Source organism: Myiozetetes cayanensis, unplaced genomic scaffold (genome assembly GCF_022539395.1).
Source record: "Myiozetetes cayanensis isolate MyiCay16 unplaced genomic scaffold, myiCay2020 scf111, whole genome shotgun sequence".
Taxonomy (NCBI): Eukaryota; Metazoa; Chordata; class Aves; order Passeriformes; family Tyrannidae; genus Myiozetetes; species Myiozetetes cayanensis.
The window spans coordinates 55603-119714 of NW_026086727.1; the positions used below are offsets into that span (position 1 = coordinate 55603).

A 64112-nucleotide genomic window follows, 5' to 3' on the forward strand; every position below is an offset into this window, starting at 1 on the left:
GGACAAAGGTGGGGGTTTGTCAATGGGTTTGTCAATGGATTGTTTATCAATGGGTTTGTCAATGGGTTTGTCAATGGGTTTATCAATGGGTTGTTTATCAATGGGTTTGTCAATGGGTTTGTTTATCAATGGGTTTATCAATGGGTTTGTCAATGGGTTTATCAATGGATGGTTTATCAATAGTCAATGGGTTTATCAATGGGTTTGTCAATGGGTTTGTCAATGGGTTCTTCAATGGGCTTATCAATAGATTTGTCAATGGGTTTGTCAATGGGCAGTTTATCAATGGGCTTTTATGAATGGGATGTTTGTAAATTGGTTCATCAATGGGTTCATTGATGGGTTTATCGATGGGTTTATCAATGGGTTTGTCAGTGGATCTATAGATGGGTTTATAAATGGATTTATAGATGCATTTATAGATAGGGTTTATCAATGGATTTATTGATGGGTTGATCAATGGGTTTATTGATGGGTTTACCAATTGATTTATTGATGTGTTTATAAATATATTGATGTATTTATAGGTTTATGGATGGGTTGATCAATGGGTTTATTGATGGGTTGACCAATGGATTTAAGGATGGATAAATTTATCAATGGATTTATCAATGGCTTTGTCAATGAGTTTATCAATTACTTTATCAATGACTCATTTCTTTACTGATAACCAAAACCTCCATGAGCCTAAGAAGAACATTTCAGGGCTGTTTGATATTTTTTGGGGGGATTTTTCTCCTTTTTCAGTCATTTATTTGAGGAAGAAAAAGCTCAAATTCCACTCCATTTTATCCCTATTTATTGACCCCCCCACCCCCAAATATCCCCCACTTTGTCCTGCACTGAACTTGGGGACTTTTTATCCTGAAAACACCCAAAAAGAGAATAAAAGACTATTTTAAAAAACTGAATAAAGTGACAAATTCCCTGCTTGGCTTCACAAATTGGGAGGGAAAAAAAAAAATTCCTTAAAAAAAAAATTCCTTAAAAAAAAAATTCCTTAAAAGAAAAGTTCCTTAAAAAAAAAAAGAGCAGCTCAACCCTAAGGTAGATCCTCAAACCCAGGGAATTCAGGCAGATTCCCAGGGAATTTTAGGTGGGTCCCGAAGCTCCAGGAGGTTTGGGTAGAACCCTCAGCTCCAGGGAATTCAGGTAGAGCCTCTCAAATCCAGGGAATTCAGGTAGAGCCTCTCAAATCCAGGGAATTCAGGTAGAGCCTCTTAAATCCAGGGAATTCAGGCAGAGCCCCTAAAATCCATGGAATTCAGGTAGAGCCTCTTAAATCCAGGGAATTCAGGCAGACCCCCAACTCCAGGGAATTTAGGTAAACCCCCAACTCCAGGGAATTCAGGTAGAGCCCCCAAATCCAGGGAATTCAGGTAGACCCCAAATCCAGGGAATTCAGGCAGGTATCCCCAACTCCAGGGAATTCAGGCACATCCCAAAATCCAAGAAATTCAGGCAGATAACCCCAACTCCAGGGAATTCAGACACATCCCAAAATCCAAGAAATTCAGGCAGATAACCCCAACTCCAGGGAATTTAGGTAGAGCCCCCAAATCCAGGGAATTTAAGCAGATCTCCACCTCCAGGGAATTTAGGCAGATCTCCAAATCCAAGAAATTCAGGCAGACCCCCCAGCTCCAGGGAATTCAGACAGAGCCCCCAAATCCAGGGAATTCAGGTAAAGCCCCCAAATCCAGGGAATTTAGGCAGATCCCCAACTCCAGGAAATTTAGGTAGACCCCCAACTCCAGGAAATTCAGGCAGAGCCCCAAAATCCGGGGAATTCAGGTAAAGACCCCAAATCCAGGTTATTTAGGCAGATACCCACAACTCCAGGGAATTCAGGCACATCCCAAAATCCAAGAAATTCGGGCAGATATCCCCAACTCCAGGGAATTTAGGTAGAGCCCCCAAATCCAGGAAATTTAGGTAGAGCCCCCAAATCCAGGGAATTTAAGCAGATCTCCACCTCCAGGGAATTTTGGCAGATCCCCAAATCCAAGAAATTCAGGCAGACCCCCCAGCTCCAGGGAATTCAGACAGAGCCCCCAAATCCAGGGAATTCAGGTAAAGCCCCCAAATCCAGGGAATTTAGGTAAAGCCCCCAAATCCAGGGAATTCAGGCAGATATCCCCAAATCCAGGGAATTCAGGCACATCCCAAAATCCAAGAAATTCAGGCAGATATCCCCAAATCCAGGGAATTCAGACAGAGCCCCCAAATCCAGGGAATTCCAGGCAGACTCCCAACTCCAGGAAATTTAGGTAGAGCCCCCAAATCCAGGATATTTAGGCAGGTGTCCCCAACTCCAGGGAATTCAGGCAGACCCCAAAATCCAAGAAATTCAGGCAGACTCCCCAGCTCCAGGGAATTCAGGCAGAACCCCCAAATCCAGGATATTTAGGCAGGTGTCCCCAACTCCAGGGAATTTAGGCAGATGCCAAAAATCCAAGGAATTCAGGCAGATATCCCCCAACTCCAGGGAATTCATCCCCAAACCTCCGGGATATTCAGGCATGCTCCCAACTCCGAGCGATTCAAGCAGACCCCCAAAATCCAAGGAATTCAAGCAGAACCCCTAACTCTGGGCAATCCAGGCAGACATCCCCCCAGAAAAAATTTAAAATGCCGGGAATTCCCTGTCCTCAGATAAAATATTCCTCCTTTTCCTTGGCCGGGGGTTCCTCCTCGGCCGGGGCCGGGTGGGGGTCGGGCTGCTCGTAGGTGTGGTAGGTGCCCCTGTTTCGGTACAGGTAGATCCCAATCACCACCAGCGCCGTCAGCAGGGTGAGGAACACCAGGGTGATGGTCACTGCGGGGGGAGGAAAAGAGGATTTAGTGGGATTTAGTGGGATTTAGTGGGATTTGGTGGGATTTAGGGGGATTTGAGCCCTGGAATCGCCTCACCTGCGATGATCGCCGTGTCGGCGTCCTCGTGGCCGCGCGGGGTGAGCGCCTTCCTGAGGGCCGGGGTGGTCACATCTTCCTCGGGAAAACCAACATAAATTAAATAAAAATAAAAAGAAAAGAAAGGGGAAGGTCGGGAAGGGCCTAAAGAGGGGTCTGAGCTCGGGGGAGACCCCCGGGATATGGGGAGATAAAAACTCACCTGAGCTCAGGTGAGGACGAGCTCCTTCCATGCCTTCCAAGAGCAGGGTCGGGAGCCGGCGGGGCTGCCAAAAACAGGGATAAAAGGGGTGAATTCCCGCCCCTTACCCCGTCAGCCGCGCTCGGGTGGGAGCGAATTCCCTGCTGGGATGGGCGCCCTTCCAGAGATACCGAAAATAGGGGGATAAAAGGGGATGAATGGGCGAGAAACGCCCTGAAAGGCGGGGCGGGACAGCCCCCAGTAAGGCACTGGTGTTACTGGGGCTGCACTGGTGTTACTGGGGATGAAGGGGGGAAGAAGGAGCAGCCCCCCTGCCTGGTTTCGCTCCTGAATTTGGAGCTTCCAACGCCCCCCGGGAAATGCCCCCAAAATCGCCCCAAAATCGCCCCAAAACCAGAAGGTTGAGTGGCCGCACCCACCTCGGCTCTGCCCCACGGGGGATCCCCCCCCCACAGCCCCCCAAAAACGATCCCCGCGGTGGCTCCGGGACTCTTCGGTGACTCAGCGGAGTCGGGAGAGGATCAAATTTAATTGTTTATTTATTAAAAAAAGAAAAAACAAAACCAAAAAACCAAACCCAAAGAGGAAATGGAGCGGCGGGAGCTCGGCCCGGGGGGTGGAGAGGGGGTGGCCACGGGCCAAGCGCGACGAGCCGGGAATTTGGGGCCGAGGGAAGAGCAGGAATTCCCAAATTTCCCCTAGAAAAAAGTTCTTTTTCCCCCTCTCCCAGCAGCGGGAACCACGAGGTTCCGGCAGCTCCTCCCCCGGGGCAGGAAAATCCTTCCCCCCGCCTTCCACCCCAGCTTGGGCTCGTTAAACTCGGTTTGACTTAAAACCAGCTGTGATTTAACCCCCATTTTTTCTTTAAACCCGGTTTTGATTTAAGCCCCGCTCTGCTTTAAACCTGGTTTTGCTTTGCAGCCAGCTTTGCAATAAATTAAATTTAATTCGGTTTTTAATTTGTTCGCTTTAAAACCCGGTTTTTTTTTTTTTTGCTTTAAACGCCGTCCTGCTTTAAACCCGACTTCTCTTTTCAAAGAAATTAAACCTGATTTTATTTCCATCCCTGTTTTCCTTGAAGCCTGGCCCTTTAAACCTGGTTTTGCTTTCAGCCCGTTTTGCTTTAAACCCAGTTCCGCTTCGAGTCCAGCCTTTCATTAAACCAAACTCTGAATTAAACCCGATTATTTTGGCTTTAAAACCGGCTTTCCTTTAAGTCCGCTTTGCTTTAATCCCAGCTTTGCTTTAAACCCAGCTTTGAATTAAACTGAATTCTGCTTTAAAGCCGGGGGGTGACTCATTCCCAGCGGGAATTCCCGAGGGATCCCGACGGATTTCCACGTGTTTTTAAAGGAGGGTCGTGAAGAACCCTCGCCTTCCTCATTCCCGAGCGGCTCCAGAGCCATTCCCAAGGTTTCCCCTCCCTGTTCCGCTGCTCTGATCCCGAAATTCCTTCGGGGAGCATCGGGGATGCAGCCCCCTTATCCCGTCCCCCATTCCCGTTCCCATTCCAGCAGGGTGGGACGAGCGAACCACCCCCACGAGCCGCTTTTTGGGACCGGCAGCACCTTCCCAGCCTCCCTCCTTCCCCTTCATTCCCATTCCCATTCCCGGCAGGAGCTGCTCCCCCTCATTCCTTCCCCCTCCTCCTCGGGATGATCCCCCTGGGATCAGCACTTTTTGCCTCCCTTCCCGTTCTCCCCCACACACATTTTCAGCTTTCCTGCCGGATTTCCCGCTTCCCGCGCCACGATCCGACCTTTTCCCTTCCTTCCCCTCTCCAAATCCAGCTGGGAAAACACGCGAGGTCGCGGCTTCACCTCCCCACGCCCCCCCAGAAAAAACCCCATTCCTTCAAATCCCCGCTCCCTCCGCGACCACCCGCTCCAAAATCCCCCAAATCCTCCGGGAAGAATTTTGGGGGCCTCCCGGGATCCCCGTTTTCCTCCTTACCTGCCGGCACCACGAGCGGGCGTGGCGCAGGTGAGGGCGTGGCCCTTTCCCGGCCTCACCTTTCCAGTCGGGCTGGTTAATTGGGATCAACCCCCTCCCGCCCATCCTTCCCCCTCCCCCGTTAACCCCTCACTGGCTGCGTGGGGGACTGGAAATGGGAAAAACACCCCCACTTCCCGATCCCAGACGGAGATTTGGGGGATTTGGGGGCGTTTTCCACTTTTATTTCGGATGGGAAAGGGGAGGGGGTGCGGGAGGTGGGGGAGGGGTGTGGGAAGGGCACGGCGAGGAAGGAATTTGGGGGAGACGCCCCGTTTGGCCGCGGGCTCACGGGGTGCTGAGGGGCTCGGGGGGGTCCTGCGTGGGGGATTCACCGCGTGGGGTGTCCCGGCTCGTGTCCTGCTCCTCGGGTGTCCCGGGACAGCCCTGGGGGAGACACGGGACCAAGAATTAATCCCCCACCCCGGGTGGGGGCGGTTCAGGTCACCCTCCCTCCAGCCCCCCCCTTCAGCAGCGTCACCCCGGGTTGGGTTTGTCCCCTGGACCCCCACCATCCCCGCGTCCCACTGTCCCCGTGTCCCCACGTCTCTACCGGGTGCCCCCCCAAAAAAAACCGGGAATCCCCCTCGGGGGCGTCTCCCGGAACTTTCTCACGCGAGTTCTGCTCACCTGTGGCTCGAAATCCGCGCTGTCCGCGCCCTCCCCGCGCTCCGGGGGACACGGGACGGCATCGCGGGGGACACCGGGGCTTGGGGACACGCAGGTCCCTTCGCCGCCCTCCCCGCGGGTGACCGCGGCTGTCCCCGGCTCCGGGGCCGCGGGGCCGGCGGCCTGGGCGATGGCCTCGGACAAAATCAGCGACGCCAGCGAGGTGGCGACGCCCTCGGGGTCCCCCCGCGCCCCGCTGTCACCCCCCTGGGTGTCACCCGCGTCCCCTGCCCCGCGGGGGTCGCGCTGTGGGGTGTCCTCCTCTCCGGACACTGACGGTGTCCCCTGGGCGGGGTCCCCCTCCGGGGTGTCCTCTCCGGACACCGCCGCTGTCCCCGCTGTCCCCTGGGCGGGGTCCCCCTCCGGGGTGTCCTCGCTGGACACCGAGCCCGTGTCCAGGGACCCCTCGCTGGCCGGAGAGGCGGGGGGCGGCCCGGGGGACACGGCGCCCAGGTCGCCGTTGGCGGTGGTGGCCTCAGCGGTGGCGCTGTCACCCCCGGGCGGTGTCACCGGTGTCACCGGTGTGTCCGGGCAGGGGAACATCGCCGGGGGGCTCACGGGAGACGAGATGATCAGCGAGCGCCGGTTGCTGGGAGGGGGTGTGGGGACAAAGGGGGGGGTTCAGCCCCCAGCCATCCCTGGGGGACACGCGTGGTGGCACCGCGGTGTCACCGTCCCCGCTTGCCGGTGTCGCTTTTCCCCACCCAGAGGGACCCGAAGGAATCAGCCCAGCACCTCCAAAATGCCTTTGGGAGACGCTCCCCCCTCCCCCGCTGGAGGAGGGGGAGGTCCTTCACCTTTTTAGGAGGGTTTTGGGGGGTGATTTGTCCCCTTGGAGTCCCCCTGCCCCCCCCTCCCCCCAAGGTGTTACCTGGGCACGCCTTTGATGATGAACACCTTGCTCGAGTGCTGCTTCTCCAGTTTGCTCATCACCTCGTAGAGATCCCTGTTCAGCTGGGGGGAGGGGGGGGAGGCACAAAAACACCTCAGGGGGATCCCTCCAGGTCCCCCCCATCACCTGGGGGTTCAGAGGGTCCCCCCCATCACTTGGGGACACCCCAAATGGGCTCAAGGTGCCCTAAATTAATGAATTAAATGAAAAGCGAAGGCGAGGGGGAAGAGGGGAGAGGGAACACCAGCCACCAGGGGACACTTGGGGACACTTTGGGACACTTGGGGACAGTTGGGGACTGCAGGGGGGGGCTGAGGGAGGTGTTTTGGGCGCTCCCCACCCCACCTTGCTCATCTCCTTGTAGAAGACGTCGCGGAGGTTGGAGATGTTCTGGAACACGGTCACGTAGCAGGCGATGCGGCTGGGGGACACGGGGAAGGGTTTGGGGCCTGAGGGGCTCGGGGGTCCCACCCAGTGATGATCTCACATCCCACAGTGTCCCCAGCCCCCAATGTCCCCCAGCCCCATCAATGTCCCCCCAGCCCCCCAGCACCTCAGTGTCCCCAGCCCCTTGATGTCCCTCAACCCCAGTGTCCCCCAGGATCACAATGTCCCTTAACCCCAATGTCCCCAGCCCCCAATATCCCCCACTCCCATGATCCCATGATGATCCCCCACCCCACAGTGTCCCCATCCCACAATGTCCCCACCCCCACAGTGTCCCCACCCCACAGTGTCTCCCCATCCCACAGTGTCCCCAGCCCAATGATGATCCCCCATCCTACAATGTCCCCCATCCCACAGTGTCCCCATCCCACAATGTCCCCCAGTCCCCCAATATCCCCCAGCCCCATGATGATCCCCCATCCTACAATGTCCCCAGCCCCCTGCAGTGTCCCGCAGTGTCCCCACCCCACAGTGTCCCCCAGCCCCACAGTGTCCCCATTCCACAGCGTCCTCCATCCCACATTGTCCCCAACCCCATGATGATCTCCCACCCTCAGTATCCCCCATCCCACAGTGTCCCCAGGTCCCCAATATCCCCCATCCCACAATGTCCCCATCCCACAATGTCCCTCGACCCCACAGTGTCCCCCACCCCACAATGTCCCCATCCCACAATGTCCCCGACCCCCACAATGTCCCCCGACCCCACAGTGTCCCCACCCCACAGTGTCCCCCAGCCCCTGCAGTGTCCCCCCATCTCCCCAATATCCCCATCCCACAATGTCCTCACCCCACAGTGTCCCCCACCCCTCCCGCTGCCCCCATCCCACAGTGTCCCCCAGGTCTCCAATATCCTCCACCCCACAGTGTCCCCCAGCCCAATGATGACCTCCCATCCTACAATGTCCCCCATCCCACAGTGTCCCTCAGCCCCCAGTGTCCCCCCATCCCACAATGTCCCCAGCCCCCAATATCCCCACTCCCATGATCCCATGATGATCCCCATCCCACAGTGTCCCCAGGTCCCAATATCCCCCATCCCACAGTGTCCCCATCCCACAATGTCCCCACCCCACAGTGTCCCTCATCCCACAGTGTCCCTCAGCCCAATGATGATCCCCATCCTACAATGTCCCCCATCCCACAGTGTCCCCATCCCACAGTGTCCCTCAGCCCCCAATATCCCCACTCCCATGATGATCCCCATCCTACAATGTCCCCTAGCCCCCTGCAGGGTCCCCCATCCCACAATGTCCCCCAGCCCAATGATGATCCCCACCCCACAATGTCCCCCATCCCACAATGTCCCCAGCCCCCAATATCCCCAGCCCCCCAATATCCCCACCCCCATGATGATCTCCCCACCCCACAGTGTCCCCAGGTCCCCATATCCCCCATCCCACAGTGTCCCCCATCCCCCTGATGTCCCCCATCCCTGCAGTGTCCCCAGCCCCCAATATCCCCCATCCCACAATGTCCCCATCCCACAGTGTCCCCCATCCCACAGCATCCTCCATCCCACATTGTCCCCCACCCCATGATGATCCCCCATCCCACAGTGTCCCCCAGGTCCCCAATGTCCCCCAGCCCAATGATGATCTCCATCCCACAATGTCCCCATCCCACAGTGTCCCTCAGCCCCACAGTGTCCCCTCATCCTACAATGTCCCCAGCCCAATGATGATCCCCCATCCTACAATGTCCCCAGCCCTCCTGCAGTGTCCCCCACCCCACAGTGTCCCCCATCCCACAGCTGCCCTCCATCCCACATTGTCCCCACCCCCATGATGATCTCCCACCCCACAGTGTCCCCCATCCCAATGATGACCTCCCATCCTACAATGTCCCCACCCCACAGTGTCCTCAGCCCCACAATATCCCCCCACCCCCATGATGATCCCCCATCCTACAATGTCCTCCAGCCCCCTGCAGTGTCCCCAGCCCCTGCAGTGTCCCACAGTGTCCTGTGTCCCACAGTGTCCCCACCCACAGTGTCCCCCAGGTCCCCAATATCCCCACCCCACAGTGTCCCCATCCCTGCAGTGTCCCCCCATCCCCCTGTCCCCATCCTACAATGTCCCCACTCCCTGCTGTCTCTCACCCCACAGTGTCCCCCATCCCACAGCGTCCTCCATCCACAATGTCCCTGACCCCACGGTGTCTCCCATCCCACAGTGTCCCCCAGGTCCCCAATGTCCCCCATCCCACAGTGCCCCCATCCCACAATGTCCCCATCCCACAGCGTCCTCCATCCCACATTGCTCCCCACCCCCATGATGATCTCCCACCCCACAGTGTCCCCAGGTCCCCAATATCTCCCACCCCACAGTGTCCCCCATCCCACAATGTCCCCCATCTCCCTGCTGTCCCCCACCCCACAGTGCCCCCACCCCCTGCTGCCCCCCGTCCCCTGTCCCCCCATCTCCCGGTACCTGCCGTAGAGGAGGGGCAGCTCCTCCCTCAGCTCCCTGTTCAGATCCTCAAACACCGCCTGGGCTTTGTTAAACTCCTCCTCGGCCTTTCCGGAGGGGACAAGGACGGGACGGGGGTCTTCCCATCCTGTCCCCCCGTGCCATAGGGGTGTGAGGGGAATATTTGGGGGGAGGGGGGTGTCCCCAAACCTTGGCGATTTTGGCCTCGTCCCTTTTCCTGGCGCCCTGCAGCGCTTCCAGGTGGTGCCGGGCGCTGTCGTAGTCCACCAATTTACGGCCCCTCTTGGCGATGCGCTCCTGGGGGGGGGGGGACACACACACAGGGGTGAGCCAGGACCACCCCCCGCGTCCCCCCAAACCCCTCCCCTGCTCACCTTGAAGTCCCCGAACTGCGCCAGGTAGTTCTCCATCAGCCGCAGGGCTTGGTCGCACAGCTTGGCCTCGTAATCGTCCCACAGGAGGTCGTTACTCTGGAGTGGGGTGTGGGACACAAAATAAAGGGGTGAGACCCCGAAATCGCCCCCCAAAATGCCACCCCCGAGGGGGTGGTGGGAAAAGGGACGCTTTTGGGGCGGGGGGCTCACGGCGGCGATGTCGCGCAGCTCCTCGTGCCCGTCCCACGCGGGGCTGTAAATGTCCCGCAGCGTCTCGGCCACGCGCCGCGAGCTCTCGTGCATGGCTGCGGGCGCGGGGTGATTAACGGCGCGTTAATTGCTCGTTCTTGGTTTACTGAGGCCGTTTGCCATTGTTTGGCAGCCCCGGGGGTGCGGTTTTTAGGTATTTATTACCTATTTATTACCCCATCGATAGTATCTATTTATTTGTTTATTATGTTTTTATTATCCCATTTATAGTATATATATTTAGTTATTTATGAACTATTTCTTATCCCATTGATAGAATATCTATTTTATTTATTACCTATTTATTATCCCATCTACAGTATATATATTTATTTATGAACTATTTATTGTCCCCTTGACAGAATATATATATTTATTTATGAACTATTTATTATCCCATCGATAGTATATATCAATTTATTTATTATGTTTTTATTATCCCATTTATAGTATATATATCTAGTTATTTATGATCTATTTATTATCCCATCGATAGAATATATATTTATTTATGATCTATATTTATTATCCCATCGATAGTATATGTATTTATTTATTTGGTTATATACAGGTGATATGGGATAATAAATAGGTAATAATTGTTTTTATAGGTTAATGATATATTTATACATGTTATATATATCATCATTTACTATTATGTATTATATGTTTTATACATATTACATATATTATATAATTATATGTAATTATATGCATAATATGTTATATAATTATATATCATTATATATGATATATAATTCTTTATTATATATAATTATATGTGATATAATTATTATGCATATTATATACAACATATAATGCTATATATAATATTGCATATTATATTTTATATAACATAGAATATATAATATAAATAATATAATATATATACATGTAATATATATTTTATATAACATATAATATATATATTATATATAATTATATAAAAATATATATTAAATTATATGTGTTATATATTTATACATGAGTTATAAAGCTAAAAACTTGTATTATAAATTATACCTAACATGAATAATAAAAATATTTTATTTCTATTTTATTTCATTTATAATAAGTTATAAATTAAAAATATGTGTGCTATAGATGGGGGTTGATAAATCGATATTAAACAGCTAATAAGTAGTAATTATTAATTAATTAATTAATTCATAATCCCATAGATAATAGATATCCCTGGTTTATATCCATTATATAATAGATATAACGGAACATTCCCGAACATTCCCGAGCCATTCCCGCCATTCCCGGACATTCCCGAGCCATTCCCGGACATTCCTGAGCCATTCCCGAACATTCCTGAGCCATTCCCACCATTCCCGAGCCATTCCCGCCATTCCCAAACCATTTCTGCCATTCCCGAACATTCCCGAACATTCCTGAGCCATTCCCGCCATTCCTGGACATTCCTGAGCCATTCCCGAACATTCCCGAGCCATTCCCGAACATTCCTGAGCCATTCCTGCCATTCCCGAGCCATTCCCGCGATTCCCGAACATTCCTGAGCCATTCCCGAACATTCCCAAGCCATTCCCGAACATTCCCGAGCCATTCCCGAACCATTCCCGAGCCATTCCCGCTGTTCCCGCACCTCTCACGGCCCCCACGAATCCCTTCAGGTCCTTGTAGAGTTTGTGCCCCTCGGTCTGCGAAGACACCGCGGGGAGGGGACGGTGACGGGGACGGGGACGGGGACAGGGACCCCCCGGGGGTGTCCTGGGGTGTCCCCAGTGCCACCCCGGTGTCCCCCAATGTCCCCAGTGCCCCCCCAGTGTCCCCAGTGTCCCCATTGTCCCCCACTGTCCCCAGTGCCCCCCCAGTGTCCCTCAATGTCCTCAGTGTCCCCTAGTGATCCCCAGTGTCCCCAGTGTCCCCCAGTGTCCCCCAGTGTCCCTCCAATGTCCCCAGTGTCCCTCAGTGCCCCCAATGTCCCCCAGTGTCACCTCAATGTGTCCCCCAGTGTCCCCAGTGTCCCCCAGTGTCCCAATGTCCCCAGTGTCCCCTAATGTCCCCAGTGTCCCCCAATGTCCCCAGTGTCCCTCAATGTCCCCAGTGTCCTCCCAGTGTCCCCAGTGTCCCCAGTGTCCCCAGTGTCCCCCCAGTGTCCTCAGTGTCCCCAGTGTCCCCAGTGTCCCCAGTGTCCCCAGTGTCCCCCAGTGTCCCCAGTGTCCCCAGTGTCCCTCCCAGTGTCCCCAGTGTCCCCAGTGTCCCCAGTGTCCCCCAATGTCCTCAGTGTCCCTCAGTGTCCCCAGTGTCCCCAGTGTCCCCCAGTGTCCCCAGTGTCCCCCAGTGTCCCCAATGTCCCCCAGTGTCCCCCAGTGTCCCCAGTGTCCCCAGTGTCCCCCAGTGTCCCCCAGTGTCCCCCAGTGTCCCCTCAATGTCCCCAGTGTCCCCAGTGTCCCCAATGTCCCCAGTGCTCCCCAGTGTCCCCTAGTGTCCCCAGTGTCCCCAGTGTCCCTCAGTGTCCCCAGTGTCCCTCAGTGTCCCCAGTGTCCCCCAGTGTCCCCAGTGTCCTCAGTGTCCCCCAGTGTCCCCAGTGCCCTCTAGTGTCCCCCAGTGTCCCCCAGTGTCCCCAGTGTCCCTCAGTGTCCCCTAGTGTCCCTCAGTGCCCCCTGATGCCCCCCAGTGTCCTCAGTGTCCCCTGACGTGTCCCCAGTGTCCCCAGTGTCCCCTAGTGTCCCCTAGTGTCCCCCAGTGTCCCTCAGTGTCCCCCAGTGTCCCCAGTGTCCCCCAGTGTCCCCAGTGTCCCCAGTGCCCCCTAGTGTCCCCAGTGTCCTCCAGTGTCCCCAGTGTCCTCCAGTGTCCCCCAGTGCCCCCAGATGCCTCCCCAGTGTCCCTCAATGTCCCCAGTGTCCCCAGTGCCCCCAGTGTCCCCAGTGTCCCCAGTGTCCCCTCAGTGTCCCCAGTGTCCCCAGTGTCCCCAGTGTCCCCAGTGTCCCCAGTGTCCCCCCAGTGTCCCCAGTGTCCCCCAGTGTCCCCAGTGCCCCCCATTGTCCCCAGTATCCCCAGTATCCCCAGTGTCCCCAGTGTCCCCAGTGCCACCTGCTGCAGGTGGAAGTTGTAGGCGCTCTGCTCGAACTGCTCGTCTTTGGTTTCCACCGTTTTGCCCAATTTTTGCAAAACCTGGGGTGGGAAAGCACAGGAAAGGGTCCCGCCCCCAAAACACCCCCAAAACACCCCAAACCCCTCAAAGACCCCAAAACACCCCAAACACCCCAAAACACTCAAAACACCCCCAAACACCCCAAAACACCCAAACCACACAAACCCACCCCAAAACACCCCAAACCCACCCCAAAACACCCAAACCCCCAGAACACCCCAAAACACCCCAAGCACCCCCAAAACCACCCCCAAAACACCCCAAAACACCCCTAAAAAACCCTAAAACTCCTGCCTGGGGGTGAGGATGGGGAGGGTCCATGGGGCTGGGGGTGGTGGAGGTGTAGAGGAAATTTGGGGGTCCAAGGAGAGGTTGATCCCCCTGGGAAGAGTCTGGGAGGAGGCACGAAGGAGTTTTGGGATATCCAGGAAGAGTTTGGAACCCCCAGGAAGAGGCAAAGGGCATTTTGAGGTGCCCAGGAAGTTTGGAACCCCCAGGGAAGAGGAAAAGGGAACTTTGGGGTGCCCAGGAAGAGTTTGGGACCCCCAGGAAGAGGCAAAGGGAATTTTGGGGTGTCCAGGAAGAGTTTGGGATCCCCAGGAAGAGGCAAAGGGAACTTTGGGGTGCCCAGGAAGAGTTTGGGACCCCCAGGAAGAGGCAAAGGGAATCTTTGGGGTGCCCAGGAAGAGTTTGGGACCCCCAGGAAGAGGCAAAGGGGAATTTTGGGGTGTCCAGGGAGAGTTTGGGACCCCCAGGAAGAGCCAAAGGGAACTTTGGGGTGCCCAGGGAGAGTTTGGGACCCCCAGGAAGAGGCAAAGGGAACTTTGGGGTGCCCAGGATGAGTTTGGAACCCCCAGGAAGAGGCAAAGAGAACTTTGGGGTGTCCAAGAAGAGCTTGACCCACCCCCAAACCCAGGAAGAGGCAAAGGGAACTTTGGGGTGTCATGAAGAGTTTGAGCTCCTCAGGAAGACCCTGGTGGGGGTGGGAGGGAGATTTGGGGTGTCAGGAAGAGTTTGGGACCCCCAGGGAGAGCCAAAGGGGATCTTTGGGGTGCCCAGGAAGAGTTTGAGCTCCTCAGGAAGACCCTGGTGGGGGGCTGGGAGGGAGATTTGGGGTGTCCAGGAAGAGCTTGACCCACCCCCAAACCCAGGAAGAGGCAAAGAGAACTTTGGGGTGCCCAGGGAGAGTTTGGGACCCCCAGGAAGAGGTTGGGGCTGGGTGGAAGATTTGGGGTGCCCAGGAAGAGTTTGGGATGCCCAGGGAAGAGGCAAAGGGAACTTTGGGGTGTCCAGGATGAGTTTGGAACCCCCAGGAAGAGGCAAAGGGAACTTTGGGGTGCCCAGGACGAGTTTGGAACCCCCAGGAAGAGGCAAAGGGAACTTTGGGGTGTCCAGGATGAGTTTGGGACCCCCAGGGAGAGGCAAAGGGGAACTTTGGGGTGCCCAGGATGAGTTTGAGCTCCTCAGGAAGACCCTGGTGGGGGGTTGGGAGGGAGATTTGGGGTGTCCAGGAAGCAGCAGGAGCCTGGGCTGGGCTGATAGGGCTGAATTTATCCCCGAGCCCTGACCAGGAAACCCACGAGTGGGGAGGGAAGGGGGATTTGGGGGGAGGGAAAGGAGGGTGGGGGTGTCTTTGTGTCACCCCAAAACGGGAGCTGCTCTTTTTTGGGGAAGAGAAAGGCAAAGGGACACCCCAAACCTGCCCCGGAGCAGCCGAGAATCGCCCGTTTCCGCAGCCCTTCCCCCTCCTTCCTGCGGGGCCCACGCCCCATCCCATTCCTAGGACCACCCCCGGCCCTGGGGGACCACCCAACCCCTCCCCACCCCCCCTCATCCAGAGCACCCCGTGCCACCCCCTTCCATCCCCTCTACCCCACCCACAACCCCCAGGGGGCTTTTTTGGGGTGGAAAACTCCACTTTTAGGCCACCCAAAAATGACCCGGGGGGAATTGGGAGGAAACCCTGAGGAGATGCCACCACCCCAAACCCCTCAGGGGCGACGACCCCAAATTCCCATCCCCACCCCCGAACACCCAAAACCACCGAGGTTTTTTGGGGGGTAAAAAAAGGAGGGATCCAAGACCCAGGCGGGGTTTTGGGAGCGGGCAAAGCCTCCCTTACCTTCTCCTGGGCCCTGCTGAGGTGCTTCTGGACCTGCTTGGCGAAGAGGCCGGCGCTGCCACCGCCACCCCTGCCCTCGGCCATGGCCGTGACTCGCTCGTCCCTCCCTCCCCCCGGGGCCCCGCGGGGGTTTTTGGTGGCGGAGGAAGTCGGAGGCCACCCCGCGGCATCCGCCGCACCCCGGCACCCCCGGAAAGGAGCCCCTGGCACGGCGGGGAGGGCGGGCAGAGAGAGGGGAATCTCCGGAGATGGGAAGGGATCGGCCGGGTCCGGCTCTTGGAATCCGCTCGATCCGAAATCCCGGTGTCGGAGATGGTTGTGGGGAAGCTCCCTGGCTCTGGAGTCATCTGGAGTTGGATCATGGGATAACCAGGGTGGGAAAGGTGGGAAGAGACCAAAAAGGGTCATGGGATAACCAGGGTGAGAAGGGACCCAAGGATCATCGGATCAGGTGGGTGGCACCTGCAGGATCAAGGGATCGCAGGAGTGAGAAGGGACCCAAAGTCATCGGGATCATGGGATAACCAGAGTGGGAAGAGACCCAAAAGGATTGTGGGATAACCAGAGTGGGAAGGGACCAAAAAGGGTCATGGGATAACCGGAGTGGGAAGGGATCCAGAGAGGATGGATCATGGGATAACCGGAGTGGGAAGGGATCCACAGGGATCATGGGATAACCGGAGTGGGAAGGGACCAAAAAGGGTCATGGAATAACCAGAGTGGGAAGGGATCCACAGGGATCATGGGATAAGCAGAGTGGGAAGGGACCAAAAAGGATCATCGAGATCAGTTCTTGGCCCTCCAAAGGACGAGCCCAGGAATCCGCTCGATCCGAAATCCCGGTGTCGGAGATGGTTGTGGGGAAGGTCCCTGGCTCTGGAGTCATCTGGAGTTGGATCATGGGATAACCAGGGTGGGAAGGGACCAAAAAGGGTCATGGGATAACCAGAGTGGGACGGGACCAAAAAGGGTCGTGGGATAACTGGAGTGGGAAGGGACCAAAAAGGGTCATGGGATAAGCAGAGTGGGAAGGGACCCAAAAGGATCATGGGATAAGCAGAGTGGGAAAGGACCCAAAAGGATCATCGAGATCAGTTGTTGGTTGGCCCTGCAAAGGACAAGCCCAGGAATCTGCTCGTGCCAAAATCCCAGTGTTGAAGATGGTTGTGGGGAAGGTCCCTGGGTCTGGAGTCATCTGGAGTTGGATCATGGGATAACCAGGGTGGGAAAGGACCAAAAAGGGTCATGGGATAAGCAGAGTGGGAAGGGACCCAAAAGGATCATGGGATAACCAGAGTGGGAAGGGATCCACAGGGATCATGGGATAAGCAGAGTGGGAAGGGACCCACAGGGTCATGGGATAAGCAGAGTGGGAAGGGACCCAAAAGGATCATCGAGATCAGTTGTTGGTTGGCCCTGCAAAGGATGAGCCCAGGAATCTGCTCGATCCGAAATCCCGGTGTCGGAGATGGTTGTGGGGAAGGTCCCTGGGTCTGGAGTCATCTGGAGTTGGATCATGGGATAACCAGGGTGGGAAAGGTGGGAAGAGACCAAAAAGGGTCATGGGATAACCAGAGTGGGAAGGGACCAAAAAGGGTCATGGGATAACCAGGGTGAGGAAGGGTACCCAAAAGGATTGTGGGATAACCGGAGTGGGAAGGCACTCACAGGGATCATGGGATAAGCAGTGGGAAGGGACCCAAAAGGGTCATGGGATAAGCGGAGTGGGAAGGGACCCAAAAGGGTCATGGGATAACCAGAGTGGGAAGGGACCAACAGGGATCATGGGATAACCAGAGTGGGAAGGGACTCAAAAGGATCATCGAGATCAGTTGTTGGTTGGCCCTGCAAAGGACAACCCCAGGAATCTGCTCGTGCCAAAATCCCAGTGTTGAAGACGGTTGTGGAAACGCTCCCTGGCTCTGGAGTCATCTGGAGTTGGATCATGGGATAAGCAGAGTGGGAAGGGATCAAAAGGGATCATGGGATAACCAGGGTGGGAAGGGACCCACAGGGATCATGGAATAACCAGAGTGGGAAGGGACCCACAGGGATCATGGGATAACCAGAGCAGGAAGGGACCCACAGGGATCATGGGATAAGCAGAGTGGGAAGGGACCCAAAAGGATCATCGAGATCAGTTCTTGGCCCTTCAAAGGATGAGCCCAGGAATCTGCTTGTGCCAAAATCCCAGTGTTGAAGACGGTTGTGGAAACGCTCCCTGGCTCTGGAGTCATCTGGAGTTGGATCATGGGATAACCAGGGTGGGAAAGGACCAAAAAGGTTCATGGGATAACCAGGGTGGGAAAGGACCCAAAAGGGTCATCAAGGTCAGTTCTTGGCCCTGGGAAGGACAACCCCAAAAATGCCTCCAATCCCCAAATCCCAACATCTCGGGGCATTATCCAAACATTCCTTGACCACATGGAATTGTGGGATACCCGGAGTCGCAAAGGACACACAAGGATCGAGGTCAACTCTTGGTTCTGCAAAGGACAAACCCCCAAACCCCCCCAAATCCCAATGTCCAAGGGTGGTGTCCAAGTGTTCCCTGAACCTCTGGGATCATGGAATTGTGGGATATCCCGAGTTAGGAGGGACCCACAAGGATCACAGGATCTTGGAACATCCAGTGGGGACCCACAAAGATCACCCAGTGCAACTCCCGGCCCTGCACAGGAACAACCCCCAAAAAACCCACCTTAATCCCCAAATCCCACCTCTTTAGCCCCAAAAGCGGGTTCAAAGCCCTTTGTGTCCCGTTTTGGGGGGGTTCATTTGGGTCTGGGTGTCCCTGGGTGGGACCCTTTGCTCCCGCCCCTCCCCGGGTGCCGAGAAAACAAACCCAGCTGGTGGGGAGATCATCGTGTTCCCTGGGAAATCTCCTGTTTTCCTTGGAGATAAGGGCAGAACTGCAGCAGCTGCTTTGGGATCCCGGGGGTTCTGTTGGCCTGGGGGGAACCTGTGGGGCCGAAAGTTCCCCCCAAAACAGCCCCAGCCGGGAGCTGAAGGGGTGGAAAATGACACAGTTCTGGCCCCCAAAATCCTGGGGTTTATTCCAAACCCTCTCAGGGTTTCATTTGTCCCCAAAATAAAGAGGCCCTGCCCGGCCCCTGCCCCAGCCCTGGCCCTGCTGGGGGCTTTGGGGAGGGGGTGAAGGTCGTGCCCTTTGTTTGCCTCCACTTCTCCATCCCCACGTGGCACCTTCAGGTGTTGGATCCAACCCTTTGGGACCATCCCCCAAATCCAGGCCATGGATGAGCCAGAGCCGGAGAATCCCAGGGATAAGGGGGGCTGAGACCGGGACAAACTTGTGCAGACCCGGGGGGTACTCGGGGGGTTTCAGAATCCAGAACTGGGGGCACTTGGGGTGTCCCAGAATCCAGACCTGGGGGGGCACTCGGGGTGTCCCAGAATCGAGACCCAGGGGGGCACTCGGGGTGTCCCCGGACCCAGACCTGGGGGGCACTCGGGGTGTCCCAGAATCCAGAACTGGAGGCACTCGGGGGGTGTCAGAGATTCAGAGCTGGGGGGCACTCGGGGTGTCAGAATCCAGACCCAGGGGGGCACTCGGGGTGTCAGAATCCAGACCCAGGGGGCACTCGGGGTGTCCCAGAATCCAGACCCAGGGGGGCACTCAGGGTGTCCCCGGACCCAGAGCCCCTCGGGTGAGCCCGGGCCGCCCCAGCCTTGCCCCCGGGGCCCTGTGTGCTCTGGCAGAGGCTCCAAGGCCGCCCGGGGGGGCCGCGGCACCTGCTTTCCTTCCCGCCCCTCCCTGGCCGGCCCCGTTAAAGCGGCCGCGCCGCAGCCCCCGCTCCCGCCGCCTTCGCCGCGCCCCAGCACGACCACCACGATGCTGCCGCAGCTCCTGCTCCTCGCCGCCCTCGCCCTCTGCGGTGGGTCCTTCCCCCGGAGCCTTCGGCCTCGGCCCCCCCAGCCCCCTCCCAGCCCCCCCGGGCGGCACTGACCCCGTGCCTCTGTCCCCAGGGCGCTGCTCCGAGCCGGCTCTCGAGGGCACCCAGCGCGTGGTCGGGGGCACCGAGGCGAGCTCGCACGCCTGGCCCTCCCAGGTGGGTCCTGACGGGGCTGCCCCGGCCCCGCCCGGGGCTCTCCCGGCCCCGGGACCCGCCGCTCACCCCCCACCAACCCCCTCCGTGTCCCCTTCCCCCTGTCCCAGATCTCCCTCCAGTATTCCTCCGGGGGCAGCTGGCACCACACCTGCGGGGGCTCCCTCATCCAGAGGAACTGGGTGATGACGGCAGCCCACTGCGTCACCAGGTCAGTGCCCACCGCGCCCTCCTCCCCTCGGAAAAAACCCTTTTCTCCCCCCAAATCAAAAACCTTCCCGAGGGGGAACTCCGGCTGCCCCACCCGTGGGGGCCTTTGGGGCTCCTTCACTCGTGGGGGGCTCCAGGGACCGTCCCCGGGAGCGTCCTCTCCTCGCTCCGGCCCTGCCGTGTCATTCCAGCCGGGAATGACCCCCCTGTGGGGCTGAGCCCGGGGCTTTCCCACCTGCCCCCAGCAACCTGAACTTCCGCGTGGTGGCCGGGGAGCACAACCTGAACGCCAACGACGGCAGCGAGCAGGTCTTCAGCGTCAGCAGGATCATCATCCACCCCTACTATAACGCCAACAACGTGGCCGCAGGGTAACGCCCGCGGGAGGGGGCTCGGGGAGGGGCCCGCCCGCCACTTTTGGGGGGGGGTGGTCCCTGCAACATCCTCTGCCTCCCCCCGGCAGCTACGACATCGCCCTGCTGCGCCTGGGCAGCTACGCCACCCTCAACAACTACGTGCAGCTGGCCGTGCTGCCCCAGGAGGGCACCATCCTGCCCAACAACTACCCCTGCTACATCACGGGCTGGGGCCGCACCCGCAGTGAGTCACGGGGGTCCCCCCGCGCCCCAAATCGCCCCCGATCGCCCTCAAATCGTGGGGAGCTGAGGGAGCTTTGGGAGCCCTTGGCCGTCCCAAAGGCATCGCGGGCGGCTTCGCTCGGGGCGTGCAGGGGCCGGGTGGGGCCGTGCCGGGCTTTGGGGGGAGGGTTTTGGGGGCAAAGGGGCTGGGAGGGGGCTCTGGGCTGTGCTTTGGTGACGGGGGGGCCGCGGGGGCCGCGGGTCGGGGTTGGTGCTGATGGCACTGACGGCTCCGTGCAGCCAACGGGCAGCTCTCCAGCGTCCTGCTGCAGGCCTACCTGCCCACCGTGGACTACCAGACCTGCTCCAGCTCGTCCTACTGGGGCTCCACCGTCAAGAACACCATGGTCTGTGCCGGCGGGGACGGCGTGCGCTCCGGCTGCCAGGTACGGCCCCGCCTTGGCTGGGCACCCCCGGGCACCTCCGGCACCTCTGCTATGGCTGCCAGCCCTCTCTGTGCCCCCCTGGGCACTCCGGTACCTCTGCTATGGCTGACCCCTCTCTGTGTCCCCCCGGGCACCCCCAGCACCCCCACTATTGCTGACCCCTCTCTGTGCCCCCTTGGGCAACTCTGGCACCCCTGCTCCCCCCGGCCCCTCTCTGTGCCTCCCCATGCACCTCCAGCACCCCCTCTTGCTGACCCCTCTCTGTGCCCCCCCAGGTAACTCTAACCCGGCCCCTCGGTCGGAGCCCCCAGGAACCCCCTTTCCCCTGGCTCAGCCTCCCTACTTCTGCCCCACCCTGTCATCCCCCCACACACCCTGGCTCACCCACCCCTCTCTCTGACCCCCTGCCACCCCCAGATCACCCACTCCTCTCTCTGACCCCCTGGCACCCCGGATCACCCACCCTCTCTCTGACCCCCGATCAGATCACCGACCCCTCTCTGTGCCCCCCGGCTCCCCCGCACCCCTTCATGTCCCGGCTCAGCCCCTCTCCCGCAGGGCGATTCTGGCGGTCCCCTCCACTGCGCCATCAACGGCCAGTACCAGGTGCACGGCGTCACCAGCTTCGTGTCCAGCCAGGGCTGCAACGTGGCCCGCAAGCCCACCGTGTTCACGCGCGTCTCCGCCTACATCTCCTGGATCAACAGCGTAAGGCCCGGCCCGGGCTCGGCCCCGCCGCTCCCCGGCCCCGCCCCGGCCCCGCCGGCTCAGCCGCCGCCTTTCTGCCTTCCAGGTCATCGCCCAGAACTGAGCCGAGCCCCCCGACCCGCCCGGCCCGGCCCCTGCCCCCGGGGCTCCCCGCGCCTCTCACACCCCGAGCCCGCGCTCCCAATAAAAGCTCTTTCCCAGCTCCCCGACTCGCTGCGTGCTCTGTCCCGCGCCCGGACAACCCTTCCCCATCCCGCCCGCGCCTTCCTCCTCCCCTCCCGGCTGCCACAGCGGGGCCCGTGGCCCTCCTCTTCCTCACTCACACCTCAGGCAGGATCCTTCGGGAACAGCCCCCGGCTCGGAGCTGTGGGGGCAGCGGGAACATCCCTGGGGTGATGGAAAAGGGGGAATCGCTGCAAATCCCCTTCCCGGGCAGCACCACAGCCCCCTGGGGACACGGGGGGGACACAGAAGGACACGTGGGGGACACAGATGGACACGGGGAGGACACAGATGGACACAGGAGGGACACAGAAGGACATGGGGTGGACACAGAAGGACACAGGGGGGGACACAGAAGGACCCAGGGGAGACACAGAAGGACACAGGAGGGACACAGGAGGACACAGAGGAGATCCCGTTGGGATTTCCCTGCCATTTGTTCCATTCCCTTTCCCAAACCCACCTCCTTGGCCAGGAGATGTGTCAGACTCGGGGACTGTCACCTCCTCCTCGTCCTGTGGCTGCTGTGCCACCACCCCTCTGGGCTGCCACAGCGGGCCCCGTGTCCCTCCTCTTCCTCACACCTCGCCCTCGGGGTGCTGTTGACCCCCTCGAGGACAGAGAGGCCCCCACAGAGAGACCCTGACAGATGAGGGGCTGGGAAATCACCCTCTGTGTGGAGTTTACACTGAACAGACCCAGTGTCATCCCCTCGCCTTCATCATCCCCGTGGCCTCCTCTGGACGCCCCCTTAAGAGCTTCGGATCCTTCTAAAGGAAGGATCTTTGTTGTGGCTCCCAAACTGCCCCAGGATTTGGGGGTGAGACCCCTCCCCACCAGCACGGAGCAGGACAGTCCCCTCTGGTGGGCCTGATGTCCTCCCTCGAGGAAAATTCCCAGCTGGGCCATTCCCGAGGCTCTGATGCTCTCTGGCTCTGACTCTGCCACCACCACGGACTGGCACTGCTGGCACCGCACCCCCTGGGCGGCTCCCGTGACCCGAGGGGGTCCTGCTGGACTCCCCCCAGCCCTCAATGTGTCAGTCAGAGCAGGTTTGCCCAGCGGTTCCACCGCGGGTTTCCCACAGCAGAGTTTCGGATGTCTCAGTGCACAAAACCATCGGTTCCTGGTGGGGGGGTGACACAGAAACAGCCCCAGCTGGTGCCCCTGAGAGGGGGGGCACTGAACAAAGCACCCCTGGGGCTTTTGTCCCCTGGCATTCCAAGCACTCAACTCTTCCTGCCGAGCCTTGGGCTCCTCCCGTCTCTCCCGGGGCCCCTCACCAGGCTGGCACCAGCTCTGGGTGCCCTTTGTCATGCAGAGGGCGGGCAGTTCACGCCTCTGGTCCCACCCAGAGCTCAACCTGCGGCTCAGTCCGCACCTCCAGCTGCAGACGGAGCTACTGCGCCGGAAACCCAGAATCCCTGAGGTTGGAAAGGACCTCCAGGACCACCGAGTCCCCCCTGTGCCCGATGCCCACCTTACCCCCAGCCCAGAGCACCGAGTGCCACGGCCAGGCCTTCCCTGGACACCTCCAGGGCTGGGGGGACTCCAAACCTCCCCGGGCAGCCCCTTGCAGTGTTTAACAACCCTTTCCAGGGAGAAATTCCTCCTGCCCCTCCCCTGGCACAGCCTGAGGCCGTTCCCTCTCCTCCTGTCCCTGTTCCCTGGGAGCAGAGCCCGAACCCCCCCCCCGGCTCCCCCTCCTGTCAGGGATTGCAGAGCCAGAAGGTCCCCCCTGAGCCTCCTTTTCTCCAGGCTGAGCCCCCCCCAGCTCCCTCAGCCCCTCCTGCTGTTCCAGCCCCTTCCCAGCTCCGTTCCCAGCCCCTCAGTGTCTCTCCTGTTGAGGGCACAGCCCTCGAGGGGTCTCAGCAGGGCCAGCACAGGGGGACAGTCCCTGCCCTGGGCCTGTGCCCACACCGTGGCTGGCACAGCCTTGCCCTTCCTTGGCCTCCTTGCCCAGCTGGGCTCCTGTCCAGCCTCTGTCCCCAGCACCCCCAGGGCCTTTTCCACAGCAGCCACAGGACGAGGAGGTGACAGTCCCCAAATCTCACAGGTCTCCTGGCCAAGGAGGTGGGTTTGGGAAAGGGAATGGAACAAGTGGCAGGGAAATCCCAACGGGATCTCCTCTGTGTCCCTCCTGTGTCCCTCCTGTGTCCTTCTGTGTCCCTCTTATGTCCTTCTGAGTCCCCCCCGTGTCCTTCTGTGTCCCCCTCGTGTCCCCAGGGGGCTGTGGTGCTGCCTGGGAAGGGGATTTGCAGCGATTCCCCCTTTTCCATCACCCCAGGGATGTTCCCGCTGCCCCCACAGCTCCGAGCCGGGGGCTGTTCCCGAAGGATCCTGCCTGAGGTGTGAGTGAGGAAGAGGAGGGACAGACAAGGGCCCCGCTGTGGCAGCCGGGAGGGGAGGAGGAAGGCGCGGGCGGGATGGGGAAGGGTTGTCCGGGCGCGGGACAGAGCACGCAGCGAGTCGGGGAGCTGGGAAAGAGCTTTTATTGGGAGCGCGGGCTCGGGGTGTGAGAGGCGCGGGGAGCCCCGGGGCAGGGGCCGGGCCGGGCGGGTCGGGGGCTCGGCTCAGTTCTGGGCGATGACCTGGAAGGCAGAAAGGCGGCGGCTGAGCCGGCGGGGCCGGGGCGGGGCCGGGGAGCGGCGGGGGCCGAGCCCGGGCCGGGCCTTACGCTGTTGATCCAGGAGATGTAGGCGGAGACGCGCGTGAACACGGTGGGCTTGCGGGCCACGTTGCAGCCCTGGCTGGACACGAAGCTGGTGACGCCGTGCACCTGGTACTGGCCGTTGATGGCGCAGTGGAGGGGACCGCCAGAATCGCCCTGCGGGGAGAGGGGGCTGAGCCGGGACATGAAGGGGGTGCGGGGAGCCGGGGGCACAGAGAGGGGCTGGTGATCTGCTCGGGGGTCAGAGAGAGGTGGGTGATCTGATCCGGGGGTCAGAGAGAGGGTGGGGTGAGCCAGGGTGTGGGGGATGACAGGGTGGGGCAGAGCCAGGAGGCTGAGCCAGGGGGAAAGGGGGGTTCCTGGGGGGCTCCCACCGAGGGGCCGGGTTAGAGTTACCTGGGGGGGACACAGAGAGGATGTGGGGGGAGTGAGGGTGCTGGAGGTGCCTTGGTGGGGCACAGAGAGGGGTCAGCAATAACGGGGGTGCTGGAGGATTCCAGGAGGGCACAGAGAGGGGTCAGCAATAGCGGGGGTACCGGAGTGCCCAGGGGGGCACAGAGAGGGCTTGGCCATAGGCAGAGGTGCCCGGGTGCCCGGGGGTGCCCAGCCAGGAACGGGGCCATACCTGGCAGCCGGAGCGCACGCCGTCCCCGCCGGCACAGACCATGGTGTTCTTGACGGTGGAGCCCCAGTAGGACGAGCTGGAGCAGGTCTGGTAGTCCACGGTGGGCAGGTAGGCCTGCAGCAGGACGCTGGAGAGCTGCCCGTTGGCTGCACGGAGCCGGCCAGTGCCATCAGCACAACCTCGACCGCGTCCCGCGGGCCCCCGTCACCAAAGCACGGCCCAGAGCCCCCTCCCAGCCCCTTTGCCTCCCCCAAACTCCCCCTAAAGCCCGGCACGGCCCCACCCGGCCTCTGCACGCCCGGCTGGTCACCCGCGATGCCTTTGGGACGGGGCCAAGAGCTCCCAAAGCCTTTGTCCCCATCGCCCACGATTTGGGGGCGATTTGGGGGCGATTTGGGCGATCAGCATCGGTGGGGACCCGTGACTCACTGCGGGTGCGGCCCCAGCCCGTGATGCAGCAGGGTAGTTGTTGGGCAGGATGGTGCCCTCCTGGGGCAGCACGCCAGCTGCACGTAGCTGTTGAGGGTGGCGTAGCTGCCCAGGCCAGCAGTGGCTTGATGCCGTAGCTGCCGGGGAGGCAGAGGATGCTGCAGGGACCTCCCAAAGTGGCGGGCGGGCTCCTCCCCGAGCCTCCCCTCCCGCGGGCGTTACCTCCCGCGCGCTGTTGGCTATAGTAGGTGGATGATGATCCTGCTGACGCTGAAGACCTGCTCGCGGTCAATGCTGGCGCTCATCAGCTCCCCGCCACCACGCGAAGTTCAGGCTACTGGGGCAGGTGGAAAGCCCGGGCTCAGCTCCTGACAGGGGCTGGCCTCGGTTGGGAATGACACGGCAGGGCTGGAGCGAGGAGAGGACGCTCCCGGGGACGCAACTCGGAGCCCCCACGAGTGAAGGAGCCCCAAAGGCTCCCCTACGGTGGGCAGCCGGAGTTCCTCGGGGAAGAAGGTTTTTTTGGGAGAAAAGTTTTTTTCTGAGGGGAGGAGGGCGGTGGGCACTGACCTGGTGACGCAGTGGGCTGCTGTCATCACCTGTGTTCCTCGGATGAGGGAGCCCCGAAAGGTGCCAGCTGCCCCGGAGGAATACTGAGGGAGATCTGGGACAGGGGAAGGGGACACGGAGGGGGTTGGTGGGGGGTGAGCGGTGGTCCCGGGGCCGGGAGAGCCGCCACCCTGGGCGGGGCCGGGCAGCCCTGTCAGACCCACCTGGGAGGGCCAGGGCGTGAGCGTTCGGTGCCCCTGACCACGTGGCGCTGGGTGCTGCCGGAGCCGGCTCGGAGCAGCGCCCTGGGGACAGAGGCACGGGTCAGTAGCGCCTGGGGCTGAGGCTGGGGGCCGAGGCCGAAGGCTCCTGGGGAAGGACCTACTGCAGAGGGCGAGGGGCGGCGAGGAGCAGGAGCTGCGGCAGCATCGTGGTGGTCGTGCTGGGGCGCGGCGAAGGCGGCGGAGCGGGCTTGCGCGCGCGGCCGCTTTAACGGGGCCGGCCAGGAGGGGCGGGAAGGAAAGCAGGTGCCGCGGCCCCCCCGGGCGGCCTTGGAGCCTCTGCCAGAGCACACAGGGCCCCGGGGGCAAGGCCGGGGCGGCCCGGGCTCACCCGAGGGGCTCTGGGTCCGGGGACACCCCGAGTGCCCCCCTGGGTCTGGATTCTGACACCCCGAGTGCCCCCCCAGCTCTGAATCTCTGACACCCCCTGAGTGCCCCCCAGCTCTGGGTCCGGGGACACCCCGAGTGCCTCCCTGGGTCTGGATTCTGGGACACCCCGAGTGCCCCCCGGCTCTGAATCTCTGACACCCCCCAAGTGCCCCCCCGGGCTCTGGAGTCCGAGACACCCCGAGTGCCCCCAGTTCTGGATTGTGAAACCCCCCTAGTGCCCCCCGGGTCTGCACGAGTTTGTCCCAGTCTCAGCCCCCCCATCCCTGGGATGCTCCGGCTCCAGCTCATCCATGGGCTGGATTTGGGGGGTGGTCCCAAAGGGTTGGATCCAACACCTGAAGGTGCCACGTGGGGATGGAGAAGTGGAGGCAAACAAAGGGCACGACCTTCACCCCCTCCCCAAAGCCCCCAGCAGGGCCAGGGCTGGGGCAGGGGCCGGGCAGGGCCTCTTTATTTTGGGGACAAATGAAGCCCTGAGCGGGTTTGGAATAAACCCCAGGATTTTGGGGGCCAGAGCTGTGTCATTTTCCACCCCTTCAGCTCCCAGCTGGGGCTGTTTTGGGGGGAACCTTCGGCCCCACAGGTTCCCCCGCCCCAGGCCAACAGAACCCCCGGGATCCCAAAGCAGCTGCTGCAGTTCTGCCCTTATCTCCAAGGAAAACAGGAGATTTCCCAGGGAACACGATGATCTCCCCACCAGCTGGGTTTGTTTTCTCGGCACCCGGGGAGGGGCGGGAGCAAAGGGTCCCACCCAGGGACACCCAGACCCAAATGAACCCCCCCAAAACGGGACACAAAGGGCTTTGAACCCGCTTTTGGGGCTAAAGAGGTGGGATTTGGGGATTAAGGTGGGTTTTTTGGGGGTTGTTCCTGTGCAGGGCCGGGAGTTGCAGTGGGTGATCTTTGTGGGTCCCCACTGGATGTTCCAAGATCCTGTGATCCTTGTGGGTCCCTCCTAACTCGGGATATCCCACAATTCCATGATCCCAGAGGTTGAGGGAACACTTGGACACCACCCTTGGACATTGGGATTTGGGGGGTTTTGGGGGTTTGTCCTTTGCAGAACCAAGAGTTGACCTCGATCCTTGTGGGTCCTTTGTGACTCCGGGTATCCCACAATTCCATGTGGTCAAGGAATGTTTGGATAATGTCCCCAGATGTTGGGATTTTGGGGATTGGAGGCATTTTTGGGGCTGTCCTGGTCAAGGCCAAGAGTTACACTTGACGATTTTGTGAATCCCAAAAACGCTCTGGATGTTCTGCCCCTCACAGGGACTCCCCAACCCCAAATGAACCCCCCCAACTGTGACACAAAAGGGTTTTAAACCCATTTTTGGGCTGCAAAGGGGAGTTTTCAGGGCAAGAAGAGGGAGGGAACTGAGATCAGGGGAGTGAGGGGAGCTGGGAAGAGCTGGAGATGGGATCTGTGTAAAATAAATCATCTCTTTATTTGAGGTCCCCTATCCAAGGCAGCTTTTCCCTTCCCCCTCCTCCTTTGTGTCGCTTTCCAGGAGGATTTTCCTCCCCCTCCAAATGAAATGGCAGCGACAGGAGTTGGGCTTGACAAAAAAAACCAAAAAAAACACCCAGAAATCCAGGGCTAGAGGAGATCTGAGGAGATCCGTGGTGCCATCCAGGGGAAAAACCAAAATCCTCCTCCGGATCAGCCCGAGGGGAATCGCCCCCCAGGAATCACCGTTATTATATAATAACAACAACTATAAACACCCCCAAAAATAAAAATTCAACCAGTTTTCCCTCCCTTTATCCAACGGGATTCCTAAGGCACAGATCCCAGTTCCTCCCCTTGGCCGCCTGGGGCCACCACAAGCCGCGATCGTCACCTCCCTCCTCCTCCTCCTCCTCTTCCTCCTCCTCCTCCTCCTCCCTCCTCCTCCTCCTCCTCCCGAGAGAGCATCCGCGGGGTCCATCCGAGGAGCATCCTGAGGGTCCTGAGGAGCATCCGAGGTCCCGAGGAGCATCTGAGGTCCCCGAGAGCATCCGCGGGTCCCGAGGAGCATCCACAGGTTCCGAGGAGCATCCGCGGGTCCCGAGGAGCATCTGAGGGTCCCGAGGAGCATCTGAAGGTCCCGAGGAGCATCTGAGGGTCCCGAGGAGCATCCGCAGGTCCCGAGGAGCATCCACAGGTCCCGAGGAGCATCCGCAGGTTCTGAGGAGCATCCGCAGGTTCTGAGGAGCATCTGAGGGTCCCGAGGAGCATCCGCGGGTGCCTCCACAAGTGCCACGTTCGTGGGGGTGTTCCCCGGGCTCGACTCCCTGGAATTCCCCGCTCCAAAAGGCACAGGGTTCAGTTCAAGGCAACCGGTGAAAATGCAGCATATTTAAGGCTTTTGCTTCTTAAATTAAAGCAACCCAGGAAGGTTTGGTCGGTTTTGGGAGGGGGGGTGGTTTGGTGGGTTTTTTTTGTGGTTTCTGGTTTTTCCTGAGCGTGGTCGCGGCGTGGGGGGCTCAGCCCGGGTTTAGGTGAAGGACCAGAGCTGGTGGGGGTCCGTGAGGTCGCAGGGAACCAGCGCCGGGTGCTTCCCTCGCGCCGTCAGACACGTCCCCGAGGCCAGGTTCTTAATGAGCCGGTTCTGCCCCCACCCCCCCAAAAAAACCAACAAAAAAGAGCGATCAGAGCCATTAAAACCGGTCGGGATCAAAGAGAAGGGGTGCGATGCGAGCGGAGGGGGAAGGGATGATCCCCAAGGTGGGGTGGGGGGGATTCCCGGGATGGAGCTAGGGGGTTGAAGAATTCCCGGGCTGTCCCCTCTCACCTGTGCCAGCTCCCACTCCTCGTTGGCGGCCACCCGGTCGGGCTTCCCTCGGAATTGGCACTCGCCCAGCTCGGCCGTGCCCGGCCCCGCCCGCAGGCACAGCTCCCTGCCGATGTTGTGCCGCAGCTCCCGCTGGCTCGTGTACTCGAAATACTGCGGGGGGAGAACGGGGACGCATCGCCAAAATCACCCCCTAACGCCGGGGGGATAAAGGGAGGGAATGGGGGGGCTCGGGGGGCGCCCACCTGGTTGCCCCCCAGCCCGTGGCAGGGGTACATGATGAGGGGTTTGCCCCCGTGGTTGTTCTCGCCGACGTCCAGGCAGCTCTTGGTGGCCTCGTTTTTTATCTGCTGGGAGGGAGGGAACGGATGGAAAAAGGAGGAAGAAGGGGGGGAAAAGGGGAGGAAGAAGGGGGAAAAGGGAGGAAGAAGGGGGAAAGGGAGGAAGAAGGGGGAAAAGGAGGAAGAAGGGGGAAAAGGGGGAAGAAGGGGGAAAGGGAGAGAGAAGGGAGGGAAAAGGAGGAAGAAGGGGGAAAGGGGAGGAAGAAGGGGGAAAAGGAGAGGAAGAAGGGGAAAAAGAGGAAGAAGGAGGAAAAGGAGGAAGAAGGAGGAAGGAGGAAGAAGGGGAAAGAAGAGGGAAAAGGGGAGGAAGGAAGGGAGGAAAAGGAGGAAGGAGGAAGAGGAAAAGGAGGAGGAAAAGGGGGAAAGAGGGAGGAGAAAGGGGAGGAAGAAGAGGGAAAAAGGGGAGGAAGAAGGGGGAAAAAGGAGGGAAAGGGAGGAAAAGGGGAAGAAGGGGAAAAGGGGAGGAAAAGGAGAGGAGGAAGAAGGAAGAGGAGGAAAAGGAGGAAAAGGGGAGGGAAGAAGGAGGGAAAAGGAGGAGAAGGAGGAAAGGGGAGGAAAAGGAGGAGGAAAAGGGGAGGAAGAAGGAGGGAAAGAGGGGAAGAGGAAGGGGAAAAGGGGAGGAAGAAGGGGGAAAAAGGGGAGGAAGAAGGGGGAAAAAGGGGAGGAGGAAGGGGGGAAAAGGGGAGGAAGAAGGGGGGGAAAAGGGGAGGAAGAAGGGAGGGAAAAGGGGAGGAAAAGGGAGGGAAAAGGGGAGGAGGAAGGGGGGGAAATGGGAGGAGGAGAAAAGAAGAGGAAGGAGGGAAAGAGGAGGAAGGAGGGAAAGAGGAGGAAGGGGGAGAAGGGGAGAAAGGGGAGGAAAGAGGAGGAAGAGGAGGAAGAGGGAATAAAAAGGAGGAAGAGGGAATAAAGAGGAGGAAGAGGGAGAAGGGGAAAAAGAGAGGGAAGAGAAAGAAGGGGGAAAAAGAAGAAGGGAAGAAGGAAAAAGGGGAGGAAGAAGGAGAGAAAAGCAGAGGAAGAAGGAGGGGGGAAAAGAGAGGAAGAAGAGGAAGGAGGTGGTGGGAAGAGAAGGAAGGTGGGAATAAAGAGGAGAAAAGAGAATGGGAAAGGGAGAGAAGGGGAAAGAGGGGGCAGAGAGAAGAAAAACGACGGGCTCAGAGGAGCGGGACAGGCCCCGCCCCGGGTTTGGGCTCTGGTTATCCCTGTGCAAACCCGGGCTGGGAGCGCCGGGTCCCGGATCCCGGATCCTTTCCAGGACACGAGGAACACCCGGGCCAACCCCCCGAGGCAAAGGAAAAGCCGCCCGGGCCGAGGTTCCAGGAAATAAAGGTGAATTCAAAGCTGGGCGGGAGCCAGAACCCCGGCTGTCACCTCGCTGTCACCTCTCTGTCACCTGTCCCGCGGCCCCGGCTGAGGGAGGGGGAGCAGAGCCGGGACACAACGCCCGGCTCCGGGGGAAAAGGGGATTTTTTTGGCAGCTCCGTCCTCAGGGATGGGATTGGAGCTTCATATTCTGTGTCCAGATTCCTTAGGGATGGGATTGGAGCTCCAAATCCTCTCTGTCCCCACGTTCCTTAGGGATGGGATTGGAGCTTCACATCTGCCTGTCTCCCGATTTCTTTAGGGATGGAATTGAAGCTCCTCATCCTGCCCGTTCCCAGATTCCTCAGGGATGGAGCTGGATCTCCATCCTGCCCATCCCCACATTCCTCAGCTCCATCCTGCCCATCCCCACATTCCTCAGGGATGCAGCTGGATCTCCATCCTGCCCATTCCCAAATTCCTCAGGGATGGAGCTGGATCTCCATCCTGCCCATTCCCACATTCCTCAGGGATGCAGCTGGATCTCCATCCTGCCCATTCCCACATTCCTCAGGGATGGAGCTGGATCTCCATCCTGCCCATCCCCACATTCCTCAGGGATGCAGCTGGATCTCCATCCTGCCCATTCCCAAATTCCTCAGCTCCATCCTGCCCATTCCCAAATTCCTCAGCTCCATCCTGCCCATCCCCAAATTCCTCAAGGATGCAGCTGGATCTCCATCCTGCCCATTCCCAAATTCCTCAGCTCCATCCTGCCCATTCCCACATTCCTCAGGGATGGAGCTGGATCTCCATCCTGCCCATCCCCACATTCCTCAGGGATGGAGCTGGATCTCCATCCTGCCCTTGCCCATCCCCAAATTCCTCAGGGATGCAGCTGGATCTCCATCCTGCCCATTCCCAAATTCCTCAGGGATGGAGCTGGATCTCCATCCTGCCCATTCCCAAATTCCTCAGCTCCATCCTGCCCACTCCCATTCCTCCCACCAATTCCTCAGGGATGCAGCTGGATCTCCATCCTCCCCATCCCCACATTCCTCAGGGATGGAACTGGAGCTGTCCCGCCCCCCAGCCCAATTTTCCAAGCCCACCCACCCCTCACCGTGACGTCATTCGGTGCTGGGGGAACTTTCCGTCTCATTTAACCCAAATTTACCCCAAAACCGCGTCCCCCGCGGGTTCCCCCACCCGAGAACTCCCCCAAAAAAACCTGGAATCCCCCTGCGGGATTCCAGCCCAGCCGGAGCCGGGTTTGGTGACAACCACGGGGACAACCACGGCTGTCCCCAACCCCCCCACGGGGACTTCCCGGCTTTGTTGGTCATTCCCGGCTGGAATTCTCCGCCCTTCCCGGCACTCACCGCCCCGTAGAAGGTGGGGGTGAGGTCGGGGACGAACATCTCGGGGTAAACGTTCTGCAGGTACCACGTGAAGTTCCGGCAGCGCAGCCGCTCCCGCAGCCGGAGCCGCTCGGTGATGTCACCGAACGATTTCTGTTGGGGCAGAAAATTGAGGAAAATAAACCCCACAAAAATCCTTTATCCCCCCCAAGATGAGGGTCAGCCCAGTTTCTCCATCGCCCCTCGTGGCACCCCAAGAGCTCGAGGTGTTTCGGTGTTGTAAAAACCCCATTTCTATAAAAATCCGTTCTATGGACAGCCACGGAAATAAATCAAAGCGACCCAAAACTTTCTCCACTCGTCCCTCCAGCTGTGGCACTCCAAGAGCTCAGGGGTGTTTCGGTGTTGTAAAAAAAATTTATAAAAATAATCGATGTTCTATGGACATATGTAAAAAAAATCAAGTGTTCTATGGACGGAGCCACAGGAGAAAACTTACAACCTCTTAAATTCAAGCTGAGGGTCAGCCCAGTTTCTCCATCACCCCTCGTGTTAAATTAATTAAATTAAAGTGATCTCTGAAACCAGCAAAGAAAAAAACCCCAAAACCTCTTCCCCCACCAAGCTGAGGGTCAGCCCAGTTTCTCCATCGCCCCTCGTGGCACCCCAAGGGCTCGGGGGTGTTTTGGTGTTGTAAAAAAACCCCCATTTCTATAAAAAAATCCATGTTCTATGGACGGAGCCACGGGAGAAAATTAAATTAAAGTGACCTCTGCTGCTCCCCAAGAGCTCGGAGGGGTTTTGGGACGAGAGGTTTGGTGTTGTAAAAAAAAAAAACCACAAACAAACAAAAAAACCCCACCGATTCATTTTAATGAAAAAAATCGTTGGTTTTTTTTTAACTAGAAAATGTTCCTGTCAAACATTTAAAAAAACCCAAAAAACCAAAACAAAATAAAAAAACACAACCATTTTAATGAAAAAAAAAAATCGTTGTTTTTTTTCCCGCTAGAAAACGCTCCGGCCCAACATTTTAAAATAAATAAATAAATAAATAAATAAATAAATAAATAAATAAATAAATAAGCTTTAATTAAAGCTAATTATTAAAAAAATAATTAAAAATAACTTAAAAATGATTTAAAAAAAAAGCTTTTTGGCTACCTTCAGCATGCGGGGTGGGGGGGGTTCACCCCCTCCCATCCCATCCCACCTCTCCCAGTAGAACCAGTAACCCCTCCCAGCAGAACCAGTAACCCCTCCCAGCAGAACCAGTAACCCTTCCCCAGCACCTCTCTGGCCATCTGCGCGGCCTGCTGGTTCCGGCGGTAGAAAATCTCCTTGTAATCGTCCATCCACACCTCGGCCAGGCGCACCTGGTTCCTGGAGATCACCTGCGTGCCCCGCGGGAAGCTGTGCGGGCTCTTGGAGCGGAACACGTGGCCCACCACGGAGCAGGGGATGATTTCCACCTGCCCCCCGCACTGCCAGACCTGCGGGAGACACCCCACGTCTCGAATTAATAATAATTAATAATAGTTAATTCACCCCCACATCTCTAATTAATAATAATTAATTTTTGGTTGGGCAGATTTGATGGGATAATTAATATATTGAATTATTTCCACCTGCCCCCCGCACTGCCAGACCTGCGGGAGAGACCCCACGTCTCGAATTAATAATAATTAATAATGATTAATTCACCCCCGCGTCTCTAATTAATAACAATTAATTATTGTATAGGCAGCTTTACATGGGACTTGATATATTGAATTATTTCCACCTGCCCCCCGCACTGCCAGACCTGCGGGAGGGACCCGGAGCTCGAATTAATAATGATTAATAATGATTAATTCACCCCCACCTCTCTAATTAATAATAATTAATTATTGTATAGGCAGCTTTAAATGGGATGGCTTCAATATATTGAATTATTTCCACCTGCCCCCCGCGCACTGCCAGACCTGCGGGAGGGACCCCACATCTCTAATTAATAATGATTAATAATAATTAATTCACCCCCACCTCTCTAAGTAATAATAATTAATTCTTGGTTGGGCAGATTTGATGGGATAATTAATATATTGAATTATTTCCACCTGCCCCCCGCACTGCCAGACCTGCGGGAGGGACCCCGGAGCTCGAATTAATAATGATTAATAATAATTAATTCACCCCCGCGTCTCTAATTAATCGTAATTAATTCTTGGATCGACAGCTTTAAATGGGATGGGTTCGATATATTGAATTATTTCCACCTGCCCCCCGCACTGCCAGACCTGCGGGAGGGACCCCACGTCTCTAATTAATAACAATTAATTAATAGCAATTAATATATTGAATTATCTCCACCTGCCCCCCGCACTGCCAGACCTGCGGGAGGGACCCCACGTCTCTAATTAATAGCAATTAATTAATAGCAATTAATATATTGAATTATCTCCACCTGCCCCCGCACTGCGCAGACCTTGAGGGTCAGCCCAATTTCTTCCATCGTCCCTCGTGGCACTCCAAGAGCTCGGGGGTGTTTCGGTGTTGTAAAAAATAAAAAAAAATTTATATATATATATATAAAAAAAATCGATGTTCTATGGACGGAGCCACGGGAGAAAATTAAATTAAATTAAATTAAATTAATTAAATTAAAGTGATCTCTGAAAACAGCAAAGAAAAAAACCCCAAAACCTCTTCCCCCCCAAGCTGAGGGTCAGCCCAGTTTCTCCATCGTCCCTCGCAGCACCCCAAGGGCTCGGGGGTGTTTTGGTGTTGTAAAAAAACCCCCATTTTTATAAAAAAATCGATGTTCTGTGGACGAAGCCACGGGAGAAAATTAAATTAAAGTGACCTCTGCTGCTCCCCAAGAGCTCGGAGGGGTTTTGGGACGAGAGGTTTGGTGTTGTAAAAAAAAAAAAACCACAAACAAACAAAAAAACCCCACCAATTCATTTTAATGAAAAAAATCGTTGGTTTTTTTTTAACTAGAAAATGTTCCTGTCAAACATTTAAAAAAACCCAAAAAACCAAAACAAAATAAAAAAACACAACCATTTTAATGGAAAAAAAAAAAATCGTTGTTTTTTTCCGCTAGAAAACGCTCCGGCCAAACATTAAAATAAATAAATAAATAAATAAATGAATGAATGAATAAATAAATAAATTAGCTTTAATTAAAGCTAATTATTAAAAATTAATTAAAAATAAATTAAAAATGATTTAAAAAAATAGCTTTTTGGCTACCTTCAGCATGCGGTGGGGGGGGGTTCACCCCCTCCCATCCCATCCCACCTCTCCCAGTAGAACCAGTAACCCCTCCCAGCAGAACCAGTAACCCCTCCCAGCAGAACCAGTAACCCTTCCCCAGCACCTCTCTGGCCATCTGCGCGGCCTGCTGGTTCCGGCGGTAGAAAATCTCCTTGTAATCGTCCATCCACACCTCGGCCAGGCGCACCTGGTTCCTGGAGATCACCTGCGTGCCCCGCGGGAAGCTGTGCGGGCTCTTGGAGCGGAACACGTGGCCCACCACGGAGCAGGGGATGATTTCCACCTGCCCCCCGCACTGCCAGACCTGCGGGAGACACCCGGAGCTCGAATTAATAATAATTAATAATAATTAATTCACCCCCACCTCTCTAAGTAATAATAATTAATTCTTGGTTGGGCAGATTTGATGGGATAATTAATATATTGAATTATTTCCACCTGCCCCCCGCACTGCCAGACCTGCGGGAGAGACCCCGGAGCTCGAATTAATAACAATTAATAATAATTAATTCACCTCCACGTCTCTAATTATTCGTAATTAATTATTGGATAGGCAGCTTTAAATGGGAACAATTAATATACTGAATTATCTCCACCTGCCCCCCGCACTGCCAGACCTGTGGAAGGGACCCCACGTCTCTAATTAATAGCAATTAATTAATAGCAATTAATATATTGAATTATTTCCACCTGCCCCCCGCACTGCCAGACCTGCGGGAGGGACCCCACGTCTCTAATTAATAGCAATTAATTAATAGCAATTAATATACTGAATTATCTCCACCTGCCCCCCGCACTGCCAGACCTGCGGGAGGGACCCCACGTCTCTAATTAATAACAATTAATTAATAGCAATTAATATATTGAATTATCTCCACCTGCCCCCCGCACTGCCAGACCTGCGGCACGGTAATAATCCGATTAATAATTAATTATTATTATGGGATAATTAATATATTGAATTATTTCCACCTGCCCCCCGCACTGCCAGACCTGCGGGAGGGACCCCGGAGCTCGAATTAATAATGATTAATAATGATTAATAATAATTAATTCATCCCCACGTCTCTAATTAATAATAATTAATTATTGTATAGGCAGCTTTAAATGGGATGGCTTCGATATATTGAATTATTTCCACCTGCCCCCCGCACTGCCAGACCTGCGGGAGGGACCCCACGTCTCTAATTAATAACAATTAATTAATAGCAATTAATATATTGAATTATTTCCACCTGCCCCCCGCACTGCCAGACCTGCGGGAGAGACCCCACATCTCTAATTAATAATGATTAATTCACCCCCACCTCTCTAATTAATAATAATTAATTCTTGGTTGGGCAGATTTGATGGGATAATTAATATATTGAATTATCTCCACCTGCCCCCCGCACTGCCAGACCTGCGGGAGAGACCCCGGAGCTCGAATTAATAATGATTAATAATGATTAATTCACCCCCACATCTCTAATTAATAATAATTAATTCTTGGTTGGGCAGATTTGATGGGATAATTAATATACTGAATTATTTCCACCTGCCCCCCGCACTGCCAGACCTGCGGGAGAGACCCCGGAGCTCGAATTAATAATGATTAATTCACCCCCACATCTCTAATTAATAATTATTTCTTTAAATGGGATAATTAATATACTGAATTATCCCGTCCCGTGCTGTGCCAACCGGCGGTTTTAGGGTTTATGTTTTTTGAGTAGGTGGTTCTAATTAGGATATTTGGGGTTATGGTTTGTGGTGGTAATAATGATAATAATAATAATAATAATAATAATAACAATAATAATAATAATAATAGTAATAAATATAATAGATATAAGAATAAATTGAATAAATAAATACTAATAAATATAATAAATATACTAAATAAAAAATAATTAAATATAATAAATATAAGAATAAATATAATGAATAAAAATAAATATAATAAATACACAAAAGAAATAATAAATATATGATATATAATTAAAATAAATACAATAAATAACAAATAAATTAAATAAATAAATATTAAATAAAATAAATATAATCATAAAATAAATAACGATTGTTATTTTTAAAATAATGAATTAATAATTTTTTTAATGGTTTAAAAAAATAAATCGGCTTTTGTAAATAATCTCACGCTGCCAATATTTAACAACCCACGGGGGCCAAAAGGGCTAAAATCGCTGCTCTGCGATCCCTCAAATTTAAACCCTTTAAACTCTCCCCAAACCCTCACCCTGAAGGACATTTCCACCTTCTCCCCGTCCCCAAACCCTCACCCTGAAGGACATTTCCACGTTCTCCCCTCCCCAAATCTCCATCTGGTCGTCGTAGGAGCCGATGTGCTCGAAGTAGGACCTGGAGATGGCGAAGAGGCCACCCGCGAAGGTCGGGGACCTGCGTGGGGACCCAAAAAAAGAGTTAAAATAATTAAAAAAAAAGGGCAGGAATCTGAATTTTGGGACACGGAAAATTTGGGTGTCATCCGAAAAAATTGGGGTTTGGTGGCCGGGTCAGCTGGGAGGGGACAGAGGGGACAGCAAGGCTTGGACTCGAAAGGGAAAAGGGAAAACCCTTCCCAAAAAAAAGAGGGGGAAAGGTCCGAGCTCTCTGCCCCGTCCCCTCCTCCCAAATCCCTTCGTCTTTCCCGATTAAACTCGCTTTTAATTGGGAAAAAAAAAAGAATTCCAAAGGATTTTTTGGGCTGATGGAGACGAGACAGAGCCGGGAGAGACACCAGGAGGGTAAAAAAGGGAGGAAAAAGGGACTTTATTGGGACGGGGAACCTCTCGCGGGTGGGAGAGGTGGGAAAACCACTCGGGGTTGTTTTTTTTTCTCTGCGTGTCAAACAGAGGGATAACAAGGGGGAAAACAGCGATTTTTGGGAAAAGGAGGAAAATGAAGGGGATAAAAGTCCCTCCGTGCTGGGATTCTTGATGGGAAGGTCTCATTTTTCCCCTCAAGGGGATAACTTTACTGGGAAGGGGCAGCATCACCCATCAGGAGGCACCAAAAACGAGGGGAAAACACCGATTTTTGGAAAAAGGAGCAAAATGAAGAGGATAAAACCCCCCTCCGGCGCTGCTCTCACTTGATGGGGAAGGTCTCATCCTTCCCCCAGGGGAAAACTTTACTGGGAAGGGGCAGCATCACCCACTGGGAGGCACCAAAAACGAGGGGAAAACACCGATTTTTGGGAAAAGGAGCAAACCCAAACGGATAAAAACCCCCGTCCCGTGCTGTTCTTACTTGATGGGGAATCAAGGGATGGGTCTCACCCTTCCCCCAAGGGGAAAACTTTACTGGGAAGGGGCAGCACCGCCCACAGGGAGGCACCAAAAACGAGGGGAAAACACCGATTTTTGGGAAAAGGAGGAAAACGAAGAGGATAAAAGTCCCTCCGTGCTGGGATTCTTGATGGGGAAGGTCTCATTTTTCCCCCCAAGGGGATAACTCTACTGGGAAAGGGAAGCATCGCCCACCAGGAGGCATCAAAAACGAGGGGAAAACACCGATTTTTGGGAAAAGGAGGAAAACGAAGAGGATAAAAGTCCCTCCGTGCTGGGATTGCTTGTTGGGGAAGGTTTCATCCATCCTCCAGGAGAAAACTGCACTGGGAAGGGGCAGCACCGCCCACCGGGAGGCACCAAAAACGAGGGAAAAACACCGATTTTCGGGAAAAGGAGCAAAATGAAGAGGATAAAAATCCCCCTCCGGTGCTGCTCTTACTTGATGGGGAATCAAGGGATGGGTCTCACCCTTCCCCCAGGGGAAAACTTTACTGGGAAGGGGCAGCATCACCCACCAGGAGGCACCAAAAACGAGGGAAAAACACCGATTTTTGGGAAAAGGAGCAAAACGAAGAGGATAAAGGTCCCTCCGTGCTGGGATTCTTGATGGGGAAGGTCTCATTTTTCCCCCCGAGGGGATAACTCCACTGGGAAAGGGCAGCATCACCCACCAGGAGGCACCAAAAACGAGGGGAAAACCACCGATTTTTGGGAAAAGGAGGAAAACGAAAAGGATAAAGGTCCCTCCGTGCTGGGATTCTTGATGGAGAAGGTCTCATCCTTCCCTAGGGGGAAAACTACACTGGGAAGGGGCAGCATCACCCACGGGGGAGGCACCAAAAACGAGGGGAAAAACCACCGATTTTTTGGGAAAAGGAGTAAAACGAAGCGGATAAAAATCCCCCTCCCGTTCTGCTCTCACTTGATGGGGAAGGTCTCGTCCTTCCTGCGCTGCCTCTCCCGGGCCGGCACCACCTCCCAGCCGAAGGTCAGGCTCCAGTCGAAGTTGCCGCGGCTGTGCTGCTTGCCGTTCTGCACGGGCTTGGAGAACTCGAAGGTGTTGAGGTCGATGGTGGCGATGTCCGGGCTCACCACGGCCGTGGGTTCCTCGGCGATGCGCGACAGCAGCGGCTCCAGCCACCCGTGGAAACACTCGCCTGGGAACGCGCGGGGAAAGAAAGCGGGGGGCAGAGGGGGTAACCTCATCCCTCTGCCCCCCTCTTCAGCTCCCTGGGGGTCGTGGGGTGGGTGGGCGCTCACAGTGGGCGTCCAGGAAGGTGAGGACGTCCCCGCTGGCCACGCTGGCCCCGAGGAGCCGCGCCGTGATGAGCCCCTTGCGCTCCTTCTGCCGCACCACCCGCACGATCTGCAGCTGCTCCACGTAGCGCTCCAGCTCCTCCTTCAGGTACTCTGCGGTGGGGAGGGGGGCGGGGAGGAGAGGCCGCCGTCGGAGGGGGCAGGAGGCGGGTCCTGAGTCCCACGAGCCCACCCTGCTGCCCTCATCCCGTCCCAAACCATCCCATCCCATTCCATCCCCATCTCATCCCATCCCATCCCCTCCCAAACCATCCCATCCCATCCCATCCCATCAATCCCCTCCCCTCCCATCCCATTCTATCCCTCCCATCCCCATCCCATCCCATCCCATCCCATCCCATCCCATCAATCCCATCCCATCCATCCCATCTCCATCCCATCCCATCCCATCCCATCCCATCCCATCCATCCATCCATCCCATCCCATCCCATCCCATCCCATCCCATCCCACTCTGCTGCCCCGTCCCCATCCCATCCTGCTACTCCCATCCCCATCCCATCCCTCCCATCCAATCCCATCCCATCCGCTACTCCCATCCCATCCCATCCATCCCATCCCATCCCAGCCCATCCCATCTCCATCCCAAACCATCCCATCCCACTCTGCTGCCCCATCCCCATCCCAAACCATCCCATCCCATCCCATCCCATCCCATCCCGTCCCGTCCTTCCCATCCCATCCTATCCCATCCCATCCCATCCCATCAATCCCATCCCATCCCATCCCACCCCAGGAACTGCTCAGATCCTGCTCCTGCTCCCAGGTTTGGATTTGCAGGCAGGTGGAATGTCCTTCCCCCAAACCCGGGGGTGTTTTTGGCTTTAAACCAAAACTGGTTTGGTTGAATCGAGAGTGTTTTGGGCTAAATCGAGAGTGTTTTGGGCTGAATCGAGAGTGTTTTGGGCTGAATCGAGAGTGTTTTGGGCTGAATCGAGAGTGGTTTGGGCTGAATCGAGAGTGGTTTGGGCTGAATTGAGAGTGGTTTTGGCTGAATCGAGAGTGGTTTTGGTTGAATCGAGAGTGGTTTTGGGCTGAATCGAGAGGGGGTTTGGCTGAATCGAGAGGGGTTTTGGCTGAATCGAGAGTGTTTTGGGGTAAATCGAGACTGGTTTTGGCCAAAGAGAGTTTTACAAAGGAACCACCCACCCCCTTCCCGTCTAATCCCCCTCTGGAGAGGGATCAGGGGAGGGATCAGGGGAGGGATCAGGGGAGGGATCAGGGGAGGGGGTCACGCCCCTGTGGCTGAAGCGTCACCGAGGGCAGGGACACACACGGAAACTGGGGTGTTTTTTGGCAGCCACGAGCTGGGAACGGCCAAGTGAGAGCCGGGACCCCCAGAAACCCATCCAGGGAAGGGACCCCGAGTCCCACCCGTGTCCCCAGCACGGCGGGAGCCAAACCCGAGGGCCACAAAGCCCTTCAGGCTCCTCGGGAAGGGGGAAGTTCTCTGGGACGAGGGCAGAGTCCGCTCCTCCCGCTCCCTGCCCTGCCCCCGGTGGTTAATTAATTAGCCCCGGGCGTAATTCACGGGGTTAATTAGCCCCGGGAGCGGCTGCCGAGGGTTTGAGAGTGACCGAGGTGTTTGTGGGATCTGGGTTAGGAGCGTTGCATCCCTCTGGTCCCCGAATTCCACCACAGTTCCCACTTCCCCTCACAGCTCCCACGTCCCACCATCCCTCTGACCCCAAATCCCACCATGGCTCCTGTACCCCATCACAGCTCCCACATCCCACCCTCCCTTTCACTCCACCTCCCACCAGAGCTCCTGCATCCCTCTGACCCCACATCCCTCTGACCCCACATCCCACCATCCCTCTGACCCCACATCCCTCTGACCCCACATCCCACCATCCCTCTGACCCACATCCCACCATCCCTCTGCCATCCTACATCCTCTGATCCCACATCCCATCATCCCTCTGACCCCACATCCCTCTGATCCCACATCCCACCATCCCTCTGACTCCACATCCCACCATCCCTCTGATCCCACATCCCTCTGATCCCACATCCCACCATCCCTCTGACCCACATCCCACCATCCCTCTGACTCCACATCCCACCATCCCTCTGATCCCACATCCCATCACAGCTCCTGCATCCCTCTGACCCCACATCCCACCAGGGCTCCTGCATCCCTCTGACTCCATATCCCTCTGACCCTACATCCCTCTGACTCCACATCCCACCATCCCTCTGATCCCACATCCCATCACAGCTCCCACCTCCCACCAGAGCTCCTGCATCCCTCTCACTCCACATCCCATCACAGCTCCCACCATCCCTCTGACCCCCATCCCACCAGAGTTCCTGCATCCCTCTCACCCCACATCCCTCTGACCTCACATCCCACCATCCCTCTCACCCCACATCCCCCCACAGCTCCTAAATCCCTCTGATTCCACCATCCCTTTCACCCCACATCCCACCAGAGCTCCTGCATCCCATCACATCTCCCACATCCCACCAGAGCTCCTGCATCCCTCTGACCCCACCATCCCTTTCACTCCACCTCCCACCAGAGCTCCTGCATCCCTCTGATTCCACTATCCCTTTCACCCCCCATCCCACCAGAGCTCCTGCATCCCTCTAACCCCATCACAGCTCCCACCATCCCTCTTGCCCCACATCTCACCAGAGCTCCTTCATCCCATCACACCTCCCACAACCCACCATCCCTCCACCCCACATCCCACCAGAGCTCCTGCATCCCCTCTGACCCCACATCCCACCATCCCTCTGACCCCACATCCCACCATCCCTCTGACCCCACATCCCACCATCCCTCTGACTCCACATCCCACCATCCCTCTGACCCCACATCCCACCATCCCTCTGACCCCACATCCCACCATCCCTCCGACCCCACATCCCACCACAGCTCCCACATCCCACCATCCCATCCCTCCACCCCCACATCCCACCATCCCATCCCTCCACCCCCACATCCCACCATCCCTCTGACCCCACATCCCACCACAGCTCCCACATCCCTCCATCCCCCCATCCCCCTCCCCTCCTCCCTCCTCCCCCGTTTCCCCTCCTCCCGCGCGTCCCGCTGGCGTCCCCACCGTCGGTGCTGGCGTCATCGACCAGGATGACCTCCCTGAGCAGGCTGGCGGGGGCCGAGTGCAGGACGCTGTAGACGGTCCTGAGCAGGGTGGACCAGGCCTCGTTGTGGAACACGATCACCACGCTGGTGCTGGGCAGGGGCGGGCAGCGCCTGAACTTCTGGTCGATGCACCTTGGGCACACACGGGGGGGGGTCGGTTTGGGGTTGGGGGGGGAAAGGGGAAGGACAGGAATGAGCCCTCGTGCCCCCCGACCCCTCTCGCCTCCATCTCCCTCCATCTCCTTCCATCTCCTTCCATCTCTCTCCATCTCCCTTCATCTCCTTTCATCTCCCTCCATCTCCCTCCATCTCCCTCCATCTCCTTCCATCTCCCTCCATCTCCCTCCGTCTCTCATCTCCCTCCGTCCTCCATCTCCTCCATCTCCCTCCATCTCCTTCCATCTCCTTCCATCTCTCTCCATCTCCCTCCATCTCCTTCCATCTCCTTCCATCTCCCTCCATCTCCCTCCGTCTCCCTCCATCTCCCTCCGTCTCCCTCCATCTCCCTCCATCTCCTTCCATCTCCCTCCATCTCCCTCCGTCTCCCTCCATCTCCCTCCGTCTCCCTCCATCTCCCTCCATCTCCCTCCATCTCCTTCCATCTCCCTCCATCTCCCTCCATCTCCATCTCCCCGCCCCGGCTCATCCCGGCTTTCATTCCCGTCGGTTTTGGTTGAGCGAGTCCCGCTCCCGAATTCCTCCTCTCCCTCCCTCCCTCCCTCCCTCCCTTTTGTCACCTGCCAAGCGCAGATAATCCATCCTGGGGGGGAAGGGAGGGGATCCCACACCAAGTTTGAGTTTCTCCTTCCTTTTCGAGGTTTTTCCCAGCCCGAATTCCCTCTCCCCTCCATCCCCCACCCCGGGAGAAGGCAGGGTTGTTAATCCCGCAGCGAGGAAATCCCTGGAGTTTCCCCCCTTTTCCCTCCTCCCTCCCCACCCCGCGCACCCAGCGGGGTCCGGGGCTGTTCCACTCGGCTAAGAAAAGAAAAAGTCCGATTATTGGAGCCGGCAGGAATAAAAAAGAGGGAGAGGGGAGGGAGAGGGGGGAGATCCCGGAGCCCCCGAGCAGGTACAGGAGACACAAAGAGCCCCTAAACCCGACCCCGAGGGGCCAGAATTGGGGGGAAATATTAATAAATATGTGTGGTTTTTGGGGGCTCTGTCGCTGTTCAGTCCCCTGCTGGTGCTGAGCCACCCCCTGGCCCCGGTGGGTTTTTATTTCCCCTTAAAGTTCCGGGATTAAGGGGAAAAAAAAAAATCAAAAGAGTGAGTGGATAAATTTTAAGGGATGAGGGGACAAGTTAAAGGGAATAGGGGCCAAAATCGAGGGAATAAGGGGGCCAAAATCGAGGGAATAGGGGCCAAAATCAATAATTCAAAGAAGGTTGAGGCCAAATCAAGGAACAGGGCCCAAATCGACTGAATAAAAGCCAAATTCAAGGGACTAAGGGGCCAAATCACATGACTGAATAAGGGGCCAAAATCAAGGGAACAGGGGCCCAAATCGACTGAATAAAGGGCCAAAATCAAGGGAATAAAGGGTAAAATCACAAGGGACAGAGGTAAAATCACAAGGGACAGAGGTAAAATCACAAGGGACAGAGGTAAAACCACAAGGAAAAAAGGCCAAACGGCGAGGAACGCGGGCCAGATTCCCGAGGAACGCGCTTTCCCTCTCTTTTCGGTATTTTTTTGGGTTTTTTTTGAGGGGGTTTGTTCCCTCTCTCACTCCGGCGGGCGGCTGTCGGGCCCCAGCGCTCTCTGCAGGGAGATGCGGTCGCTGGCGAAGGCGTTGAAGCAGTGCTTCTCGTAGCCCTTCTCCTTCTCCCGCTCCTCCTCGGGGCTCCAGCGCTCCTTCTTGAAGGCTTTGCCGTCGGCGCCGGGGCTGGCGGGGTCCTGGGGGGGCCTCTCGAGGAAGGGGCGCAGCTCGGCCGCGGTGTAAACGCCGGGAGGGCAGCGGGGGGAGCCGGGCAGGGGGTCCCGGGGGGGCTCCGGGGCTCCGATCTGCAGCTTGGGCATGGAGTCGCGCAGGTTGTGGACGGCGCCGAGCATCAGGTGGAGCACCTGGCCCTTGCCCTGCACGATGTTCCTCAGCCAGGGCTCCTCTCCCGCCTGGCCGCGCCCTGCAGAGTCCTTCTGGAGGATGAAGAGGAAGATGAGGAAGGCGGCGCCCGCCAGCGCCACCTTCAAAGGGCTGGAGCGGCGGCGGAAAAACCTCATTTTTGGTGTTTTTTTTAATTTTTTTTAAATTTTTTTTGGAGGGTTTTCCGTGCTGGAGGAGGGAGTTTCAGGGTCGCGTCATGGTGGGATGGTCTGCTCCGGGAAGCTGCGGGGAGGAGAAAGAGGCGAGGGTTAAATCAGGGGACAGGGTGGGCTTTGGGTGCACCCCCCCCGGGGGTTGAAATATTGTATTTATGATATAATAGAGGAATTAAAAAAATCATGTGTAAAATATAGGAATACAAGGATATGTTCTATATAAGATATAGGGATACAAGGAGGGATACAAGGATGTATTCTATATAAAATATAGGAATACAAGGATATATTTTATATAAAACATAGGGATAAAAGGATATATTCTATATAAAATATAGGAATACAAGGATATATTTTATATAAAACATAGGGATAAAAGGATATATTCTATATAAAATATAGGAATACAAGGATATACTCTATATAAAATATAGGAATACAAGGATATATTCTATATAAAATATACAAGGATATAATCTATATAAAAGAGAGGAATACAAGGATATATTCTATATAAAATAGAGGAATGCAAGGATATAGTCTATATAAGATATAGGAATACAAGGATATATTCTATATAAAATATACAAGGATATATCCTATATAAAATACAGGAATACAAGGATATATTTTATATAAAATAGAGGAATACAAGGATATATCCTATATAAAATACAGGAATACAATCAGCTCATGGAATGGTTTGAGGTGGAAAGCACCTGAAAGATCATCCAGTCCAACTCCCCTGCCACGGGCAGAGAACCTTCCACTAGACCAGCTTAAAAACACACCTAATAACACAACATCAGTGTAATATATATATTATAAATTAACAAAGATTAATATTAATATAGCAACGTACTAATGCAATACTAACAACGTGATGTCATATCAATAACGAGCGAATTTAAAGTTCACTCCCTGCGAGGCTTCACCTGCAAAATTCATTTCTCCCCCTCCTCCCCTCCCTCCCGGCCTTTCCAGCCGCTAAATCCACCCTAAAATTCAACCACCGGCAACGAGCCAGGGTGGTCAATAAAGGCTGGAAGATGTTCTGGATCCGGCCCCAAAAGTTTCTCTCCCCACTTCACCCCCCCTCGCCCTCCAGACCTAAAAACAGAGCCCCAAAATCTGCCGAAATTTTGGCCTCGGAGGGAAAAAAAAAAAAAAAAACCACCTTTCTTTCCCCGGGTGGTTTTTTTTTCCTGCCTGGGAAGGAAGGAAGGGAAACTCCTGGGAAGGAAGGAAAACTCCTGGGAAGGAAGAAGAAAACTCCCTCCTGGGAAGGAGATTCTGCCTCGCTGCGGGTCCGGCCGAGCTGGAGCAGCGGCTTCGGCCGCGCCGGCCCCCAAATTTTCCAGCGGGAAAGCTCCGAGCTTTCCCACCACCCCCTCCCCCCCCCAAAAATAAAAACCCCCTCCCGCGGCTCGTCCTTTGTGAGCCGCGGCCGCCCGAGCATGGCCGAGCACGGCGGGATCCATTCACCACCATCTCCTCCTCCTCCTCCTCCTCCTCCTCCACTTCGGGGTTCCCTCCGCCCCCCTTTCCCTTTATTCCTATTTTTTTCCCCTTTTTCTCCAGGGAAAGGGGCGGGGAGGGGCACCTGCCGCAACTTCAAGGGCGAGGAAGTTGGGGTCGAGCAGGAGGAGGAGAAGGAGAAGGAGGAGGGGAGGGGTCTCCTCCCCCCCTGGGGTCTCCCCTTTGAGCGCCGCGGGATCAAAGCCCGGGCCGGGCCACGCTCGGCTGCCAAGGGCGCCCCTTCCCCACCCGCCGGCTCCTCGGAAAAGCGGAATTAAGGGGAAAAAAAACAACCCCAAAAGCCGCATAAATCCCTTTGTGTTTTCTGCGCCGGCCTCGAAACTCGCGGTCGCCCCCGCGGCCCCACTCGGGGGGTTTCGTGGCGAGGGGGGAGAGGGGAAAAGAGAAGGATTTGGGGGAGAAAAAAACCCCAAAAAACAACAAAACCGTGTTGCCATCATCTCCGCATCCCTCCGGGTGTTCCCGCCGCGTGGCTAACGAAGCTCGTTAGGAGAGAGGTGCTAATTAAGCCCAGGGAGACGCTCAGGTGTTCAGGGAAAGGGGGGGAGGGGGGAGGGAGGGTCCCAGGTTTGGGCACAACTTGCTGGGGGTGGGGGGGCTCCAACCCCGACCCTAACCCTAACCCCGCTCCCTTCTCCGGAAGAGCCCCCAAAAAAGCAAAATATAAATTAAGAAGCCACTTCCCCCTTCCAAAAAAAAAGCCCAAGAGTTGGGGTGGATTTAGCGCAGGATTTGCACCGGGAGCTCCCGCGGATTCCCAGGGGATGCTGCTCCCTCCCATCCCGAAAACTCCGCGCTGTTGAGGGAAAAACGAGGCCCAAACGACCCCCAGGAGCCTCTCGGGTTCAGAAAAGGAGGAGGGGGGATAAAAAAAAAAAGGGTTTGGTGGGAATTTGAGGAGGGGCGGGAAGGAGGAACGGTGGGGAGAGGAGGAAATGGAGAGATCCTCGCGGGAAGGGGTGGGGGATAAAAGGGAAAATAAATAAAAAATGCGGGTAAAGGGACACGACGTGGCCACGGGCTCCACGTGGCAGCGAGACACGACGGGAGCTCGAGGGGGGGTGTGGGGGGGGATCGGGAAAAACCGGGAGCGAGCTGAGTTGGGAAGAGCCGAGAGTGGAATTTGGGAGACACGAGGAAAACAAAAAAAAAAGCCGGGATTGTTGCCGGTGTTTGTGGGAGGGGTCGGCCCCGGTGAGAGGAGAGGGAGGGGCTGGGGAGGGGAGGGTGTGAGGGGGGGTGCTGCCCTCATCCCTTGGGATGAGTCCGAAGGGTCCTGGAGCCGCTCCTGGGGTCGGGGAACCCCACGGGGTGTGGTGGGGGCTCTCCGGGGAGAGGGGCCGCGTCCTCCCACGGAGCCGCTGGGATGTCCTGGGGGCTCCATCCGACCCCCTTCCCGGGGGCTCCATCCCGGACCACCCGACCCTGCCTGGTGGAGGGGGCTCCACACTGGGACCCCTGGGACCCCTGGACCCCCTTCCCCTGGGGCGAGAGGGGGCTCCCCTTGGACCCCGAGATGAACCGGGACCCCTGGGACCCCAGACCCTCAGTGCAGAAGGGGGTCCGAAATGGGAACCCCAGACCCCTTCAGTGCAGAAGGGAGGTCCGAAATGGGGACCCCAGACCCCTTAGTGCAGAAGGGGGTCTGAAATGGGGACCCCAGACCCCTTAGTGCAGAAGGGGGTCCGAAATGGGGATCCCCAGACCCTCTTACTGTGGAGGGAGCTCCACACCGGGACCCCAGATCCCCTTCCCCGTGGACGAGGGCCCGCACCGGGACCCCCAGACCCCTTCCTACGGTGGGACGAGGGGATTCCACACCGAGACCCCTGGGACCCCTTTCTCCCGAGCCGAGGGCTCCACACCGGGACCCCTAGACCCCCAGACCCCCTTTCCCATGAGCGAGGATTCAGCACCGGGACCCTGGGACCCCAGACCCTCTCCCCGTGGGCGAGGGCTCCACACTGGGACCCCGACCCCTAGACCACCAGACCGCCTTTCCCGTGGGCGAGGGGTCCACATCAGGACACCTGGGACCCCAGACCCCCTTCCCCGTGGGCGAGGGTTCAGCACCGGACCCCAGACCCCCAAACCGCCTTCCCCGTGGGCGAGGGCTCCACACTGGGACCCCGGGACCCCCTAGACCTGCAGACCCTTTCCCCGTGGGGAGGTCCACTCAGGACTCCAGGACCCCCAGACTCCCTTTCCCCGTGGGCGAGGGTCCACTGGGACCCAGGACCCCTAGGACCCCCAGACCCCCTTCCCCTGGGCGAGGGATCCACACCAGGACCCCCGGGACCCCCAGCCCCCCTTCCCCGTGGGCGAGGGGTCCACACCGGGACCCCCCGTTCCTCACCGGCTCCACGGTGGGTGCGGGGCCTCAGGTGAGTCCGGGAGGGGCGGGGCCACCTCCGCTACCTGTCCGTCCTTCCCCCCGGTACAGGTGCAGGGGGCGGGGCCGCGGAGATCCCGGGAATGTCGCTGGGTCCTAGCGCCGCGATCCCGGGAATGTCGCCGGGTCCTAGCGCCGGCCGTGCCAGGGAACGGCGCTGGGTCCTAGTGCCGCCCGTTCCCGGGAATGTCACGGTCCTAGTGCCGCCCGTTCCCGGGAATATCGCCCGGTCCTGGTGCCAAAATCCGGGAATATCTCCCGGTTCTGGTGCTGCCCGTTCCTGGGAATATCGCCCGGTCCTGGTGCCAAAATCCCGGGAATATCGCCTGGTCCTAGTGCTGCCCGTTCCCGGGAATATCGCCCTGTCCTGGTGCCATCTGTTCCAGGGAATGTCGCCCGGTTTTAGTGCCAAAATCCCGGGAATATCGCCGGGTATTTGTGCCATCTGTTCCAGGGAATGTCGCCCGGTCCTGGTGCCAAAATCCCGAGAATATCGCTCGGTATTTGTGCCATCTGTTCCAGGGAATATAGCCCGGTCCTAGTGCCAAAATCCAGGGAAAATCGCCCGGTCCTAGTGCCAAAATCCCGGAAATATTGCCCGCTCCTGGTGCCAAAATCCCGGGAAAATCGCCCGGTCCTGCTGCCAAAATCCCGGGAATATCGCAGGGTATTTGTGCCATCTGTTCCAGGGAATATCTCCCGGTCCTAGTGCCAAAATCCCGGGAATATTGCCCGGTCCTAGTGCCAAAATCCCGGGAAAATCGCCCGGTCCTGGTGCCAAAATCCCGGGAATATCGCAGGGTATTTGTGCCATCTGTTCCCGGGAATATCGCCCGGTCTTAGTGCCAAAATCCCGGGAATATCGCCTGGTCCTAGTGCCAAAATCCCGGGAATATCGCCCGGTCCTGGTGCCGTCTGTTCCGGGGAATGTCGCCCGGTCCTAGTGCCAAAATCCCGGGAATATCGCCGGGTATTTGTACCATCTGTTCCAGGGAATATCGCCCGGTCCTAGTGCCAAAATCCAGGGAAAATCGCCCGGTCCTGGTGCCAAAATCCAGGGAAAATCGCCCGGTCCTGGTGCCAAAATCCCGGGAATATCGCCCGGTCCTAGTGCTGCCCGTTCCCGGGAATATCGCCCGGTCCTGGTGCCAAAATCCCGGGAATATCGCCTGGTCCTAGTGCCAAAATCCCGGGAATATCGCCGGGTATTTGTGCCATCTGTTCCAGGGAATGTCGCCCGGTCCTGGTGCCAAAATCCCGGGAATATCGCCCGGTGCTGGTGCCAAAATCCCGGGAATATTGCCCGGTCCTAGTGCCAAAATCCCGGGAATATCTGCCCGGTCCTAGTGCCAAAATCCAGGGAATATCGCCCGGTCCTAGTGCCAAAATCCCGGGAATATCTCCTGGTCCCGGTGCCGCCCTGGCCGTGCTGGGAGCCACAGGGACCTCTAGAGGTCATTGCACTGGGAACCAGTAAGGGACTGGCACTGGGGTGCTGGGACCAGTAAAGGCCTCTTACTGGGAGCACTGGGAACCCCATGACTATGACCCCGGGTGTGCTGGGACCAGTAAGGGCCTGGCACTGGGAGAACTGGGAGCCTCAGACACCTACAGAGGCCACAGAGTATGACAGGGTCAAACCAGTAAGGGCCTGTTACTGGGGGAACTGGGAGCCACCTGGGTGTGAGCCTGGGTATACTGGGACCAGTAAGGGCCTGGCACTGGTGAGAACTGGGAGGCTCTGCAGGCTCAGAGAAGCAGGAGGGTTTATTTTCCCCCAGGAGAGGATTTTCCTTTGGCTCTGGTACTTCCAGGAGGATTTGGGAGATTTGAGCTGGAGCAGAGCGGGGATTAATGGGGATTGTTGGGATGTGAGCTGGAATATTACCTGGATTACAGGGGGATAAAGCTCCAGGCCCGGAGCCATCAATTAAACACATCCCTATCAGGGTCTAAATTAAACCCCATCAGGGGCCAAATTAAACCCTCATCAGGGTCAGAATTAAACACACCCCTATCAGGGTCTAAATTAAACCCCCATCAGGGTCTAAATTAAACCCCCATCAGGGTCTGAATTAAACCCCCATGAGGGTCTAAATTAAACCCCCATCAGGGTCTAAATTAAACCCCCATCAGGCTCTGAATTAAACAAACCCCAATCAGGGTCCAAATTAAACCCCCATCAGGCTCTGAATTAAACAAACCCCAATCAGGGTCCAAATTAAACTCCCATCAGGGTCCAAATTAAACAAACCCCAATCAGGGTCCAAATTAAACCCCCATCAGGGTCAGAATTAAACAAACCCCGATCAGGGGCCAAATTAAACCCTCACCAGGGTCAGAATTAAACACACTCCCATCAGGGTCCAAATTTAACCCCCCATCAGGCTCCCAATTAAACAACCCCCCCATTTAGACTCCAAATTAAACAAACCCCCATCAGGGTCTGAATTAAAACCCCCTCAGGGTCTGAATTAAAACCCCTCAGGGTCTGAATTAAACCCCATAAGGGTCAAAATTAACCCCCCATCAGGGTCCAAATTTAAACCCCCACCAGTGTGCAAATAAAACAAACCCCCATCAGGGTCCAAATTAACCCCCCTCAGGCTCCCAATTAAACAACCCCCCCATTTAGACTCCAAATTAAACACATCCCCATCAGGGTCAAAATTAAACCCCCATCAGGCTCCAGATTAAACAAACCCCCATCAGACTCCGAATTAACCCCTCCAGGCTCCCAATTAAACAACCCACCCATTTAGACTCCAAATAAAACAAACCCCCATCAGGGTCCAAATTAAACCCCCATCAGGATCCAAATTAAACCCCTGTCAGGGTCAAAATTAAACCCCCACCAGTGTCCAAAATTAAGCAAACCCTGATCAGGGTCCAAATTAAACCCCCATCAGGCTCCAAATTAAACAAACCCCAATCAGGGGGTGCAAATTAAACCAACTCCCCATCACTCCAAAATTAAACAACCCTCCCTCCCCCCCCCATTTCTGCTCCCAATTAAATCCCCATCAGGCTCCAAATCAACCCAAAATCAACCAAAATCAATCCAAATAATCAACCCAATCAACCAAACCCTCCTCGAGGGCCAAATTAAAGTCGGTGGAGAAAGGGGTGGAGGGGGGAAAGGCAGCGACCCCCGCCCCCCACGAGCCCCCCCCGACCTCGGCGGGGCTTTTTTTGGGAGTTAAATTTAAATTGAAAGCCCTTTCGCTCTCACCCACTTCGTTTCCTGCCTCGGAGCTTTCGCTCTTCGCTCAAAAAAAAACCCCAAAGGGGAAATTCCCTCCCCCTCAACTCCCCCTCCAAAAAACCCTCTGCTGCCGGTGCCGGGCCCCCTTTATCTCGGCGGTAAATCTCTTTTTTTTGGGGTGGAAAAACGCGTTTTTGGTGTCCACGCGGGGCTGTGTCGTGGGTGGGATGGGGTGGAATTTTGGGGGTCCTAAACCCGCTCCCCATCCCAAGCTTCGAGTCCCGCCCGGAGCCTTGAAAATGGGATTTATTTATTTATTTTTTTTTTAATTTATTTATCAGCTCCCAAATCGCCTTTTTTTTTTAACTGGGAGATGAAAAAAAAAAAAACCCTCGTGGAGGCACCGATTTTTTTGGGTGGGAGGAGGAGGAGGAAGAGTCGAGTTCCGAAAAACCCCGCTGGGTGGGTGCGAAATCAGCCCCCAAACCCCTTCCACGACCCGATGAACGCTTAATAATTAAGGATTAATCATTAAAGATTAATAATTAAGGATTAATAATTAAGGATTTTAATCGGCGCCGTCCCACGGAGCTCCCGCGGAGTTCGCTGCTCCAGAAGGGGGAGAAAAACTTTTAGTTTGAAGATTTTAAAGGGTCGGAGGAACCCGAAAAGAGCCCAAATTGGGACGGAATTCCCACCCCGAGCAGGAAAAGCGAATTTTTTTTACCGCTCCCTCCTCGCTTTTTCCATCTCCGCCCTTCTCCATCCCCACGCGTGGAACCCGCGGGTCCCCCCACGGGAGGCTCCTCCAAAACGCCCGGATTTAAAATTTAAAATGCGAGGCCGGCAGGAAGCCGGAGCTCATTTGCATATTTAATTGACGGCTCGCGCGGCCACTTTTCGGGGATTTTTAATTTTATTTTATTTTTTTAAATGCGTGGGTTATTCCAGCGCTTTCCACGGGGCGGGAATGAGGTTCTGCTTCCGAAATAACCTTAATTAGGGGTTTTTTTTTTGGCAGGGAGTGGGTGGGGACAGCGTTGCTGCTGCCCAGGTGGGTGGGAGTTGATTTTTTTGGGAAAGATCCTTGCGGGTTCCAGGCAGGACAAGGGGAAAATGTGGATTTTTGGGGGGTTCTGATTAAGGGGAAGGGGGCTGGGGGGTTGTCCTGACACGAGAACTCTGGGAAAATGTGGATTTTTGGGGGGTTCTGATGAAGTGGAAGGGGCTGGGGGTCTGGGGGTGTCACTGGAGAGGATGATGGGGAGTCAGGGGGACATTGGGAGGCTCAGGGGATTTTGGGAGGGCTCAGGGGGTGTTGGGAGTGTCAGGAGGATTTTGGGGGGTCAGGGGGATGTTGGGAGAGTCAGAAGGATGTTGGGGGTCAGGGGATGTTGGGGGTCAGGGGATTTTGGGGGTGTCAGGGGATGTTGGGGGTCAGGGGATTTTGGGGATCAGGGGATTGCTAGGGGGCTCAGGGGGGATGTTGAGGAGGTCAGGAGGGTATTGCGGGTTCAGGGGATGTGGGGGGTCAGGGGGATTTTGGGAGGGTCAGGGGATTTTGGGGGGTCAGGGGTGTTGGGAGAGTCAGGAGGATGTTGGGGGTCAGGGGGATGTTGGGGGTTCAGGGAATTTTGGGGGTCAGGGGATTTTGGGGGGGTGAGGGGATTTGGGGGGGTCAGGGGGATTTTGGGGGTCAGGGGATACTGGGGGGGATGATGGGGGGCTGCTGGGGGGGAACTGGGGGTGATGCTGGAGGAGGCCAGGAGGGATACTGGGGGAATTCTGGGGTGATACTGGGGGGATCGTGGAGGGGGTACTGGGGGTGATACTGGGGGGATCAGGAGGATACTGGGAGGTGATACTGGGGGGGATCAGGGGGATACTGGGGGGAGGATCGAGGGGGTACTGGCAGGTGATACTGGGGGGATCAGGAGGATACTGGGAGGTGATACTGGGGGACTAGGGGATACTGGGGGATCAGGGGATACTGGAGGGGTCAGGGTGATCCTGGGGGTGATACTGGGGGATCAGGGGATACTGGGGGTGATACTGGGGGGATCAGTGGGGGATACTGGGGGGCATACTGGGGGAGGGGATCAGGGGGATACTGGGGGTGGTCAGGGGGATACTGGGGAGGATACTGGGGGTACTGGGGGTGATACTGGGGGACAGGGGATACTGGGAGGATCAGGGGATACTGGGGAGGGATCGGGATACTGGGGGTATACTGGGGTGTCAGGGGATACTGGGGGTGTCAGGGGGATACTGGGGGTGGTACTGGGGGATCAGAGGGTGATACTGGGGGACTGATCCTGGGGTGATACTGGGAGGATCAGGAGGGCTACTGGGGGATCAGGAGGATACTGGGGGGTGGGGGTACTGGGGGATCAGGGTGATACTGGGGGTGTCAGGGGGCTACTGGGGGTGGTACTGGGGGGATCAGGAGGATACTGGGGAGGGATCGGGGGGTTACTGGGGGGATACTGGGGGAGGGATCAGGGTGATACTGGGGCGGTGTCAGGGGGATACTGGGTGGGATCATGGTGATGTTGGGAGAGATCAGGGTGATATTGGGGGTGATACTGGGGTTCAGGGGTTACTGGGGGATACTGGAGGAGGATCAGGGTGATACTGGAGGGGATCAGGGGGCTACTGGGGAGGATCAGGAGGATACTGGGGAGGGATCGGGGGTACTGGGGGTGATACTGGGAGGATCAGGAGGATACTGGAGGTGATACTGGGGGGATCAGGGGATACTGGGGGGTGATACTGGGGGATCAGGGAGATACTGGGGGGGTGATGCTGGGGGATCAGGGAGGATACTGGGGGGATACTGAGGGAGGGATCAGGGTGATATTGGGGGTGATACTAGGGGGTGTCAGGGGCTACTGGGGAGGATCAGGAGGATACTGGGGGAGGATCGGGGGTACTGGGGGTGATACTGGGGGATCAGGGGATATTGGGGGATCAGGGGATATTGGGGATGATACTGGGGGTGTCAGGGGCTACTGGGGGTGGTACTGGGGGGATCAGGGTGATACTGGGGAGGAATTGGGGGATACTGGGGGTGATACTGAGGGGATCAGGGTGATACTGGAGGGGATCAGGGAGGATACTGGGGGATCAGGATGATACTGGGGGTGGTACTGGGGGATCAGGAGGATACTGGGGAGGGATCGGGGGATACTGGGAGGTGATACTGGGGGATCAGGGGATGACTGGGGACTGGGGGATACTAGGGGGGATACTGGGGGATCTGGGGATACTGGGGTCAGGAGATACTGGGGGGATCATGGAGGGTTACTGGGGGATACTGAGGAGGGATCAGGGTGATACTGAGGGGGATCAGGAGGATACTGGGGAGGGATCGGGGGTACTGGGGGTGATACTGGGGGATCTAGGGGGATACTGGGGGATCAGGATGATAGTGGGAGGTGATACTGGGGCATCAGGGGATACTGGGGAGAGGATCGGGGGTACTGGCAGGTGATACTGGGGGGATCAGGGGATACTGGGAGGGATCAGGAGGATACTGGGGAGGTGATACTGGGGGCATCAGGGGATACTGGGGGGGGATCGAGGGGGTACTGGCAGGTGATACTGGGGGATCAGGAGGATACTGGGGGTGGTACTGGGGGATCAGGAGGATACTGGGGAGGATGGGGGGGTGCTGGGGGTGATACTGGGGGATCAGGGGGATACTGGGGGGATCAGGATGATACTGGGAGGGATCGGGGGTACTGGGGGTGATGCTGGGGGTGTCAGGGGGCTACTGGGGTGGTACTGGGGGATCAGGAGGATACTGGGGAGGCATCGGGGGTACTGGGCGGTATACTGGGAGTGTCAGGGGGATACTGGGGGTGTCAGGGTGATACTGGGGGTGATACTGGGGGATCAGGATGATACTGGGGGTGATCCTGGGGGTGACGCCACCGGGTGTTGCCGAAGTGAGACCACCCCCCCGACCCCTCCCCCAATCCCTCCCCAATCCCTCCCCCAATCCCTCCTCCAATCCTCCCATCCCTCCTCCTCCTCCTCCTCCTCCTCCTCCTCCTCCTCCAGGAACGACCCCAGGAGCGCCCGGGGAAGGAAAAGGAAGGAAGGAAGGAAAAGGAAAGGAGGAATCTCGGCGGGGGAAGGGCGCGTTGGACACACCAGGAACCAGCTGAGCGAGCCAAGATTTTATTGGGATTCAGGGAAAAGCCGCAGAGGCCTCCAGGTTTTGGGGGGGAGGGGGATCCAGGGGTGCAGATTTCAGGGGGAGGGAATCACGGAATGATCACGGGAGGGGCGGATCCTGCTGGAGCTCGGGATGGGGAGCTGGGAAAGCCTCGATTGGCCCCTCAGTTGTACCTGGAAAACAAAGCCCAAAGGGCTGCAGGGAATGGAAACAGCCCCTAAAATCGGGATTGGGAGCCCGGAAAGGGATTTTCTGACAAGGAGAGGAATCGTTTTGAAGTGGGAAATATCCCTGGGGATGTGAATGATTCCAGCAGTTCTGATTCCCACCCCAAAGCTCCAATTCCCACCCCAAGGTCCTAATTCCCATCCCAAAGGTCCCATTCCCATCCCAAAGCTCCAATTCCCACCCCAAAGCTCCCATTCCCATCCCAAACATCCCATTCCCACCCCAAAGCTCCAATTCCCACCCCAAGGTCCTAATTCCCATCCCAAAGCTCCCATTCCCACCCCAAAGCTCCCATTCCCACCCCAAAGCTCCAATTCCCATCCCAGAGCTCCCATTCCCATCCCAAAGCTCCAATTCCCACCCCAAAGCTCCAATTCCCACCCCAAAGCTCCAATTCCCATTCCAAAGCTCCAATTCCCATTCCAAAGCTCCAATTCCCATTCCAAAGCTCCAATTCCCATTCCAAAGCTCCAATTCCCACCCCAAAGCTCCAATTCCTACCCCAAAGCTCCAATTCCCACCCCAAGGTCCTAATTCCCATCCCAAAGCTCCAATTCCCATCCCAAAGCTTCAATTCCCATCCCAAAGCTCCAATTCCCATCCCAAAGCTCCAATTCCCACCCTGAACTTCTGATTCCCACCCAAAGCTCTGATTCCAAAGCTCCAATTCCCATCCCAAAGCTCTGATTCCAAAGCTCCAATTCCCATCCCAAAGCTCCAATTCCCACCCCAATGTCCTAATTCCCATCCCAAAGCTCCAATTCCCACCCCAAAACTCCAATTCCCATCCCAGACCTCCAATTCCCATCCCAAAGCTCCAATTCCCACCCTGAACTTCTGATTCCCACCCAAAGCTCTGATTCCAAAGCTCCAATTCCCACCCCAAAGCTCCCATTCCCACCCCAAAAGGCCTCATTTTCCCCATCTTTTGATAACAAGACCCCAGAGAATCCCCAGGAGCCCCTCCAGGATCGGGCCCAGGGAGCTGCACCCGGCGCCAATCCCACGGATTTCATGGAATCCTGGAATGCTTTGGGTCGGGAGGGACCTCAAATCCCACCCATTCCCACCTTTCCACGGGCAGGGACCCCTCCCACCATCCCAGGGGGGATCCAGGGGTATCCCCTGGGAATTCCATCCCACCCTCCCATCCAGCAATTCCTTCCCAAAAATCCCACCTAACTTCCCCCCTTTCCCATCAGGAATCCATTCCCTGCGTGCTGTCCCTCCATCCCAAATCCCAAATCCCTCTCCAGCTCTCCTGGAGCCCCTCCAGACCCTGGAAAAGTCTCCAAAATCTCCCTGGATTTTCTCTTCTCCGGGTTTTCTTCAGTCTCCTCCTGGACCGGGATTTGCGTGGTGGGAGATCCTTTCCCAGATCGTTTCCCGGGTCGATTCCCGGTTTTTTTTCCCCTCCCCCTCCCCTTTTCCCGGCACCTCTTGGTGTTGATGAGCCAGTGCACGAAATCCTTGGCTTTCATCCTGTCCAGGTACCGAGTGAAGTCGCTGCTGAAAGTGCCCTCCGAGTGTCTCTTGGCGCTGGAAGGGAAGCTCTGGATGCTCCGCGATCCCAAGGATTTCCAGCTGGGAGGAGGGAGAAGGGAAAAAAACCCCACAACAAACACTCCCCGTCGTCTTCCCGCAGGGATTTCCCGCGGGATCGTCCCCCCGGGACACGCCCAGGGCAGGGGAAGGTCGGGAAAGGTCGGGAAACGCCTCCTCCCCCCCCCGAAAATGGGGATAAATCCAGGATGTTTGGGGGGATGGGGAAAAAAAATCGCCCAGAGCCTGGCCAGGAGGGGGATCCTGCCCTCAAATCTATCCTGGAATTAATTAATTCCCGACTCCCTCTGCTCGGATGGGGGGGTTCGACTTCCAGCCTCGTCCCAGGAATCCTGGGGGGACAATGGGAATGTCCCTGGGAGGACCCGGGAATGTTCCCGGTCTGACACAGCCCAGAAATCCTGGGGGAACAATGGGAATGTCCCTGGGGGGACACTGGGAATGTCCTGGGTTTGAGACAGCCCAGGAATCCTGGGGGACTCGGGAACGTCCCTGGGGGGACATGGGAATGTTCCCGGTCTGACACAGCCCAGAAATCCCAGGGGGACTCGGGAATGTCCCTGGGGGGACACGGGAATATCCCTGGTCTGACACAGCCCAGAAATCCCGGGAAGACTCGGGAATGTCCCTGGGGGGACACGGGAATATCCCTGGTCTGACACAGCCCAGGAATCCTGGGAAGACTCGGGAATGTCCCTGGGGGGACACGGGAATGTTCCCGGTCTGACACAGCCCAGAAATCCTGGGAAGACTCGGGAATATCCCCGCGAAGCTGGCGGAGACGGGAGCGGATTTTTCGGGATCAACACGCGGATCCAGCGGGAAGGGGGGAAGAGGGAGGAGGGAAAGGGCCGGCCATTCCATACCTGGAAGCGCCATCCAAAGGCTCGGGAAGCTCCTGGAGCCCCGGCGGGACGAGCGCGGCCAGCACGAGCCCGGACAGGTACAACCAGCGCACCATCGGCTCGTCCTGCGGGATCCCGCCGGGAATTCGCAGGGAATGAGATTCCCACCCCCCGATCCCGATCCCTGCGGGAATTCCCGAGGTAATTCCCGGTGTGATGTGCCCCCGTGCCCGTGGAATGCCACCCGAGGATGTAACGAGCCACAGGTTGCCCCCAAAACCTCCCCGTTCCCACCTTGGAATCCTCACCTGGAGGTGCTGGAAAACTTCCCATAAAAAAAGAAATTCCTGGAAAACTCTTTTTTTAATTATTATTTTTTTCCACCTCCTCATTCCTACCGGATTCCTCGGGAAATTCCAGGGAATTCCAACCCCCTCCCCCCAAAAAAATCTGATTTATTTTAATTTTTTTTTCCTCTTTTCCCTTTTCTTACCTGATTTTCTTCCTTCTGAGACTGCAGGGAGGGGAAGGGGGTAAAGGAAGGAGGAAAAGCTTCGATTCCAAGTCCTGTTTTCCTCCTTCCAGCCCTTCCCCTTCTCCTTCCCGGCTCTTTTAAGCTCCCCCAGAGCTGACAGGGGAGGTCGTGGCTGCCTCCTTGGGTCATGATTATGAATCATTTCAGCCTTTTCTGCCTGCAGGAAAATGCCCATTTTTTGTTCTTTTTTTTGACTTTAACAAAGTGGGTTTTACTTTTAATTAGCGTGGTTGTTTTTCACATATTTTTGTGTGGTTTTTGTTTTCCCCTCAGTTTTCAGAGCCAGAGGGTGACCTGGGGGTTTGTTTTCTCTCTGGGGGTGAGGAGGGGGCAGTGATTCCTCTGTGATTCCTCTGCCCTTTCCAGCACCTTTGCTGGTGCTGAAAAAACAAAACAAAACAAAACAAAACAAATCAACAAACTCACAACTTTGCTGGAGTTAAAAAACGTCAGGGGAAAAAAAAAGGGAAAAAAAAGAGTGGAAAGGGAGGGTTTGGAGGATTTCTGAGGCTTCCTGGGGTGGGAAGTCCGGGCTGAGGCTCCTTGGGGGGACAAATCCCACTGGTGAGGCAAGGTCAGGCCTTAGATCTGATCCTGATCCAGTCCTGATCCAATCCTAATCCAATCTTGATCCAAGTCTGAGCCAAGGCCAGGCCTCAGATCCAAGCCCTGATCCAATCCTGATCCAATCCTGATCCATTCCTGATCCGATCCTGATCTGATCCTGATCCAATCCTGACCCGATCCTGATCCAATCCTGATCCATTCCTGATCCAATCCTGACCCAATCCTGATCCTGTCCTGATCCATTCCTGATCCAATCTTGATCTAATCCTGATCCAATCTTGATCCGATCCTGATCCGATCCTGACCCAATCCTGATCCAATCCTGATCCATTCCTGATCCGATCCTGACCCAATCCTGATCCAATCCTGATCCAATCCTGATCCATTCCTGATCCGATCCTGACCCAATCCTGATCCAATCCTGATCCAATCCTGATCGATCCTGGCCCAATCCTGATCAATCTTGATCCAATCCTGATCCATTCCTGATCCAATCCTGATCCAATCCTGATCCAATCCTGATCCAATCCTGATCCAATCCTGATCCAAGCCTGATCCAATCCTGATCCAATCCTGATCCAAGCCTGATCCAAGCCTGATCCAATCCTGATCTGATCCTGATCCAATCCTGATCCATTCCTGATCCAATCCTGATCTGATCCTGAGCCAATCCTGATCCAAGCCTGATCTAATCCTGATCCAATCCTGATCCAAGCCTGATCCATTCCTGACCCAATCCTGATCCAATCCTGATCTGATCCTGATCCAATCCTGATCCAATATTGATCCAAGCCTGATCCAATCCTGATCCAATCCTGACCCAATCCTGATCCAATCCTGATCCAATCCTGATCCAATCCTGATCCTGTCCCAGGGCTGGTGTTTCTCAACCCCCCCCACCCCCCCCAATCCATCCAAGGCCCCCCAAAAAAGAGGCTGGAGAAGAAGAAAAACCACGGGTGGCCCTAAAAAAGTGGATTTTTTTTGGAGAGGGGGGGAGCTGGAGCCCCACGGGAGCTTCGTGGGGGGGATGGGAGGGCTCCCCTTTCCTGTTCTGATATTTTGGGGCCGCTTTGGAGACATTTTGGCCACAAATTTGGGCGTTTTGGGGGCGGGGGGATGGGACTGAAAATGCCCTTTCCCACGGGCCGTGAGAGGGCAGAGCAAACCCCTGCTCTGTCCCCTCCTCCTCCGGGAAGGGAGGACTTTTTTCCAAACCCCTCATTCCCTCTCTCTTCACCTTCCAGGACCTTCCCGCCGGGGGCCGGCTAATTAGCGCCGTCCCTCCCCCGCGGGGCCGTGGCTAATTAGTGCCCCCTGTCAGAGCTTGAGGAGCCGTTAATTAGCGCTGATGAGGGCCCGGACAGGCGGCCTGCCATCGGAGCGCGTTAATTAAGATCAATCTGCCGGGAGAAATCCGGAGTTTCCCCCCTCCCCACGCCACCCCCGGGGGGATGTTTGTCATCCACGCCGCCACGGGTGACACTTTGCGATGTCCCCCACCCGTGGGGAGGGGGAGCTCGGGGAGGGGAAGCTCCCCCCGTGTTCTGCGTGGTGGGGGAAGTGTCCCACGGGGGACACTCGCCTGTTTTTCCCGAGAATTTGGGGTTGTGGGGGGGTCTCTCCCCTTTCCAAGCGGCCCCCTGGAGCTTCCCCTTCCCACTCGCGGGGTGGGGGGATTTACTGGGGGCTCTCCCGCCCTGCAGGACCCACCCCGGGGAGCACGGGCCGGAGTTTTTGGGAGGGTGAAGAGCTGGGTTTGGTCCCGGGTTAGGAGTTGGAGGGGGTTTTTGTGGACGGCAGATGGCAGCGTTTGGCCGCAGTGCTTCATCCTTCCTCCTTCATCTCCATTCCTTCATCTCCCGTCCTTCATTTCCCGTCCTTCATCCTCCCGTCCTTCATCTCCCGTCCGTCATCGGCCCGTCCTGCGTCTCCTGTCAATCACCTGCCCATCCTTCATCCTCCTGTCTTTCATCCTCCTGTCCTTCACCACCTCCCCTTCATCCTCCTCTTCTTCCTCTACCCATCCTTCATCTCCCTGTCCATCATCTCCCTGTCCTTCATCTCCTGTCCATCATCTGCCTGTCCTTCATCCTCCTCTCCTTCATCTCCCTGTCCTTCATCTCCCTGTCCATCATCTCCCTGTCTTTCATCCTCCTCTCCTGTCCATCATCTGCCCCTCCTTCATCTCCTGTCCTTCATCCCCTTGTCCTTCATTGTCTTCTCCTTTATCCTCCTCTCCTTCATCCTCTTGTCCTTCATCCACCCTTCCCTTCCCTTCCCTTCCCTTCCCTTCCCTTCCTTCCTTCCTTCCCTTCCCTTCCCTTCCCTTCCCTTCCCTTCCTTCCTTCCTTCCCTTCCCTTCCTTCCCTTCCTTCCTTCCCTTCCCTTCCTTCCCTTCCCTTCCTTCCCTTCCTTCCCTTCCCTTCCTTCCTTCCCTTCCCTTCCCTTCCCTTCCCTTCCCTTCCCTTCCTTTCCCCAGAACTGAGATAAATAAATCCATAAATCCCCTCCAAATGGGAATCAATAAACCCATAATTCCCCCCCAAATAGGGATAAATAAATCCATAAATTTACCCCAAATAGTGATAAATAAATCCATAAATTTACCCCAAATGGGGATAAATAAACCCATAAATCCCCTCCAAATGGGGATCAATAAATCCATAAATTTACCCCAAATGGGGATAAATAAACCCATAAATCCCCTCCAAATGGGGATCAATAAATCCATAAATCCCCCCCAAAATGGGGACAAATAAACCCATAAATCCCCCCCAAATAGGGATAAATAAACCCACAAATTCCCCCCAAACAAGAGGGGGATTTTTTGGGGTCCCCTTTCCCCCAGAGCTGATTTGGGGGTGCAGAACCTCCCCCTTCCTCCTCCCCGTTTTATTTTTGGGGGGGGTTTTTTGGACCCTCCTCCCCCTCCCCCTCGATCAGGAGGGGATTTAATCCCTCTGAGTCACCCCAAAATCCCCCCGGGAGGGGCGGGGTTTTTTTTTGGGTGGCTGCAACCTCGAGTGGGAACCTCCCCGGGCAGGAACCTGGGCTGGGTCCCCCGCATTTTTTTGGGGGGCGTTTTTTGGGTTTGATTTGTTGTCGTTTCTTTGCTCCGCTGGGCTCGAGGAGCGAAGGGCGAGGCCGTTCCACGACGATGCCCCGGCTTCTCCCCAGGTATTTGGGGCACATCCCAAAGAGCTGAGCAGTCCATTTTATTTTATTTTATTTATTTTCTTTATTTTTTTTTTTTTTGGCCTCTTTTACCCTTCGTGCCCCATTTGGGTTGAATTCTTGAGTTTATTTATCCCCATTCGGGGTGAATTAATGATTTTATCCCCATTTTGGGAGAATTTAAGATTTTATCCCCATTTGGGGTGAATTTATGATTTTATTTATCCCCAATTGGGGTGAATTTATGATTTTATCCCCATCTGGGGG

At 56.3% G+C, this 64112-nt stretch overlaps 6 protein-coding genes across 6 annotated transcripts; 1 reads left to right on the forward strand and 5 right to left on the reverse strand.

Moving 5' to 3' along the window:
- Positions 1-2511: 2511 nt before the first annotated feature.
- SMAGP (small cell adhesion glycoprotein) lies at positions 2512-3288 on the reverse strand. The gene is made up of 3 exons (XM_050306090.1): positions 3116-3288; positions 2914-2988; positions 2512-2818 (listed from the first exon to the last, which is right to left on the reverse strand). Exons 1-3 carry the CDS (start codon positions 3144-3146, stop codon positions 2652-2654), a joined length of 273 nt encoding a protein of 90 aa, XP_050162047.1. The 5' UTR covers positions 3147-3288; the 3' UTR covers positions 2512-2651.
- A 2054-nt stretch (positions 3289-5342) lies between these two features.
- Positions 5343-15527, reverse strand: BIN2 (bridging integrator 2). Its single transcript, XM_050306088.1, has 11 exons — positions 15414-15527; positions 13231-13311; positions 11780-11834; positions 10132-10226; positions 9922-10017; positions 9737-9844; positions 9548-9633; positions 7014-7089; positions 6648-6730; positions 5738-6365; positions 5343-5494 (listed from the first exon to the last, which is right to left on the reverse strand). Exons 1-11 carry the CDS (start codon positions 15495-15497, stop codon positions 5396-5398), a joined length of 1491 nt encoding a protein of 496 aa, XP_050162045.1. The 5' UTR covers positions 15498-15527; the 3' UTR covers positions 5343-5395.
- Positions 15528-19266: 3739 nt separating this feature from the next.
- Positions 19267-21525, forward strand: CELA1 (chymotrypsin like elastase 1). The gene is made up of 8 exons (XM_050306084.1): positions 19267-19309; positions 19401-19483; positions 19591-19691; positions 19936-20061; positions 20154-20290; positions 20569-20714; positions 21273-21422; positions 21508-21525. The coding sequence occupies exons 1-8, from the start codon at positions 19267-19269 to the stop codon at positions 21523-21525; spliced, it is 804 nt and encodes a 267-aa protein (XP_050162041.1).
- A 2692-nt stretch (positions 21526-24217) lies between these two features.
- Positions 24218-25674, reverse strand: LOC126635154 (chymotrypsin-like elastase family member 1). The gene is given in 7 exon segments (XM_050306093.1): positions 24218-24235; positions 24322-24471; positions 24941-25086; positions 25370-25405; positions 25408-25443; positions 25446-25506; positions 25639-25674. Coding segments are annotated over 7 exon segments (483 nt in total).
- A 3189-nt stretch (positions 25675-28863) lies between these two features.
- On the reverse strand, positions 28864-53550 carry GALNT6 (polypeptide N-acetylgalactosaminyltransferase 6). Its single transcript, XM_050306083.1, has 11 exons — positions 53475-53550; positions 45082-45678; positions 43312-43484; positions 40182-40331; positions 39844-40078; positions 37911-38028; positions 35732-35932; positions 32389-32520; positions 29612-29713; positions 29367-29519; positions 28864-29183 (listed from the first exon to the last, which is right to left on the reverse strand). The coding sequence occupies exons 2-11, from the start codon at positions 45570-45572 to the stop codon at positions 29070-29072; spliced, it is 1869 nt and encodes a 622-aa protein (XP_050162040.1). The 5' UTR covers positions 45573-45678; positions 53475-53550; the 3' UTR covers positions 28864-29069.
- Positions 45651-59682, reverse strand: LOC126635155 (exendin-3-like). Its single transcript, XM_050306094.1, has 3 exons — positions 59588-59682; positions 58437-58742; positions 45651-45678 (listed from the first exon to the last, which is right to left on the reverse strand). Exons 1-3 carry the CDS (start codon positions 59680-59682, stop codon positions 45651-45653), a joined length of 429 nt encoding a protein of 142 aa, XP_050162051.1.
- Positions 59683-64112: the final 4430 nt, after the last annotated feature.

Coding starts and splice junctions, on each gene's coding strand:
- SMAGP (XM_050306090.1), bottom strand. CDS start 3,146: ATGGAAGGAGCTCGTCCTCACCTGAGCTCAG. Junction 2,989..3,115: donor TCGTCCTCACCTGAGCTCAG/GTGAGTTTTTAT, acceptor TTCCCGAGGAAG/ATGTGACCACCCCGGCCCTC. Junction 2,819..2,913: donor CGACACGGCGATCATCGCAG/GTGAGGCGATTC, acceptor CTCCCCCCGCAG/TGACCATCACCCTGGTGTTC.
- BIN2 (XM_050306088.1), bottom strand. CDS start 15,497: ATGGCCGAGGGCAGGGGTGGCGGTGGCAGCGCCGGCCTCTTCGCCAAG. Junction 6,731..7,013: donor TCTACAAGGAGATGAGCAAG/GTGGGGTGGGGA, acceptor CCCTCCCCCCAG/CTGAACAGGGATCTCTACGA. Junction 6,366..6,647: donor ATCATCAAAGGCGTGCCCAG/GTAACACCTTGG, acceptor ACCCCCTCCCAG/CAACCGGCGCTCGCTGATCA.
- CELA1 (XM_050306084.1), top strand. CDS start 19,267: ATGCTGCCGCAGCTCCTGCTCCTCGCCGCCCTCGCCCTCTGCG. Junction 20,062..20,153: donor GCCAACAACGTGGCCGCAGG/GTAACGCCCGCG, acceptor TCCCCCCGGCAG/CTACGACATCGCCCTGCTGC. Junction 20,291..20,568: donor GGGCTGGGGCCGCACCCGCA/GTGAGTCACGGG, acceptor GGCTCCGTGCAG/CCAACGGGCAGCTCTCCAGC.
- GALNT6 (XM_050306083.1), bottom strand. CDS start 45,572: ATGAGGTTTTTCCGCCGCCGCTCCAGCCCTTTGAAGGTGGCGCTGGCG. Junction 38,029..39,843: donor GACGAGACCTTCCCCATCAA/GTGAGAGCAGAA, acceptor GTCCCCACGCAG/GTCCCCGACCTTCGCGGGTG. Junction 29,184..29,366: donor AGGAGTGGGAGCTGGCACAG/GTGAGAGGGGAC, acceptor GGGTGGGGGCAG/AACCGGCTCATTAAGAACCT.
- LOC126635155 (XM_050306094.1), bottom strand. CDS start 59,682: ATGGTGCGCTGGTTGTACCTGTCCGGGCTCGTGCTGGCCGCGCTCGTC. Junction 58,743..59,587: donor CCTTTGGATGGCGCTTCCAG/GTATGGAATGGC, acceptor CCCTCCTCCCAG/CTGGAAATCCTTGGGATCGC. Junction 45,679..58,436: donor ATTTTGGAGACTTTTCCAGG/GTCTGGAGGGGC, acceptor TCCTCCCCGCAG/CTTCCCGGAGCAGACCATCC.